The sequence below is a fragment of the Lissotriton vulgaris genome, chromosome 5 (genome assembly GCF_964263255.1).
Source record: "Lissotriton vulgaris chromosome 5, aLisVul1.2, whole genome shotgun sequence".
NCBI lineage: Eukaryota > Metazoa > Chordata > Amphibia > Caudata > Salamandridae > Lissotriton > Lissotriton vulgaris.
In genome coordinates this window covers 897,713,579-897,785,667 of record NC_141693.1, presented here as the reverse complement: position 1 = coordinate 897,785,667, position 72,089 = coordinate 897,713,579, and positions in this window count along the sequence as shown.

Here is a 72,089-nt window from a genome sequence, read left to right as displayed (position 1 = left end):
CCGTGTGGCCCCATCATTCTTAGAGCCTGCGGGCTCCAACGAAGCCCCAGCCGTTTCCAGAGCCTAAGGGGCTCCCAGAGGGGCACCTTTTTGTCCTAAGGGCTACGGAGAGCCCTAGTCGCATTTTCCCCTATCTCACAGCTGCCCAGCAAGTAGTGGACAGCTGCGCCGTTTAGGTTCTTCAGTTTTAGGGGACCTGTCCTTTGAGATTACACAGCTGCCCAGCAAGTAGTGGGCAGCTGCCACGTTTAGTCTGTTCTTTGTGCGTTGTTGCATTTTCGCTGCGTGCGCAGCCAGCCCGGACATTCTGGACATCGGGCATTTGAGCCCTGGGGAAGGCCAGTTGGCCTGGGGGTCGGTATCTAATGTGATTCTGCGCAAGGTGATGGTATACTGTGTCTGTGATGGTGATGATTACCTAATGCCAAATGTGATTTATGCGTAATGTGCAATGCCTTTATGCCTGTGATACCTCTAACTGTGTTTTCATGCTTAGGAGGTTGTTTTGCCTAGTACAGTTTATAATAGTGAGTTTATGTTTACCTGCGTGACCTATGCCTATGGTGACTAGTATTGCGTAGTGTGTACCTACCTTTTACCAGTGGTTTCTGGTTGTGTTCTACAATTGTTATTTTGTGCTACAGTTTTTCTAAGTGCTATTTCTACTAAGTGCTGATTCTGACAGAGGCCCACGTGGCCCTGTCCTATGTAAATAATCCCCTGTAAATACTGCCCAGTGCCAGTTGGCACAGTGTATCTGTGTGATTATGATCTAATGTGTTTATGGTAATACAAAAGCCATTTTTATATATAACCTTGTGTGGAGTTCCTTTTCCAATCGGATCGCCGGATGATCCTGCTCCACCAGACATAATAATGGCTGCCTCTCAGATCACCCTGCCTATTATTAGGGAGGTACTAAACGCATCCATCACCTCCAGCACTGTACCGACCGTCTGGAAACAGGCCATGGTCAGGTCGCTGCTTAAAAAACCCAATTTAGACCCTTCTGACTTGGCCAACTATCGCCCCATCTCCCTGCTCCCATGGGTGAGTAAGGTCTTAGAAAAATATATTAATCAACAGCTAGTGAACTTCCTGGAAAATCATCACGTACTAGATCCCACCCAGAAACACGGGACTGAGACCGCTCTCCTCATGGTCACCGAGGAAGCTAGAAAAATCCTGGATCAAGGAGGATCAGTGGCAGTGATCCTCCTTGATCTAAGCGCGGCATTTGATACGGTCAGTCATGACACCCTACTGGACCGTTTGTCCTGCGCCGGGATCAAGGACAAAGCCTGGACATGGTTTAAATCCTTTCTGGAGAACAGATCCTTCAGGGTCTTTGAGGGTGAATCCGTCTCCTCTAGCAGACCTCTAAAGTGCGGAGTTCCTCAGAGCTCCTCTCTGAGCCCCGCACTCTTCAACCTGTGTATGAGGCCACTGGCTGATGTCGTCCGCCCATTCGGAGTTAAGATCATCTCCTATGCGGACGACACGCAGCTGGTGGTCTCACTGGCGCAGGAGACTACCCGGCCTGCGTCAGGTGGGATCAGAGAATGCCTAAAGGAGGTGAAGACCTGGATGTCTTCATCATCCCTCAAGTTGAATGGGGATAAAACAGAGCTAATGCTCTTAGGCCCCCCAGATCTTGGCTTCCCCCCCTCCTTGTGGCCTCCTTGTCTGGGTCCCCCCCAAACCCCAAGAACAATATTAAGAGCCTCTGAGTGTGGCTGGACAGATCTCTGTCCTTCAACGTTCAAGCCACAAAACTATCAGCCACCTGTTTTGGCATCATGAGGATGCTAAATAAAATCTTCCCCCTCCTCCCCCTGGAAGCCAAACAGGTGGCCATACAAGGCCTCATACACTCACGCCTCGATTTCAACAATGTGCTCTATCTAGGCGCCCCAGAGTATACTCTGCGCAGAATGCAGATAGTGCAGAACTGCGCAGCGCGCTTACTGCTTAAGATCCCTCGGAGACAATCAGTGAGGGCCGGACTGGTCAGCCTTCATTGGCTACCGATTCGGCAGAGAGTCCTTTTTAAAGCTATGTGCATAGCCCACCAAGCATTCTAGGACACAGGCCCCAGCATTTCACGTGACCTAGTTACTCACTACATTCCCAACTGAAGCCTTCGCTCCAGCCAGACCTTTTTAGCAGTGGCGCCAAGAATAAAAAGATCCAGGTCAGGCGGAAGGACGTTCGCCTACAATGCCTACAGAACCTGGAACACCCTGCCACCACATCTCAGAGCCAATCCCAACCTCACGGTGTTTCGTAAACAATTAAAGACTTTCCTGTTGAAATCCCCCCACTAATCCCTAGCTTCCTCCTCATCTGCTCTTCGGTGGGTTCTGGTTACCCTAGCGCTTGGACGCCTCCGGGCAGCAATCGCGCTCTACAAGTCTACAGGTTTACAGGTTTACAGGTTTTTGTGGTGTGCCTAGTGTGTTGCTGCTGTGTGTGTGTGTTGCGCAAATGCTTTACACATTGCCTCCAGGATAAGCCTTACTGCTCGTGTCACATTGCCAAGGGGGTGAGCAGGGGTTATCTTGGCGTGTAACTCCCTTGCCCTAACTAGAGTGGTGGTTTCTGCCTGGCTTTGGCGCAAACCTTAGCCAACCAGAAATCCCATTTCTAACACCATCATATTCATAAACCCAATCCTTGTCAATATGGTGCTTGTTTCACTCTTCACAAACACATGACGATGATTGGCTACAAATATGAAATGAGTTTGATACTTCTCAGTTGGACGGAACTACAATACCTATTGCTAGGACCAGTCTGCAGTATTTTGATCAGTAGCCAATGTTTTCAAATATATGTAGTAAGTGAAGTCTCTCCAAATTTCGGACACGAAGTAGGTGGGATCAGATCAATCTATGATTCCTCCAACTTATTACAGTACGCTGTGTCAAGAAAACATAGGTCTTTAGCAGCGAGAGGACTACCACACATGTTAGCACCATCCTTCTGCTGGTCACCTATAGGACAAGGGCCTCAAATCTTCTCATGGCACACTGAACAGAATCATTTTTATTTATTTGTTTGTTTGTTTGTTTATTTATTTACAGAAAACTGCATCTACCACATACTGAACTCCTTCTTGGAGTAAGAACCTCAGATGAATCGCTCAGGAATTAACAAAATATCTAGGGCCAGGCTGATTTACAAACAGGAATGTAATTTGAGATGTGACCTATGTACTAATAAGTCTCATTGCAAATCGTCCACTCGCAGGTGGTCTCAAAATGACCTGTCTCATGAATATTAATGAGGCAGGTCACAATTTGTGACACCCTGTGATTGGCTGCCAAAGTGGGGATTGAGCCATACAAGGCAGAGAAAATCTAAGTCCCTGCATTTGCTTTCCAAATTCGGAAAAAAAAATTGAAATCAGCCCATGTCCATTAAAGACAGAGTTGATGCTTTAAAAAAAGTGTTTAACATTTGGGGAGACATTAGGGAGAACAGGCAGGGATCCCCTAGGGTGCTGCCTGACTCCCGACAGCTTCCTCTTTGCGAATCAATTACCACCCCATTTTAGGGAATAGTAACTCACCAATGATTTGCAACATTAGTTGCAGTCACAAACTACTGAAACATTCCTTTTAGAATATGAGCGGGACTTCCCATTATTGCCCCCTTTTTTAGGAGATTCTGAAAGAATTGCAAAATCAGTTTTAAGAATCATAATGTACTTTCCAACTTGTAAAAGGTCTTTTGTGCATTAAGAAACCCCATTTTGTGGCAGTATACGCTGGGATTATGCAAACTGCAAAGCTTGGTCCTGCAAAAGGGCTTTGTACATCTGGCCCTAGTTCTCTCGTCCTTTCCTAAACAGTGGCATGGAATCCATTTCCTACAATTTAATGGAAGTTGGTTTCAGATGAGGGGCCCTAGAGCAGAAAATTAACATTCTCCATAGGGCTAAAGATATCTTAACTGAAGCACTTGGTGTGTCAGTACCTGTAGATCTACAAACTAGGTAAATTGGAACGTGTCCATGGAGATATTTGTGTACCAAATTTACAGCATAGTTTTGCAGTAACCAGCATATGTGATCTAAGTCAATCAAAAGCCCTGTTATCCCTCCGGCACATCCACAACTACCTGCCAGAAAGCTAAAACGAGCTGACACTTCCAAGATGTATCGAAGATTTTTGCCACAAGACACCACATGCCCTATAATTTAGCACTGCAGAGGGCTATACCGGTTGTTAAAGGTCCTGAACCCGAGTTATACAGTGGGAGAGGACCTTTAACAACTGTTATAGCCCGAGGCAGAAGGGCTATGAGGCTTTTAGAACATTCCACACACTAAGGGTAGATTGTCATAAATTAAATAAAAGAGAAACATGAAGACAAACTTTAGAATGTTGGAGCTCGGGGCTTGTACTAGCCAATATAAGCCTGGAGCTACTCCATTGTCTTCAATGAAGCGCTCAACATTTCAATGTTCTAATTACCTCTCTAACCATATCACGGTCCATCACACATAAAGCAACAATGTCCAATGCACATGCTTCCTTACATTGACATAGGTCCTTTGTTTGCAAAGATCTCATACCACTAATCAAGCACATTAACAACAGAGCAGTGCTATTCACTTAGGGCCTGATTACGAGTATGGTAGTCCGAAGACTGCTGTACTTGTAGTGGCACTCCAACTGCTGCCTCCTCGGCGGTCCGACCGCCCGATCATGACTATTGTGGTGGGACTGCCACAAGACTGCTGCCACCGCCAGGATTCTGGATCCCGCAGCGGTGGTGAAAGTGGCAGGGATGGGAGGCGGTGCCAATGCCGGCACCTCCGGCCCAATCATTAACTGCCTTTGCACCTACCTTTTCAGGGCGTGGAACACTCCCTGAAAAGGTTGGCAAAAAAGGGGCCCCAAACAGGGCCTCAGGGCGATTTTGCCCATTGGGCAAAGTGCATGGGGGCACATGTTGTGCCCCCTCTCACTGCACTTTCGCGATAGCACTGTGTGCTATGCACGGCATGGTGCATGGTACATAGTACACCCGACATTCAAGTGAAGCTTTCACTGTGGCGACATTTGCTTCAGGCTCTCTATGAACCGTCGCAGTGGCACTGACAACACAACACCGCCATCCCGGCGGAATAATCGTAATATGGTGGTTGGGAGGTTGCCAGATCGCTGCAACGTCGGTCTAGCGGTCAGATCGCCAAAGTCATAATTGGGCCCTAAGTCCTACTGAAACAATGCATCAGTTTCAACAGCCCACAATGGAAAATGTTTGCGATCTTCTTCTGTCAAATGAAGTTATAGTTCCGAGCAACTAGCATCTAAAACCACTGGACTATTTCACACGTTCCTTAAAATAGTTGGACAATATAGCATTTGGTCAACAGGTCAACAAGGTACTAATCCAAAGCATTAAAAAATCTCCTAAAGAAATTCTATCAACAATCTTGCTAAATAGGATTAGATTGTTTACAACTTGACACATTTTCAGTTTTCTACAATTGTATGGTATTTGTGGAGGTAAGAACACCAATAAAATTATGCGTACATTAAAACATTAAAACAAGACCCCTGAGGTATGTAGACTTTAAGGTGACTCCATTTTATGTCTGATGGCTATGGTCCAAGTATCTTACTTGCAGTACTAAAGATGACAAAGTCTTACAACTGCATCCAAGCAGATCTGGGGCAAGGTCAGCCCTTCTCAGTGTTTCATGAGTTTACATATGGTAACAGTAATGGCTTTCAATTGCTCTGCGGAAAGACTAATAATCGCTCATAGAAGTAGTGCAGAGCTCAAGAAGCGAAGCCGATGTGCAATGACTCCACTTCCGGTTACGGGCAAAAAAAACAAGAAGTTGGGCCCAGAGCATTCACCAGTAGAAGCCACTCTTCGGAAATACCAAGAGCTTCTTGAGAGCACAGGTAGAGAGATCTATGATAGCTACTTATCAAAACACGCGGGTTAAGCAAAAACAATGGTTTTCCCACTTTTATGTTTTTAGTTAGGTATTTTGTCCATCCACGCTTTTCCATAAAAAGGAGAGGATTAAAAAACAAATGAACTTCTCTTCAAAGGAAAAGAAAATTACAGGAAAAGAAGAACAAAGGGATATTACAACATAAAAAGGAGAAAGGGAGATATGTAAAGTACATGTAAAGTAAACTCATGTGGGAATGCAAAGGCACTTTTTGGGCCAGAGAAAGTAATACAAGCTCTGAAGATGGGCCAGATTGTTAGAATAAAAACAGCCTCACTGAAGTAAAAATACTTCGTTTTTAAATATCGTGGTATGGAGTTTTTTAAGAACCCTTTGGTCAGCCATTACTTTACTGAGCTCAAGACATTGTTTTTTGGTCAGCCATTAATTTACTGAGCACAAGACATTGGTTCTTTTCTTTTCTTTGAAGTATTTATTATAGCACAAACACAGCAATATGGCAGCAGAGCACAGTAACTGTAAAATATGAGCAGATACAGAATAAACTAGGGAGAGAAAGCAATCAGGGAAGTAATATTTTATTTATTTAAATTGACATCTGATATTTGGTCTTTGAGGAGCATTGTGATCTGACATATGGGTGGTGTTGTTTTACATTGAAAAGGTTTTACAAAAATATGTTAAATGCCCAAGTGAGATCCGTGATTTCCAGAGGCGTTATACTAAGTAGGCTGGACTACTGTAAAGCCCTCCTTTTGGGATCCCCTAGTTATTTACAAAAGAAATTAGAATGCGTTCAGATAGTCATAGCGACATTAACGCTAAATAGACCTCGGAACTCTTTCGCCTCCGGTGCTCTCAGAGATCTCCATTGGCTGCCCATTAAACAGAGAATTACTTTTAAATCACTCTGCATTGTCTTCAAGGCATTACATAACAAAGGACCAAAGCACTGCGGGCCAGACTAAGAAAATATACTCCTGGTAGGTCCCTCCGATCAGATACACTTACTTATGTCCAGGAACAAAATTTCAACAAAGTTCGACAGGGAGGAATTGCCTTCACGTTGAAAATGGCTCAGTTATGGAATAAACTGCCAGTCTCAGTAAGATCTCAACTGACCTGTTTATGTTTAGGAAAGCCCTTAAAACTTGGCTCTTCCCCCATTAATTTTTGGGTTAAATCTCAGTTTTTTCCGACTATAATATCCTCTCTCATTTTCTATACCTCTACTGATGAGTCTAGCTACGCCAGGATACCATTCTGGTCACAGTGCGCTCTATAAATAACTAAATACAAATGAATTCAAAGCAACTACGTAAGCACTTGAGGGACGTCTGTGTACTTATTACCTGATCAGTAACATACATCACCGCCTAATGTGCATTTGATATCTCCAGGATACAGCAAAACTCCATAGAACAAGAAGGATGGCTTTGACTTAAGGAGGCTGCTGTAAAGTTTCCATTGGTTTAATCTACACTCCCTCCACCCCTTTTCACTTCAGTCTGCCTCCTCCCTATCTGTTCCTCATTGCCTTAGAATGGCGGATGGCTTTTGAATATATGTTTCACTGAACTGTCAGTTGTTGTGAAGCAGTCCAGTGCTTGACCAGATGTTGATGACGCTTGTTTATCAATCCTTTCTGGATCCCAGCTTCTATTTATTTATTCGAAGATTACCAGAAACAATCAAGTCACTCCTAACTAACTTCACTTTGTCAACTGAACAGCAGCTTGTCTGCAAGGAAGTCAGAGGAAAGGATAGTAATACCTATACCAATTTATCTTAACCTTCTATTTGGTGGGTAAATTCATGAATTCCTTTTATTAGGCTATATATTTGGGTGAATAAGCAGAGGAAGGCCCATGTTGAGCTGTGACCCTGTGAAAGTAGCCCAAACCAACAGTGCAGTGTCCTGATTCTCTCTGCTCACTAAGGGCCTGATTACGATGTCAGCAGACTGACGTCTGCCCGACATCGCCTCGGTCTCCGGATCGACTGAACTCCAGTTGGCGGTCCTGACACCGCCATTACAATGTGACTGCACATGGTGCGTTCGTATGCTCCCATTTCCCTGTATAAGCTTGTGCTGCGGCTGTAGCACAAGCTTTGATGGAGAAATGGGGCCTGTGTAAATCCCTGCACCATGTGCCACACGGTGCAGGGATTTGTGCCCCGCGGGCCACCAACTGGAGCCTGCAGAGATAGGGGGGCCCTGCTAGGGGCCCCCAAAGTCACTTCTGACAGGCTTTTCATGTCGGAAAGCCCAACATGAAAAGCCTGTCAGAAACCTACATCATAATCCCCACGGCATAAACGCTGTACATAGGGGATTATGAGTGGCCTCCAAGTGTCCGACGGGCATCTTGAGCCTGTAGGAAGCCAGTCACACCAACCAGACAGTTTCAAGTCTGACAGCCTTAATAAGCCTATCATAATAAGGCTGTCGGATTTGAAACCTACGATGTGAGTCGGAAAGCCTCCGAACTGTGGTCATAGGCTTTAGGACTCACATCGTAATAGGCCCCTAAGTGGATGCGTTGATTATGAATGTATGACGTTACAACGCATACATTCACAACGCATACCATCACAACGCAACTTTTACAACGCAACATCCATTACAACGCATGCTTTTACAACGCATGCCATTACATCCCAGATGCTATTACAATGCATACCATTACAATGTAAGTATAGGTAAGTATTTAATTTGATTAATCTTAATTTATTTTTTATATTTTTTTATTAATTTAAATTAATTATTAATTGTATTTAATGTAATTTTATTTTCTATTCTAACTCCTGGGGGGTGTAATATTAGGGTAAGTGTTGGATAGTGTAGGGGTTTAAATTACTATTCTAACTCCGGGGGGTGTAATAGTAGGGTAAGTGTTTGATAGTGTAGGGGTTAAAATTACTATTCTAACTCCAGGGGGTGTAATAGTAGGTTAAGTGTTGGATAGCGTAGGGGTTAAAATTACTATTCTAATTCGAGGGGGGTGTAATAGTAGGGTAAGTGTTGGATAGTGTAGGGGTTAAAATTACTATTCTAACTCCAGGGAGTGTAATAGTAGGGTAAGTGTTGGATAGTGTAGGGGTTAAAATTACTAAATTAAATTCATTTATATTAAAATGATTTTTTTTAAAATATATAATTTTTTTAAATAATTATTTTAATAAATTAAAATGAAATTAATATTAATTAATTAAAATACTTACCCATACTTACGTTGTAATGCATGCGTTGTAATAGCATCTGGGATGTAATGGCATGCGTTGTAATAGCATGTGTTGTATTGGATGTTGTAATGGTAGTGCATTGTTAAAGTTGCGTTGTGACGGCTGTTTCCCGTTGATTACCTGCTGGTAGTCTTCAGTACTTTGAATAAAGTCATCTCTATCAAAGTCCTGACTCAACTTAACAAGCCAGGACTGTGGAGACACACTAAAGCCTAATAGATGCTTTATTGAGATGAAAAAAAAATAACTGCATCGGCCAAGATATCAGAATAGCATATAATTAATTTATGATGGGTTTCATTACTGTTTTCAAGTTTCAATGAAAACTATATGTTTTGGGAAAAAGAATAGTATATAACTAACGGACAAAGGGCAACATGATGTCAATAAAGAGAGTAGGATATCTTTTTTGCCATTCGACTGGTCCGCAAAGAGTGAGGGTGATCACACAATTTTCCTAATGAAATGTCACAAAATTCCATTAAAGATTCACAAAATTATAATTTTGTAATAAAATGTAATTTGCTGAAATCTCGCATCACTTTCTTACTGAAAAGTGCACCTCACATAAAGGGGCTGATTCCGATCCGGTAAAAAGCGCTCCGAATAGCCGTTCGGAGCGTTTTTCCCATACGAATCGTACCCTGCAACGTCCCCCGTACGTACGATGAAGTACGATTTGTACCAGGAACTGGACTCCGTACGAATCGTGCAGAGACCGTACGACTCAAATCTCTGTACGAGTCTCACTCGGAACCCGCTGTACGCGACATCTGTACGGTTCGCGGCTGGTTTATATGACCCAGCAAGTAGGATACGTGTCGGGTACGCACCGTACGACCCTTTTTCTACGGGAGCTGAAAACAGCCGTAAAAGCCGAGTTTGCGACGAAACAGGTACGGAACGGCCCCACTCCGGGTACGGCACGTAACACCCATGATCGCAGGGGTACAGCGCGTACCCCTGCGATCATGGGGGGTACGCAACGTACACCCAGCGTACATGGGGTACACACCGTACCCCATGTACGCTGGGTGTACGGCACGTACCCCATGTTCCCTGGGTGTATGGCGTGTACCCCTGCGATCATGGGGGTACGCGCCGTACGGTGTGTATGTGATTGTGCACTTTTCCGTACGAATCGCCCTTACCTGACGTGGACCGTACGATTCGCGTCCTGATACCCCGGTCCGGATCGTACTCCTCGGGTCGTACGGCGTGTGTACGAGTCGTACGGAGACGGCTCCGGATGCGATTCGTATGGACGGTAATTTTACTGGATCGGAATCGGCCCCAAAAAATGGCATGAGATAGTGGCAGGAGACTGGTTTGCACAGGCGAGACATTTTCTTTGTGAATCAGTCTCCCACTGATAGCTCACAAGACTTTTTAATATGAACTGCAAGCTCGGGTAAAAAAAAATGATATGCAGAATTACATCAGTGGCAGCTCCTCCGCTAAGACGGAGGAGCCTCACCCCACTGCTCCGCAGCAGGAAACATAACATGATAATAACTTGCGTTATTATCATTTTATGTTTTCTTCTGCTGCTGCAGCTTTCTAGGTAGGTCGGTGCTGCTCTGAGGACAGAAGAGCAGGGGAGGAGTGGTTTACCCACTCCTAAGCGCACATGACTGTTTGGTCAGCCCTGTCAGGCCACCCAAAACAATCATGCGCATATCCCACATTCTCCGAGCAGGCTGCATTACAGCCTGCATGGAGAACATGCCCAGGCCGCCATTCCCTGGCTGAGCGCTGATCCACTACGCTCAGACCAATCACAATGCTGCATTACAGCGCTGTGATTGGCTATCGGGAGCCTGGTGCTTCCTGCTGTTTCTTGTATTCTGCTGCATTACCGGAGCAGGAAGAAGAGGATGGAGGAGAGGCGGTGGGCAACTGACTGTCAAAGTTAAGTGTTTATTTTTTATTTTTCGCTGCCCCCGCCCCACCACCGAGTCAGGTAGCAGCAACTACTGAATCACATATTTCGATATTCAGGTAAATTTTACGAATTTCTTGTAATGCAGAATTCAGGAGTTTTACTAATTTTCCCCTGGCCTGGACCTTACTTTAGCTACAATGTGAAACATTACTTTCAGAAACATACCTCTCCGGTTTACTCATGATTTCACTAACTGAAATATTCACTCCAAATCTAGAGCACAGTGTTTGCCACTTTTAATATGTTATGATTTTACTCAGGCGGTATTTGGCTACCTCGAATATATGCCTTTGCAAGTCTCTTTCTTGCTCATGACTCACAGGCAAACACAAATCAAACAGCTGTAGGCGAGAACTCCAAAATAAAATAAAATGCAGAAACACAACAGTCTGAAAAAAAGCAAAATACAACTAAAGGGAAAATAAGGGGCTACAAAACTTTCCCATATTTTTTGGTTCGCTACCATTGCACCTGAAGAACCATGGATGTGAGAAAAAAAATGATAGTATTTAGGAATGTTGAAAAATAATAGTCCCCAATACAGTTCAAAGTGTGTTACATTTCCTTACCTTGAAATGCTGCTGGGACAGTGCCCAAGCCTCAGCTCGCACTTCTCACGCACACTCTGCCTTTCTTTCTCTCTCACACCTTGCTCCCTCTCCTGCTCTCTCTTATGTCCTCATTGTTGCTTGCTTGCCAGTTTCTGACCTTTCTGCTTGTTCTGTGCCGCTCTACCACTTCTGCTTTCTTTCCCATTTCTGACCTTTTTGCTGTTTCTGTGCCATTCTGCCACTTCTGCTTTCTTACACATTAGTGACTTTCCAATCTTTTTCTGCCCGCTCTGTGGCATCTTTCTTCCCTCTCTCTACTCCTGCTTGCCCCTTTAGCCTCCCTCGACTTCAGCCAGTGCTACCTTCGCAAGGGGCAATTCCTGTCTTTTTTTTGCCCCTGCACCCTCCCACCTTCCCCCGCTCCTCACCTACTCTACTCCCACTCTCTCACACCCCGTCCCCTCCCACCTCCCAGGACCTACTTAATGGAGGCTGCAGCACAGCCGTCCTTCAAACGAGCACAGCAAGCGCACCGCTGGCAGGCCTTTGCAAGTCTGTCAGTGGCCATATGCACCTAGACCATGTCCCGGGCTAGGAACGCTGGCCCAGCAACCCCCCACAGGAACACCTCCCTCACACTCCGAGCCCTGAACACCGGATGTCACCACAAATTCTGCTACTGTGCCACATGCTGCACCATTGTAGGCCCTTTCACCTGTACCCACTGATGCTTCACCTGCACAAGGAGACACACGAACAAGCCCCACCACCCGGACCACACTGCACTCAATGCACCACACCCGGCAGACACCGCCCAACCAACACCGCCCAACCAACTAGCAATCTTTCTCATGAACTTATGCTTGTTGTGCAAACACATCATCATGGTCTGGGACTTCATTACTACCCTGACCTGGCTCAGCCCTGCATCGGTTCCTGACATCGCCACCCCTGTCCGTGAAATATATGAGATCTCTCACAGAGACAGCACCAATAGACCAAGCAGGGGGTTGTGATCATTCACAAAGAAACCATCCGCTGCACCACCACGACGGAAAATGACACCTGACCGTGGCATACTTCCAGATGCCACCAAACAAAAGCACCACTATCCAATGAACCCGCGTCTACTGTAGTGGTGGGCGGTGAACTCCGGCCCGCCAGCGGAGTTTGCAGAGTTCTTCCCACTTTGCGCTCCACTTTTAGCGCAGAGTTCAGCAAAAACTCTGCCATCCACCACGGAGCAGAGTTCACCAGCGCGCACTGCTCAGATCACCCGATAATTGGCTCCCCACTGTGACCTTTGCTGGTATTCCACCCAGTACATAGAACGAGTTGCACAGGCCTAAGCATCTAGGTTGCCTTGATGACTGAATGCCATGCCCCCCTCTTTGCACACCGTAGACCGTGGAACGCATCTGCTCCGAGCCTCGGTATTGATGGAGCAAGGCTGCGCACATAAAGCGACTTGCTTGTGCTCAAACCTCTCTAATAACTTATAATGTACTAAATAACATGTTTTGTGTACTAATAATTGCATTTCACGACATACTAGGTATCTAGGAGAAGCTTGCGTATGTGTTTTTACTAACAGTAATCCGCTTGCACTAAAATGGCTGCTGCTACGCAGGATTTCTTATTGCGCATGTATCTATCATACTCATGTGACATGACGTATTACTTTTTTGCTTCTGCGCACTGGGACTAAGATGGCTGCTTTGTGTTACAGCATGCATGATGCTTGCACTGCTGCTTTTGCTAAGCTGTTTGTTTTGCCTAAACACTAAACGCAATAGTTAAAATAAAATAATGGGAATAAAGTAGAGATAAGTGGTATACAGTACATTCATTTATTCGGTGTTGTAAAACTGTTTCTTTTCTATTCTTACATGTAACGTAATCTTGGCCCTGGGAGGTGTTATTACTCCACCTTAAAAACCCACACTGCGCATGTCAATCTCCAGGAGGAGCGGAAGTCATTTGTTATTGAACCAATGCCAAGCTATCATCACACTAGAAGATGCGCCTGGGAATCTGACTTGATGACCCAAGCGGAAGACAAACTGTTAACATTGTATTTCTATAAGAACATCCATTGGTGGGTGGAATAAAGATGTATGGAAAAATTAAATTGATGGACTTAATATTCAGGAGAAAAAGTTTCATTTAGTATGGTGTGATGATCTCTCCCCGTTTTTAGTCCAATCAAAATTGGGGATCCTTACACTTGCAACATTGGGGGGTGGTACACTGCCCTGAAAAATAGTATAACTAGAGTAGGCTTAGCTAGTTAATTTGTCCCACTTGTCCGAATATCTTATATGTCACTGACCCAACGCACTCAATAGGTGATTGGGGGCAGAGGTGCTGGCGGAGCCCTCTGTCAGAAGATTCGATAACCCAATCGGGGTTTGGGAACTGGATGCTTGTGGAGCACTCTGTCCAAAGACTTTCTGACCTTGTCAGGGTTTAACTGTTAGCTGCAGAGAGGGTCCAACGCAGGCGTTTGTCCTTTAGCTGCGGGTGCCGGTTCTAGCCTGAGGTGGTCCTGTCCTGATCCAATTTGGTCCTTACTTGTCCTGATTCTGGTTCACACCTGTTCTTTCCTGCTGCTACCTGCATCTTGGTGTTCTGTCCTTTATCCCAGCCCGTGGCCAGGTTTGGTCTTCACACCACTTTAGGTAATTATAATTAATGTGGGTTCGTCATCGTACTGTTTTGCCTTCTTTACCCTTCTTATGTTTCAATGCTTAATGAAAGTTTCTCATTTTATTTCATATTAATCATATTCTTGCTGATCGATCAAGTTTCAATTAATGTAGTATGGACATTAACATTTAATAATTTTCATAGATAAACAGTTTAAACCTTTCCGGAGTTTGTGGCTATTTTTATTACAAGAAATGTTATTTGTTACCTATTTTCTTGCTAACTACCTGATCCAATTCCGATTGGTAAGTCAAATGGTATAGGACCTGAATGGTTAAACAAAATTTTGATCGAGCGTAGGTTTACCTGTTCAAATTGTGTGTATGTAGATTTATGGGCCCAGGTGAGTATGGTAAAAATCTAGGGCAGGCGAGCCAGCGCTCTATCAGTTCTTTTGGTAGCAGAGGTAAGGTTTGGGTTTAGTTAAGATAAGTAGTTAGTTAGTTGTGGTAAATTGAATTGCATTTATGTATTTGAATTTATGTTGATTGTATGTATTAACCAAACCTGTTCGTATTTGTTATATGTTTGTTTTGGAATCCTGGTGGCAGAATTGCGGGTGGTAAATGGAAGCCACACTGCAGTGAGGTCACTTGCCTGTAGGAAGTAAATGCATGGTTAGGTAGAACCAGAAGCACTTTTTAGGGACTTTTCTGTATAAATGTGTGAATAATTGATAGCAAAGAGTTCACTGGCAAAACTTTGGTGCATTATCACCTAGAAAGGGTCACACTGGAGGAGTAGCAGGTTCTTCTGAGTTGATTGACAGCAAAGGGGTTCGCTGGTGAAACTTTGGTCTTAAATACACCTAGAAAGGGTAAGTCCGAGGGAGTAACAGGTTCTTCAATGCTTACGTGAAGGGTAGACGGAAGGGATCTACTCGCAGTGTATGAAGAGTATGCAGAAGCGATTTACTCATAGTGTGTGAAAATGGTCTTTTCTGTGAATTAGTCACTCAGGCACAGTGGCGAATGTTTCTACGTTGTCGATTAATGAAAATTCATATTTTTTAAGTGAAAAGAAATACGTTTCGTATTACCTTGCAAAGGAGGGAGTCAGTTGCGAAGCTGCACTAACATCACAGAGCCGCGCTGGTATTGGCTGAAACAGCGGGTGTGTAGATGAGGTAGTAATTGTAAAAGAGGGGTGAGTGCAGGAGCGTGAGAACTAGTCTCATGAGAAAAGCCGTGCAACTATTGGTTGGATTTATTTTGAATTCAAAATGTTGATTGGTCACTGAAAAATAAAAGACCCGCTGGTATTGGAAGTATTTTGTAAACAAATTGAGAGTCATCCTAAAGGTTTTGGTTTAAAATATATGTGGCATATAGGTCCGATTGTAGGAGGTAGACCCGATAGAAAATATCTAGGGTTTGCACAAGAACAGTATATAAGAGGAAGACCTTATATCATGTACGGAGAGAAAAGAAAAATGTCATTCATTAAAAGAATTAGGAACTTTTTCAAGAAAGATAAAGCAATTAAAACAAGAGAAGGGATTATTATTCCACCACCAAATATGCCTGCATCATATATGATGGTTGAAAGGGGCTATCACAATTGGATGGAGTCTCCTAAAGATGATGGTGTTTTAGCATTTCCAGAAAATGGTACTTTTAATGGCAGAATTTTGTACAATTTGAGAGCTCGCATGAATGAATTAGATCCCAGACCTAGATTAACACAATATGAGGCAATGGAGGAATGGGAGACTGAGGCTTTTGAGCGAGACAGACCCAGAAGTAACGGGAATTGGAGTAAGTTTATCCCAGATTTCCAAAAGAGACAAGAGACAAACAAATAAAACAATGGAGACCATGTTAGTAGATGGATTGTACCCTGTATTGACTTTAGAAGAACCTATAGGAAGTAGACAGACAGAGAAAATGAAAAATGTGAGGATTAGTGGTGAATCGGATGATGATTATTTGGAGGATTTATTAATGAAAAATCCACCACTTTATAATGAGGAGCCAAGTATAGTTATTCCAAGTGCTCCGTTCCTGAAACCACCTTTGATTCCGCAAGTGGTACATGAGACTTCAATAGAAAAGGTACTTCAGGAAAGAGAACAAGAAGCATTATATAATCAAAGAAGTGAGTTAATTCAGAAAATGTCCCAATTGAATACAAGTCCTGAAGCCTTGACAATTCCGGTAACTATTGGCCCGGTTGTTCCTCTGTACGGAGATAAACAGCCTAGTCCGAAAAATACAGTACTAACTACACCTGTAGTACAGCCCAGAAAAGAACCCTTAATAATTGATGATCAAGCAAGTGAATGTGAGTCAGTGATTTCCTTGATGGATTTACCTATAAGAGAACCAGTGAGTGACTCGGTCAGGAAAACCACTCCTATAAGTTCTAGAGTTGTACAGATAGAGACATCCTCAGGTATGAGAAGTGCCACAGTGGTAATCCCAGAAGAAATAGAGAGATGGTCACGAGAAATAGAGAAACCAAAGTCATGCCAAAGGTATTGGACATATTCAAATTAAGAGTTGAATTAGAAAAAAAGATTGCTGGAAATGTGGGATTAGACAGGTTAAATACACTCAGTGAGGACGAATTGTTGTTCATATGCAAGAGCATATGCAAGCATCCGAGCGGGTGCCTACCCCGCTAATATATTTAATTGCCTCGAGGCGGGTGCCTACCCTGTGTTTTTGCTGCCTCTGGCATCTTGCAAAAATAGTAGTGCCTACCCCGCATCTGGGTGCCTCGAAACGGGAGCCTACCCCGGGTTGCGGCTTGCAGTTGCCAGGAGTAACGTGATGGCCGCCACGCTGCCCGCGGCGACGTGGAAGTAAAGGGGAGGAAGCCGGAAGCTGCCCGAAGCTGCCGGGAGCCGACCCCACGCTCCGGCACCCAAGGGCGAAGTGAGCAGTTCGGGACACCAGCGGAGCTGTGCCGGTGTCCCGGGAAGCGCCGCCTTAAAAGTACCCAGGCGGGAGCCAGAAGATGACGGAAGGGGAAAGGTGTGCGGCGTGGCCAACGGGGACTCTTCTGAGAGCGTCCCGACGGTTGAAGAGGCCAGCCAAGGAAGAAAGTCGGCGGGTCTGCCCGGGGCTCTCAGGAGTTGAGAGAGCCCTGCCTGGCGTCCAGGGGAGTCCGAAAGTCCCAGAGGAGACCACGAGGGAGTCTCCATTGAGTGGAACGCTACTCCCCTCCAGCCGGTTCCTATTTCCCTTGAGCGGTCCCGCAGGGCAGTGGTCCTCTCCAACGTTAGAGACCCATTCCTTCCCCCACCTTAAGAGTCCCCCGAGCGGGGCTCACCAGCACAGTTGTGGCCATTAAGACTTTTGGCTCACAGCGGCGCCACAGTTGTGGGCCGCTGCAACAAGGGGCATATTTGTTTATTATTAGAGCCTGTGCGTGGCTCTATTAGGGGCATTTTTATTTCAGAGGCATATTGTTTGTTAAGCCCCATTTGGCCCCATCATTCTTAGAGCCTGAGGGCTCCAACTAAGCCCCATCCGTTTCCAGAGCCTAGAGGGCTCCAAGAGGGGCACCTTTTTGTCCTAAGGGCTACGGAGAGCCCTTGTCGCATTTTCTCCTACCTCACAGCTGCCCAACAAGTAGTGGGTAGCTGCGCCGTTTAGGTTCTTCAGTTTTAGGGGACCTGTCCTTTGAGATTACACAGCTGCCCAGCAAGTAGTGGGCAGCTGCCACGTTTAGGCTGTTCTTTGTGCATTGTTGCATTTTCGCTGCGTGCGCAGCCAGCCCGGACATTCTGGACATCAGGCATTTGAGCCCTGGGGAAGGCCAGTTGGCCTGGGGTTCAGTATCTAATGTGATTCTGCGCACAGTGATGGTATACTGTCTGTGATGGTGATTACCTAATGCCAAATGTGCTTTATGCGTAATGTGCAATGCCTTTTTGCCTGTGATACCTCTAACTGTGTTTTCATGCTTAGGAGGTTGTTTTGCCTAGTACAGTTTATACTAGTGAGTTTATGTTTACCTGCGTGGCCTATGGTGACTAGTATTGCGTAGTGTGTACCTACCTTTTACCAGTGGTTACTGGTTGTGTTCTAAAATTGTTATTTTGTGCTACAGTTGTTCTAAGTGCTATTTCTACTACGTGCTGATTCTGACAGTGGCCCACGTGGCCCTGTCCTGTGTAGATAATCCCCTGTAAATACTGCCCAGTGCCAGCTGGCACAGTGTATCTGTGTGATTATGATCTAATGTGTCTATGGTAATACAAAGGCCATTTTTATATATAACCTTGTGTGGAGTTCCTTTTTGTGGTGTGCCTAGTGTGTTGCTGCTGTGTGTGTGTGTTGCGCAAACGCTTTACACATTGCTTCCGGCATAAGCCTTACTGCTCGTGTCACATTGGCAAGGGGGTGAGCAGGGGTAATCTTGGCGTGTAACTCCCTTGCCCTAACTAGAGTGGTGGTTTCTGCCTGGCTTTGGCGCAAACCTTAGCCAACCAGAAATCCCATTTCTAACACCATCACATTCATAAACCCAATCCTTGTCAATATGGTTCTTGTTTCACTCTTCACCAACACATGACGATGGTTGGCTACAAATATGAAATGAGTTTGATACTTCTCAGTCGGACGGAACTACAATACCCATTGGTAGGACCTGTCTGCAGTATTTTGATCAGTAGCCAATGTTTTCAAATATATGTAGTAAGTGAAGTCTCTCCAAATATAGTTCGGACACGAGGTAGGTGGGATCAGATCAATCTATGATTCCTCCAACTTATTACAGTATGCTGTGTCAAGAAACCATAGGTCTTTAGCAGCAAGAGGACTACCACACATGTTAGCACCATCCTTCTGCTGGTCACCTATAGGACAAGGGCCTCAAATCTTCTCATGGCACTCTGAACAGAAGCATTTTTATTTATTTATTTGTTTGTTTGTTTATTTATTTACAGACAACTGCATCTACCACATACTAAACTCCTTCTTGGAGTAAGAACCTCAGATGAATCGCTCAGGAATTAACAAAATATCTAGGGCCAGGCGGATTTACAAACAGGAATGTAATTTGAGATGTGACCTATGTACTAATAAGTCTCATTGCAAATCGTCCACTCGCAGGTGGTCTCAAAATGACCTGTCTCATGAATATTAATGAGGCAGGTCACAATTGTGACACCCTGTGATTGGCTGCCAAAGTGGGGATTGAGCCATACAAGGCAGAGAAAGTCTAAGTCCCTGCATTTGCTTTCCAAATTGGGAAAATCATTTTGAAATCAGCCTATGTCCATTAAAGACAGAGTTGATGCTTTAAAAAAGTGTTTACCATTTGGGGAGACATTAGGGAGAACAAGCAGGGATCCCCTAGGGTGCTGCCTGACTCCCTTCCCAAGGCCACTGACATAATTAAAAAAGGGGAAGGTGTCCATAACGGACAGCTTCCTCTTTGCGAATCAATTACCACCCCATCTCAGGGAATAGTAACTCACCAATGATTTGCAACATTAGTTGCAGTCACAAACTACTGAAACATTCCGTTTAGAATATGAGCGGGACTTCCCATTATTGGCCCCTTTTTTAGGAGATTCTAAAAGAATTGCAAAATCTGTTTTAAAAATCATAATGTACTTTCCAACTTGTAAAAGGTCTTTTGTGCATTAAGAAACCCCATTTTGTGGCAGTACACTCTGGGATTTTGCAAACTGCAAAGCTTGGTCCTGCAAAAGGGCTTTGTACATCAGGCCCTAGTTCTCCCGTCCTTTCCTAAACAGTGGTATGGAATCCATTTCCTACAATTTAATGGAAGTTTGTTTCAGATGAGAGGCCCTAGAGCAGAAAATTTACATTCTCCACAGGATGCATCGATAGCTCAAGGTACTGAAATGGGCAAAAGATATCTTAACTGAAGCACTCGGTGTGTCAGTACCTGTAGATCTTACAAACTAGGTAAATTGGAACTTGTCCATTGAGTTATTTGTGTACCAAATTTACAGCATAGTTTTGCAGTAACCTGCATATGTGATCTAAGTCAATCAAAAGCCCTGTTATCCCTCCGGCACATCCACAACTACCTGCCAGAAAGCTAAAACGAGCCGACACTTCCAAGATGCATTGAAGAATTTTGCCACAAGACACCACATGCCCTATAATTTAGCACTGCAGAGGGCTATACCGGTTGTTAAAGGTCCTGAACCCGAGTTATACAGTGGGAGAGGACCTTTAACAACTGTTATAGCCCGAGGCAGAAGGGCTATAAGGCTATTAGAACATTCCACACACTAAGGGTAGATTGTCGTAAATTAAATAAAGCAGACACATGAAGACAAACTGTAGAATGTTGGAGCTCTGGGCTTATACTAGCCAATATAAGCCTGGAGCTACTCCATTGTCTTCAATGAAGCGCTCAACATTTCAATGTTCTAATTACCTCTCTAACCATATCACGGTCCATCACACATAAAGCAACAATGTCCAATGAACATGCTTCCTTACATTGACATAGGTCCCTTGTTTGTAAAGATCTCATACCACTAATCAAGCACATTAACAACAGAGCAGTGCTATTCACTTAGGGCCTGATTACGAGTATGGTGGTCCAAAGACTGCCGTACTTGCAGTGGCACTCCAACTGCTGCCTCCTCGGCGGTCCGACCGCCCGAACATGACTGTTGTGGTGGGACTGCCACAAGACTGCTGCCACCGCCAGGATCCTGGATCCCGCAGCGGTGGGGAAAGCGGCACGGATGGGAGGCGGTGCCAATGCCGGCACCTCCTGCCCAATCATGACCTGCCTTTTGTACCTACCTTTTTAGGGCGTGGAACACGCCCTGAAAAGGTTGGCAGAAAGGCAGAAAAGGGGCCCCAAACAGTGCCTCAGGGCAATTTTGCCCATTGGGCAAAGTGCATGGGGGCACATGTTGTGCCCCCTCTCACTGCACTTTTGCGATAGCACTGTGTGCTATGCACAGCATGGTGCATGGTACATAGTGCACCCGACATTCAAGTGAAGATGCCACTGTGGCGACATATGCTTCAGGCTCTCTATGAACCGTTGCAGTGGCACTGACAACACAACACCGCCATCCCGGTGGAATATTCATAAGATGGTGGTTGGGAGGTTGCCAGCTTGGCGGCGTTCTCCAAACCGCTGCAACGTCGGTCTAGCGGTCAGATCGCCAAAGTCATAATTGGGCCCTAAGTCCTACTGAAACAATGCATCAATTTCAACACCCCACAATGGGAAATGTTTGCGATCTTCTTCTGTCAAATGAAGTTATAGTTCCGAGCAACTAGCATCTAAAACCACTGGACTATTTCACACGTTCCTTAAAATAGTTGTACAATATAGCATTTGGTCAACAGGTCAACAAGGTACTAATCCAAAGCATAAAACAATCCCCTAAAGAAATTTTATCAACAATCTTGTTAAATAGGATTAGATTGTTTACAACTTGACACATTTTCAGTTTTCTACAATTGTATGGTATTTGTGGAGGTAAGAACACCAATAAAATGATGCGTACATTAAAACAAGACCCCTGAGGTATGTAGACTTTGAGGTGACTCCATTTTATGTCTGATGGCTATGGTCCAAGTATCTTACTTGCAGTAGTAAAGATGACAAACTCTTACAACTGCATCCAAGCAGATCTGGTGCAAGGTCAGCCCTTCTCAGTGTTTCATGAGTTTACATATGGTAACACTAATGGCTTTCAATTGCTCTGCGGAAAGACTAATAATCGCTCATAGAAGTAGTGCAGGGCTCAGGAAGCGAAGCTGATGTGCAATGACTCCACTTCAGGTTACGGGCAAAAAAAACAACAAGTTGGGCCCAGAGCATTCACCAGTAGAAGCCACTCTTCTGAAATACCAAGAGCTTCTTGAGAGCACAGGTAGAGAGATCTATGATAGCTACTTATCAAAACACGCGGGTTAAGCAAACGCAATGGTTTTCCCACTTTTATGTTTTTACTTAGGTATTTTGTCCATCCACGCTTTTCCATAAAAAAGAGAGATTTAAAAAAAAATTGAACTTCTCTTCACAGGAAAAGAAAATTACAGGAAAAGAAGAACGAAGGGATATTACAACATAGAAAGGAGAAAGGGAGATATGTAAAGTATATGTAAAGTAAACTCATGTGGGAATGCATAGGCACTTTCTGGGTCAGAGAAAGTAATACAAGCTCTGAAGATGGGCCAGATTGTTAGAATGAAAACAGCCTCACTGAAGTAAAAATACTTAGTTTTTAAATATCGTGGTATGGATTTTTTAAGAACCCTTTGGTCAGCCATTACTTTACTGAGCACAAGACATTGTTTTTTGGTCAGCCATTAATTTACTGAGCACAATATATTGTTTCTTTTATTTTCTTTGAAATATTTATTATAGCACAAACACAGCAATATGGCAGCAGAGCACAGTAACTGTAAAATATGAGCAGATACAGAATAAACTAGGGAGAGGAATCAATCAGGGAAGTAATATTTTATTTATTTAAATTGACAACTGATATTTGGTTTTTGAAGAGCATTGTGATCTGACATATGGGTGGTGTTGTGTTACATTGAAAAGGTTTTACAAAAATATGTTAAATGCCCAAGTAAGATCCCCGATTTCCAGAGGCATTATACTAAGTAGGCTGGACTACTGTAAAGCCCTCCTTTTGGGAGCCCCTAGTTATTTACTAAAGAAATTAGAATGCGTTCAGATAGCGACATTAACACTTAATAGACCTCGGAACTCTTTCGCCTCCGGTGCACTCAGAGATCTCCAGACTAAGAAAATATACTCCTGGTAGGTCCCTCCGATCAGCTACACTTACTTATGTCCAGGAACAAAGATTCAACAAAGTTCGACAGGGAGGACGCGCCTCCATGTTGAAAACAGCTCAGTTATGGAATAAACTGGCAATCTCACTAAGATCTCAAACTGACCTGTTTATGTTTAGGAAAGCCCTTAAAACTTGGCTCTTCCCCCATTAATTATTGGGGTAAATCTCTGTTTTTTTCTGACTATAATATCCTCTCTCATTTTTTATGCCTCTACTGATGAGTCTAGCTAGCGCCAGGATACCATTCTGGTCACAGTGCGCTCTATAAATAACCAAATACAAATGAATTCAAAGCAACTACGTAAGCACTTGAGGGACGTCTGTGTACTTATTACCTGATCAGCAACACACATCTCTGACCGCCTAAGGTGCATTTGATATCTCCAGGATACAGCAAAACCCCATAGAACAAGAAGGATGGCTTTGACTTAAGGAGATTGCTGTAAAGTTTCCATTGATTTAACCTCATCGCTGCAGCGCATATTTTTGCGCTTTGCGGCTTTTTTCAAAAAGCCGCGTTAGATGACGAGCTCAGCTCGTCATCCGCACACGCCCCACGTGGCTGATGACGAGCTCAGCTCGTCATCAGCATCGAAGGGGTTAATCTACACTCCCTCCACCCCTTTTCACTTCAGTCTGCCTCCTCCCTCTCTGTTCCTCATTGCCTTAGAATGGCGGATGGCTTTTGAATATATGTTTCACTGAACTGTCAGTTGTTGTGAAGCAGTCCAGTGCTTGACCCGATGTTGATGATGCTCGTTTATCAATCCTTTCTGGATCCCAGCTTCTATTTGTTTATACGTTTGAAGTCTTTATATCGAAGATTACCAGAAACAATCAAGTCACTCCTAACTAACTTCATTTTGTCAACTGAACAGCAGCTTGTCTGCAAGGAAGTCAGAGGAAAGGATAGTAATACCTATACCAATTTATCTTAACCTTCTATTTGGTGTGTAAATTCATGAGTTCCTTTTATGAGGCTATATATTTTGGTGAATATGCAGAAGAAGGCCCATGTTGAATTGTGACCCTGTGAAAGTAGCCCAGACCAACAGTGCAGTGTCTTGATTCTCTGTGTTCACTAAGGGCCTGATTGCGATGTCAGCAGACTGACGTCTGCCCGACATCGCCTCGGTCTCCGATCGACCGACCTCCGGTTGGCGGTCCTGACAACGCCATTACAATGTGACTGCACATGGTGCGTTTGTATGCTCCCATTTCCCTGTATAAGCTTGTGCGGCAGCTGTAAACTGGCCGTAGCACCAGGACCGGCTCTAGGCATGTGCAAGCTGTGCACCTGCACAGGGCCACCAAACCCCAGGGGCCACCACGCCAATATATATCCTTAATATATTAATCCTCTGAGGATGGATACATATTTGCGTGGTGGCCCCTGGCAGGGATTTGGCGGCCTCTAGCTCTGTTCCACTTCTAAACTCCCTGACCCTCTCCCCTCTTTACTGGCCTGCGCGCTCCGCCCCGCCCGGACCCCCTCATCCGGGCCCCCTACCTACGCTCCCTGCCCAGGGCCACCATTAGCCTAGAGCCGGCCCTGGTAGCACAAGCTGTGATGGAGAAATGGGGCCTGTTTAAATCCCTGCACCATGTCTCACACGGTGCAGGGATTTGTGCCCCGCAGGCCACCAACTGGAGCCTGCAGAGATAGGGGGGCCCTGCTAAGGGCCCCCAAAGTCACTTTCTGACAGGCTTTTCATGTCGGAAAGCCCAACATGAAAAGCCTGTCAGAAACGGACATCATAATCCCCATGGCATAAACGCTGTACATAGGGGATTATGAGTGGCCTTGAAGTGTCCGACGGGCAGCTTGAGCCCGTAGGAAGCCATTCAGACCAACCGGACAGTTTCAAATCTGACAGCCTTAATAAGTCTATCATAATAAGGCTGACGGCTTTGAAACCTACGATATGAGTCGGAAAGCCTCCGAACTGTGGTCATAGGCTTTCAACTCACATTGTAATAGGCCCCTAAGTGGATGCGTTGATTACCTGCTGGTAGTCTTCAGTACTTTGAATCAAGTCATCCCTATCAAAGTCCTGACTCAACTTAACAAGCCAGGACTGTGGAGACACACTAAAGACTAATAGATGCTTTATTGAGATGAAAAAAAAATTACGGCATTGGCCAAGATATCAGAATAGCATATAATTAATTTATGATGGGTTTCATTTCTGTTTTCAAGTTTCAATGAAAACTATATGTTTTGGGAAAAAGAATAGTATATAACTAACGGACAAAGGGCAACATGATGTCAATAAAGAGAGTAGGATATCTTTTTTGCCATTTAACTGGTCTGCAAAGAGTGAAAGTAATCACACAATTTTCCTAATGAAATGTCACAAAATTCCATGAAAGATTCACAAAATTATAATTTTGTACTAAAATGTAATTTGCTGAAATCTCGCATCACTTTCTCACTCAAAAGTGCACCTCACATAAAAAATGGCATGAGATAGTGGCAGGAGACTGGTTCGCACAGGCAAGACATTTTCTTTGTGAATCAGTCTCCCACTGATAGCTCACAAGACTTTTTAATATGAACTGCAAGCTCGGGTAAAAAAAAAAGGATATGCAGAATTACATCAGTGGCAGCGCCTCCGCTAAGACGGAGGAGCATAACCCCACTGCTCCGCAGCAGGAAACATAACATGATAATAACTTGCGTTATTATCATTTTATGTTTCCTTCTGCTGCTGCAGCTTTCTAGGCAGGTCGGTGCTGCTCTGAGGACAGAAGAGCAGGGGAGGAGTGGTTTACCCGCTCCGAAGTGCACATGACTGTTTGGTCAGCCCTGTTGGGCCACCCAAAACAGTAATGCGCACATCCCATATTCTCCATGCAGGCAGGCCCGGACTGGCCGTTGCGGGCACCGGGCAATCCCCCGGTGGGCTGCATGGTTGGGGCCGGTTTTGGGCCCCTGGGGGCCGTTTTATGTTACAGGGCCGTTTTTGCAGCTATGCTGCAAAAACGGCCCTGTAACAAAAACGGCCGAAAACCGGCCCTGGCACAGAGCGCGGTCGCACCCCCACCCCTCCTCCCGGAGGGGGGTGAGGGGGGTCGGCCGAGCACTTTGCCAGGGCCGGTTCTGGTTCCCAGTCCGGCCCTGCATGCAGGCTGCATTAAAGCCTGCATTTAGAACATGCCCAGGCCCCCATTCCCTGGCTGAGCGCTAATCCACGACACTCAGACCAATCACAATGCTGTATTACAGCGCTGTGATTGGCTATTGGGAGCCTGGTGCTTCCTGCTGTTTCCTGTATCCTGCTGCAGTACTGGAGCAGGAAGAAGAGGATGGAGGAGAGGCGGCGGGCAACTGGCTGTCAAAGGTAAGTGTTTATTTTTTACTTTTTCGCTCCCCCCCTCTGCCCCCGCCCCACCACCGAGTCTGGTAGCAGCAACTACTGAATCACATATTTCGATATTCAGGTACATTTTACGAATTTCTTGTAATGCAGAATTCAGGAGTTTTACTTTCCCATAGCCTGGACCTTACTTTAGCTACAATGTGAAACATTACTTTCACAAACATACCTCTCCGGTTAACTCATGATTTTACTAACTGAAATATTCACTCCGCATCAAGAGCACAGTGTTTGCCACTTTTAATATGTGATGATTTTACTCGGGTGGTATTTGGCTACCTCGAATATATGCCTTTGCAAGTCTCTTCCTTGCTCATGACTCACAGGCAAACGCAAATCAAACAGCTGTAGGCGAGAACTTCAAAATAAAATAAAATGCAGAAACAGAACAGTCTGAAAAAACCCAAAGTACAACTAAAGGGAAAATAAGAGGCTAGAAAACTTTCCCATATTTTTTGGTTCGCTACCATTGCACCTGAAGAACCATGGATGTGAGAAAAAAATGATAGTATTTAGGAATGTTGAAAAATAATAGTCCCCAATACAGTTCAAAGTGTGTTACATTTCCTTACCTTGAAATGCTGCTAGGACAGTGCCCAAGCCCCAGCTCGCACTCCTCGCGCACACTCTGCCTTTCTTTCTCTCTCTCACCTTGCTCCCTCTCCTGCTCTCTCTTATGTCCTCATTGTTGCTTGCTTGCCAGTTTCTGACCTTTCTGCTTGTTCTGTGCCGCTCTACCACTGCTGCTTTCTTTCCCATTTCTGACCTTTTTGCTCGTTCTGTGCCATTCTCCACTTCTGCTTTCTTACACATTAGTGACTTTCCAATCTTTTTCTGCCGCTCTGTGGCATCTTTCTTCCCTCTCTCTACTCCTGCTTGCCCCTTTAGCCTCCCTCGACTTCAGCCCGTGCTACCTTCCCAAGGGGCAACTACTCATCTCCCACTCTCGCACACCCCGTCCACTCCCACCTCCCAGGACCTACTTAATGGAGGCTGCAGCACAGCCGTGCTTCAAACGAGCACAGCAAGCGCACCGCTGGCAGGCCTTTGCAAGTCTGTCAGTGGCCATATGCACCTAGACCATGTCCCGGGCTAGGAACGCTGGCCCAGCAACCCCCCACAGGTACACCTCCCTCACAGTTAACAAAAAGAGAGAAGACCCCACATGTTCCAGGGAACAGGGTACTACAGACACTGAAAAGTCTCAAGATAATCCCTGGAAAACTGTTACATTCACTCGCACTCCCTATTCTAAGTGACTGGTCAGAAACTATTTTATACCGTTCACAGACTTTTATTAAAAACATACATATAGAAAAAATTCATTACACAATACAATTCATAAATAAAATCAATTTGTGCACACAGTAAAAAGCAACATTAAAAAATTCATAAACATATAAAGATGAGGCAGGGAGAGAAACAATTTTTTACAAATGCAAAAGTGTCAACATATTCAATAATAAGTGAGAACAATATATTAATCTAAGGCAAGAGATGTTTCCTATGAACCAAAACAGAAACTGAAACCCCTAATTTAAGCAAAATATCTATATCTGTTAATGATCATAAGATTCAAAAAAGCCCTATTTACATATTCAAATAAATCCTTTTTTGCAATACGCCTGATGTTAGGAATTTTCTGGGCTTGAATTCTACAAGACAAGAAATGCGTCGACAGAGACCATCCAGGGGCTTCCCCAACAGGGGGAGGGGGGGATATACCAGGAAACCCCAAATACGAGACCAAGAACAGGAGTACCAGAACAACCCGGCCCCTCAAGAATACAAGAGGACGAGGAACAAGGTCTACTGGAGGTAGGAACTACCCCAGTTATAAATCTGTCTAATAGAACTCTTACAGATACAGAAGAAGAAGTCCTCAGAATGGGTTTTAGCTTTGTACCCACTGTGGGCATTAACAAGTTTCAATTGGAAAAGGACCTTAGATCTTTCTTTAGGAAAATTAGGTTACGTAGATTTTTCGAAGGGAGACCAGAAAGGGACCCCCCCTCGGACTCGGGACTCAGAGCAAAATCAACCTTCACCCCTAGCATAGGCATGGTGGACAAAAACGTAGACATCTTTGAAAGCATGGTCAAAATGGAAGTAGGGAAGGTAGTAGAGAGTAAAAATTATATACAACATAATATCTCAAAAAACCAAAGAGAGGCACTAAACTCCTTAGCACAAGATACCCTGATTACCATAAAGCCAGCAGATAAGGGAGGGGGGGTAGTGGTGTTTAACACCAGTGATTATGAGCAGAGAGCACTATCCCTCCTATCTAATACTGAACATTATACAAGAGTACCTAATTGCAGACTAGCAGCTCTAAAGCGAGAAGTAACTTCCTTTCTAATTACTGCCAGGAATGAGGGAATAATCAGTGAAGAAGAGTTTAAATTTCTAAAAAATGATAATCCGAAAACACCAGCATTTTACGGACTCCCTAAAGTCCATAAGAGCATGGAGGATCCACCTTTAAGACCTATAGTGGCCTCCATTGATTCTCTTCTTGAGCCTCTAAGTATATACGCAGACAAATTTTTAAAGCCGCTAGTACAGGTGCAAAAATCTTACATTAAAGACACAACAGATATGATAACAAAAGTAGAGGGACTCAGTTTCAACAAAGATGCAGAATATATGGTAACTTTAGACGTAGAGTCTCTCTACACAAATATACCACAACAAGCCACAATAAATGTTATAAGAACATTGCTGGAAGAGAACGAAATAATAGGAGCAGAAAAGGACTTTATTGTCCAATGTGTGTCAATGGTACTTCTTAATAACATCTTTCTCTTCAAAAAAGACCTTTACATTCAGCGCAAAGGGACCAGCATGGGCGCAACTTGCGCACCGAGCTTAGCATGCATTTATGTGGGTATCTTTGAGGAGAGACACATATATAATGAAATGTGTCCTTTTTACGAAAATATCAAAAACTGGGTTAGATTTATCGATGATATTTTTTTCATTTGGTCTGGACCTGAACAAGTTTTAAAAGAGTTTTTATGTTGGCTTAATTTAGGAGATGAAAATTTAAAGTTCACAGCATCATACAGTAACTGTAAAGTAGATTTTTTAGACATAAGCATTAAGGTAGACAATAACCAGTTGGCGGTAGAACTGTATAAAAAGAAAACGGACCGTAATACGGTCTTACACTATAACAGCTACCACCCAAAAAGCCAGAAGGATAATATCCCCTTTGGTGAGTTCCTCCGCCTTAGGAGGAACTGTACCTCTGTAGAGGATTTCTATAAACATGCTGAAATGACCAAACAAAAGTTCTTGGATAGGGGATATCCAAAAAAACTTGTTAACCATTCACTAAAAAGAGCAAGATATTACAACCGAGAAAGCCTACTAGATAAAAAAGAAAAAAACAAAACGATGGATAAAATAGTTATGGTGAGTCAATTTTCTGGAATTGCCAACCAAATAAAAAATATAATTAACCATAACTGGAAAATATTAAATGAAGGAATGGAAACCAAACTCCCTAGGCCTCTTTATGCCTATAGAAAGAATAAAAACTTACGGTCCACTTTAGTACATACCTACAGAGAGGACATAACTGGAGTACAAAAAACCCTGACAGGGAAAAAAGCCATTGGAAACCACAAGTGTGGCTCCTGCAGTGTATGCGACTCTTGTGTAGTGACAAAAGAAATATCCTTAAATGGAGTATTACACAAGATAAACACACTAAACAACTGCAGAAGTAAAAATCTGATATACCTAATCTTATGCCCATGTGGCCTGGGCTACATAGGAGAGACAGGTAGAGAGCTGAGGACCCGTATAGGAGAACACAAATCAGCGATTAGACTCAGCAAAGAGAATGCTCCATTGGTGCACCACTGGAAAGAAAAAGGGCACACTGAGACAGAGTTAAAATGGATAATTCTAGAGAAAATGAAAGAACAAACAAGACTAGGTAACAGCACAAAAAAACGAAAACACCAAGAACAGTGGTACATGATGAAGTTTGATACTGTAAAGAGGGGGTTAAACACCAGAGAGGATTGGGATAGCCTCATTTAAGAAACACAAATGGGGAAGGGTAATCAGTGCATACATTGACAACGGTCACTGCATTATCCTCTAGTACAAAATAGAAAGGTACACAGGAGATATGAAATAGGGAAACCTATGATCTAATGATAAATGACTTCATATTACTAACATTCACATGCCCTCCAAGCGTCCCCAGAAAATCAAGATTGAACATAGGGTTCTAACCTGTGGGGATGACGTTATCGAATAATGGCACTCCATCCCTGCCTTTTGAATAATATATTTAGCTTTGCCCAAAGTGATTTAAAGCCCTTCAACAAATGGCGCCGTTTTTTGACTTTATCAAAGAAAAGGCACTACAACCCTGCCTTTCGAATAATATATCCAGCACTGTCTGATAATATGTACATCACCCAACAATGACAGGGGCTCATGATAGACAAATACATGCATACACGCATGCGTGACAATTCCGGCGTTCCGATGTGTATATCTTCGCTTATCGACACCTTTTAACTATGGCGCCCACATCTGCTAGGAAATTAAATGTATCTACGCGTGCGCGCTTTTCCCCTGGGAAAAAAACGCAGCTGTAAACAATGACCAGAAAGGGCGGTTGTTTTCCACATATAAACGGCTACGCTACAGCCTCACTCCAGCAGAGAGGCAACTGGAGGACTGGACGTACCCGTGGCTGCGCACGACAGCACAAGACTGAAGGTAAGCGGAAGGAACGAACGTAGACTGTTCTTTTTCCGTTTTCGCTTGCACGGCATGTAGAACAGGTCCCTTTGCCCCGCAGCATTATTATTTTAACAAGGCGCGTAATACAACGTCTGCGGTCTTTCTCCGGATCGTTCTAAAGGGTAAATCCTTTTTCAAATGGGAAGACTACCCATCAGCAGGGGACACGTGGGATACTTTTAATTTTTAATTTCTATGCAAACCCCCAAACGAGCGGCAGTACGAGAGTGCTGTAGAGGCTGAATAAGTTAACAGTAGATGCACCACCTCTGATTTCAACGGGGATTTGACAAGACTCAACCCTTTTTGACAACACTAGGCTATCCCCTTAAAATATGTAGAGGATAAGACCAGCAACTCTTAAGCCAGAAAAGGGAGCTAGTAATAGGCTGACATTAGTAGACAGAACCAAATAGTGAAACTTATTCAGAACTCTGGCTGTTTAATAAGAGGGGTAACAGGTATTAATGAATACCCAGTCTGGAATTAAAAAAATTAAATACAACAAATTAGAATTAAAATCTAAAAACTAAACATAGGTAACCTTTGTAAATTTGGGTTAAAAATTGTAATTTGCTCCCCATGCAGAGTATACTAGTGCTACTACACATCCCGTTACCATTATCCAAAGTGGAATGGGAGTGAAATAAAGAAAAGTAAACCACGGGAAGGAGGAAACCCCTGACCTTTGGAGGTATGTATACACCTACTGGGTGATAATGTAATGACGAGAGGCCATACTCACTCTAAAGTAAATGTTGGTATTATCATATATAGGGGCTCCATTGGACTAAGCAATACAAGGGATACATGCAAATCCTATGATCCAGAAGGCCCGAAACAGCGCAAAAAACTCTAAAAAATTCTAGACAACGTTCCATCGAGAAGCAAGGTAAAGCTATATTTCTTAAGGCAATAGGAAGACCGTATCCCTTTAGCCAGAAATGTTTGCAGACTATGAGGGATTGATTCAAAGGAACATATAGAATCCTCATAGTGATAACACTATCCCATGTGCATTTTACCTTCAGATTTTACTCCTCAAAGAGAAGATCAAGTACAATATCCAACTCTACGTGGATACGACCCTCATATTAGATATATGAGCCTTTCTAGCCAAGGTTAGTAATAATGGTGTGAATGGTGGGATTTAATTCATCTATGCAAAAACTGGTCATAAACTAGGTTATAACGGAGGTTGTAACACAAAAGCTAGAAAGCAACTTGAAAGGCAGGTCTAGCTTCACGGGAGGGTAGACAATAAATGGAAGGTAATGGAGGTCTGACAAAGACCAAATATGTTTCGTTAGAATGATGTATACATGGCACGAATAGAACCCTGGATGTTATAAATGCACTTAAATAAGACAATACCAATGTACTGATTAATCCTTTTCTACACACAGGAAGGATACCACATTTTAAACCCCTAGCCATCTTGAACTGTCCTGAAGAAGGTGTGCCAATATCCAAGGGCAATACACCGAAACGCGTCGACGCATTTATTGTCTTGTAGAATTCAAGCCCAGAAAATTCCTAACATCAGGCGTATTGCAAAAAAGGATTTATTTGAATATGTAAATAGGGCTTTTTTGAATCTTATGATCATTAACAGATATAGATATTTTGCTTAAATTAGGGGTTTCAGTTTCTGTTTTGGTTCATAGGAAACATCTCTTGCCTTAGATTAATATATTGTTCTCACTTATTATTGAATATGTTGACACTTTTGCATTTGTAAAAAATTGTTTCTCTCCCTGCCTCATCTTTATATGTTTATGAATTTTTTAATGTTGCTTTTTACTGTGTGCACAAATTGATTTTATTTATGAATTGTATTGTGTAATGAATTTTTTCTATATGTATGTTTTTAATAAAAGTCTGTGAACGGTATAAAATAGTTTCTGACCAGTCACTTAGAATAGGGAGTGCGAGTGAATGTAACAGTTTTCCAGGGATTATCTTGAGACTTTTCAGTGTCTGTAGTACCCTGTTCCCTGGAACATGTGGGGTCTTCTCTCTTTTTGTTAACTTGAATGTACAGCCTCGTGCTGGAGAGAATCTTGTGCTTTTCTAGGAAATCTACTCCTACAATTGCCATCTGGTCATCCAAAAAATTGTTTTAAATGGATTCAATGAAGACTTTCGGCTTCAGTGAGGACCAGCTAAATAAAATTCTAGGGGCCAACAGAAGTGGCAATTCCATAACAGTAATTCCCAATGGGGGAGAAAAATGGAATGAATTGGTAAATTTAAAAAAGAAAATTATTCGCACAGAATTACATGCCGAATTTATGGCACAATATGTCAGAGCTGGTACGATTCCTGTGGGACTTCAAGTCCGCAACGAACCGGGCCTCTTTGTTAATAATCCTAAATTTTTAGAAACTTGGACATTCATCTCAAACAGGTGTAGTCGAGATTGGATGATCCTAATTATAGAAACAGCTCAAAATACAATACTTATAGAAAAGAGGGAAATTGAAGAATTAGAAAAAACTCTAAGTGAAACCAATGCATTAGAAGAGGCAAAGAAAAAGATTGATGAAATAAACCAGGATATGCACGGCTACTGCGAATATTTAACCAATAAAAAAACTTCCAAACTAAGAAAAGATGTAACAAAATTCACCCAAGAGGTTATCTACCCGTTCCTTAGAAAAGAATATTATACAGAAAAACCAGAACAAAATTGGGACAGAGGGACGAGGGGTAGATTCCAAAACAGACGCCCGAGACACATGAACTTCTCCGGCTCCTCAGAGAGTAGTGGGGGAGAAGAAGAGATACCCCATAGAGAAGAGGGAAGCTATAACCATCAAAATAGAAATTACGATGATTTTTTAGACCAGCGCCCACAGAGACCATCCAGGGGCTTCCCCAACAGGGGGAGGGGGGGATATACCAGGAAACCCCAAATACGAGACCAAGAACAGGAGTACCAGAACAACCCGGCCCCTCAAGAATACAAGAGGACGAGGAACAAGGTCTACTGGAGGTAGGAACTACCCCAGTTATAAATCTGTCTAATAGAACTCTTACAGATACAGAAGAAGAAGTCCTCAGAATGGGTTTTAGCTTTGTACCCACTGTGGGCATTAACAAGTTTCAATTGGAAAAGGACCTTAGATCTTTCTTTAGGAAAATTAGGTTACGTAGATTTTTCGAAGGGAGACCAGAAAGGGACCCCCCCTCGGACTCGGGACTCAGAGCAAAATCAACCTTCACCCCTAGCATAGGCATGGTGGACAAAAACGTAGACATCTTTGAAAGCATGGTCAAAATGGAAGTAGGGAAGGTAGTAGAGAGTAAAAATTATATACAACATAATATCTCAAAAAACCAAAGAGAGGCACTAAACTCCTTAGCACAAGATACCCTGATTACCATAAAGCCAGCAGATAAGGGAGGGGGGGTAGTGGTGTTTAACACCAGTGATTATGAGCAGAGAGCACTATCCCTCCTATCTAATACTGAACATTATACAAGAGTACCTAATTGCAGACTAGCAGCTCTAAAGCGAGAAGTAACTTCCTTTCTAATTACTGCCAGGAATGAGGGAATAATCAGTGAAGAAGAGTTTAAATTTCTAAAAAATGATAATCCGAAAACACCAGCATTTTACGGACTCCCTAAAGTCCATAAGAGCATGGAGGATCCACCTTTAAGACCTATAGTGGCCTCCATTGATTCTCTTCTTGAGCCTCTAAGTATATACGCAGACAAATTTTTAAAGCCGCTAGTACAGGTGCAAAAATCTTACATTAAAGACACAACAGATATGATAACAAAAGTAGAGGGACTCAGTTTCAACAAAGATGCAGAATATATGGTAACTTTAGACGTAGAGTCTCTCTACACAAATATACCACAACAAGCCACAATAAATGTTATAAGAACATTGCTGGAAGAGAACGAAATAATAGGAGCAGAAAAGGACTTTATTGTCCAATGTGTGTCAATGGTACTTCTTAATAACATCTTTCTCTTCAAAAAAGACCTTTACATTCAGCGCAAAGGGACCAGCATGGGCGCAACTTGCGCACCGAGCTTAGCATGCATTTATGTGAGTATCTTTGAGGAGAGACACATATATAATGAAATGTGTCCTTTTTACGAAAATATCAAAAACTGGGTTAGATTTATCGATGATATTTTTTTCATTTGGTCTGGACCTGAACAAGTTTTAAAAGAGTTTTTATGTTGGCTTAATTTAGGAGATGAAAATTTAAAGTTCACAGCATCATACAGTAACTGTAAAGTAGATTTTTTAGACATAAGCATTAAGGTAGACAATAACCAGTTGGCGGTAGAACTGTATAAAAAGAAAACGGACCGTAATACGGTCTTACACTATAACAGCTACCACCCAAAAAGCCAGAAGGATAATATCCCCTTTGGTGAGTTCCTCCGCCTTAGGAGGAACTGTACCTCTGTAGAGGATTTCTATAAACATGCTGAAATGACCAAACAAAAGTTCTTGGATAGGGGATATCCAAAAAAACTTGTTAACCATTCACTAAAAAGAGCAAGATATTACAACCGAGAAAGCCTACTAGATAAAAAAGAAAAAAACAAAACGATGGATAAAATAGTTATGGTGAGTCAATTTTCTGGAATTGCCAACCAAATAAAAAATATAATTAACCATAACTGGAAAATATTAAATGAAGGAATGGAAACCAAACTCCCTAGGCCTCTTTATGCCTATAGAAAGAATAAAAACTTACGGTCCACTTTAGTACATACCTACAGAGAGGACATAACTGGAGTACAAAAAACCCTGACAGGGAAAAAAGCCATTGGAAACCACAAGTGTGGCTCCTGCAGTGTATGCGACTCTTGTGTAGTGACAAAAGAAATATCCTTAAATGGAGTATTACACAAGATAAACACACTAAACAACTGCAGAAGTAAAAATCTGATATACCTAATCTTATGCCCATGTGGCCTGGGCTACATAGGAGAGACAGGTAGAGAGCTGAGGACCCGTATAGGAGAACACAAATCAGCGATTAGACTCAGCAAAGAGAATGCTCCATTGGTGCACCACTGGAAAGAAAAAGGGCACACTGAGACAGAGTTAAAATGGATAATTCTAGAGAAAATGAAAGAACAAACAAGACTAGGTAACAGCACAAAAAAACGAAAACACCAAGAACAGTGGTACATGATGAAGTTTGATACTGTAAAGAGGGGGTTAAACACCAGAGAGGATTGGGATAGCCTCATTTAAGAAACACAAATGGGGAAGGGTAATCAGTGCATACATTTATAACGGTCACTGCATTATCCTCTAGTACAAAATAGAAAGGTACACAGGAGATATGAAATAGGGAAACCTATGATCTAATGATAAATGACTTCATATTACTAACATTCACATGCCCTCCAAGCGTCCCCAGAAAATCAAGATTGAACATAGGGTTCTAACCTGTGGGGATGACGTTATCGAATAATGGCACTCCATCCCTGCCTTTTGAATAATATATTTAGCTTTGCCCAAAGTGATTTAAAGCCCTTCAACAAATGGCGCCGTTTTTTGACTTTATCAAAGAAAAGGCACTACAACCCTGCCTTTCGAATAATATATCCAGCACTGTCTGATAATATGTACATCACCCAACAATGACAGGGGCTCATGATAGACAAATACATGCATACACGCATGCGTGACAATTCCGGCGTTCCGATGTGTATATCTTCGCTTATCGACACCTTTTAACTATGGCGCCCACATCTGCTAGGAAATTAAATGTATCTACGCGTGCGCGCTTTTCCCCTGGGAAAAAAACGCAGCTGTAAACAATGACCAGAAAGGGCGGTTGTTTTCCACATATAAACGGCTACGCTACAGCCTCACTCCAGCAGAGAGGCAACTGGAGGACTGGACGTACCCGTGGCTGCGCACGACAGCACAAGACTGAAGGTAAGCGGAAGGAACGAACGTAGACTGTTCTTTTTCCGTTTTCGCTTGCACGGCATGTAGAACAGGTCCCTTTGCCCCGCAGCATTATTATTTTAACAAGGCGCGTAATACAACGTCTGCGGTCTTTCTCCGGATCGTTCTAAAGGGTAAATCCTTTTTCAAATGGGAAGACTACCCATCAGCAGGGGACACGTGGGATACTTTTAATTTTTAATTTCTATGCAAACCCCCAAACGAGCGGCAGTACGAGAGTGCTGTAGAGGCTGAATAAGTTAACAGTAGATGCACCACCTCTGATTTCAACGGGGATTTGACAAGACTCAACCCTTTTTGACAACACTAGGCTATCCCCTTAAAATATGTAGAGGATAAGACCAGCAACTCTTAAGCCAGAAAAGGGAGCTAGTAATAGGCTGACATTAGTAGACAGAACCAAATAGTGAAACTTATTCAGAACTCTGGCTGTTTAATAAGAGGGGTAACAGGTATTAATGAATACCCAGTCTGGAATTAAAAAAATTAAATACAACAAATTAGAATTAAAATCTAAAAACTAAACATAGGTAACCTTTGTAAATTTGGGTTAAAAATTGTAATTTGCTCCCCATGCAGAGTATACTAGTGCTACTACACATCCCGTTACCATTATCCAAAGTGGAATGGGAGTGAAATAAAGAAAAGTAAACCACGGGAAGGAGGAAACCCCTGACCTTTGGAGGTATGTATACACCTACTGGGTGATAATGTAATGACGAGAGGCCATACTCACTCTAAAGTAAATGTTGGTATTATCATATATAGGGGCTCCATTGGACTAAGCAATACAAGGGATACATGCAAATCCTATGATCCAGAAGGCCCGAAACAGCGCAAAAAACTCTAAAAAATTCTAGACAACGTTCCATCGAGAAGCAAGGTAAAGCTATATTTCTTAAGGCAATAGGAAGACCGTATCCCTTTAGCCAGAAATGTTTGCAGACTATGAGGGATTGATTCAAAGGAACATATAGAATCCTCATAGTGATAACACTATCCCATGTGCATTTTACCTTCAGATTTTACTCCTCAAAGAGAAGATCAAGTACAATATCCAACTCTACGTGGATACGACCCTCATATTAGATATATGAGCCTTTCTAGCCAAGGTTAGTAATAATGGTGTGAATGGTGGGATTTAATTCATCTATGCAAAAACTGGTCATAAACTAGGTTATAACGGAGGTTGTAACACAAAAGCTAGAAAGCAACTTGAAAGGCAGGTCTAGCTTCACGGGAGGGTAGACAATAAATGGAAGGTAATGGAGGTCTGACAAAGACCAAATATGTTTCGTTAGAATGATGTATACATGGCACGAATAGAACCCTGGATGTTATAAATGCACTTAAATAAGACAATACCAATGTACTGATTAATCCTTTTCTACACACAGGAAGGATACCACATTTTAAACCCCTAGCCATCTTGAACTGTCCTGAAGAAGGTGTGCCAATATCCAAGGGCAATACACCGAAACGCGTCGACGCATTTCTTGTCTTGTAGAATTCAAGCCCAGAAAATTCCTAACATCAGGCGTATTGCAAAAAAGGATTTATTTGAATATGTAAATAGGGCTTTTTTGAATCTTATGATCATTAACAGATATAGATATTTTGCTTAAATTAGGGGTTTCAGTTTCTGTTTTGGTTCATAGGAAACATCTCTTGCCTTAGATTAATATATTGTTCTCACTTATTATTGAATATGTTGACACTTTTGCATTTGTAAAAAATTGTTTCTCTCCCTGCCTCATCTTTATATGTTTATGAATTTTTTAATGTTGCTTTTTACTGTGTGCACAAATTGATTTTATTTATGAATTGTATTGTGTAATGAATTTTTTCTATATGTATGTTTTTAATAAAAGTCTGTGAACGGTATAAAATAGTTTCTGACCAGTCACTTAGAATAGGGAGTGCGAGTGAATGTAACAGTTTTCCAGGGATTATCTTGAGACTTTTCAACACCTCCCTCACACTCCGAGCCCTGAACACCGAGTGTCACCACAAATTCTGCTACTGTGCCACATGCTGCGCCATATTTAGGCCCTTTCACCTGTACGCACTGCTGCTTCACCTGCACAAGCAGACACACGAACAAGCCCCACCACCCGGACCACACTGCACGCAATGCACCACACCCTGCAGACACCGCCCAACCAACTAGCAATCTTTCTCATGAAATCATGCTTGTTGTGCAAACACGTCATCATGGTCTGGGACTTCGATACTACCCTGACCTGGCTCAGCCCTGCATCGGTTCCTGACATCGCCACCCCTGTCCGTGAAATATATAAGATCTCTCACTGAGACAGCACCAATAGACCAGGCAGGGGGTTGTGATCATTCACAATGAAACCATCCGTTGCACCACCACGACGGAAAATGACACCCGACCCTGGAACACCTGCCATACTTCCAGCTGCCACCAAACAAAAGCACCACTATCCAAGGAACCCGCGTCTACTGTAGAGGTGGGCGGTGAGCTCCGGCCCGCCAGCGGAGTTTGCAGAGTTCTTCCCACTTTGCGCTCCACTTGTAGCACAGAGTTCAGCAAAAACTCTGCCATCCACCACGGAGCGGAGTTTACCAGCGCGGACTGCTCTGCTCAACCGATAATTGGCTCCCCAATGTGACCTTTGCTGGTATTCCACCCAGTACGTAGAACGAGTTGCACAGGCCTCAGCATCTAGGTTGCCTTGATGACTGAATGGCCATGCCCCCCTCTTTGCACACCGTAGACCGTGGAACGCATATGCTCCAAGCCTCGGTATTGATGGAGTAAGGCTGCGCACATAAAGCGACTTGCTTGTACTCAAACCTCTCTAATAACTTATAATGTACTAAATAACATGTTTTGTGTACTAATAATTGCATTTCACGACATACTAGGTATCTAGGAGAAGCTTGTGTATGTGTTTTTACTAACAGTAATCCGCTTGCACTAAAATGGCTGCTGCTACGCAGGATTTCTTATTGAGCATGCATCTGTCATACTCATGTGACATGACGTATTACTTTTTTGCTTCTGCGCACTAGGACTAAGATGGCTGCTTTGTGTTACAGCATGCATGATGATTGCACTGCTGCTTTTGCTAAGCTGTTTGTTTTGCCTAAACACTAAACGCAATAGTTAAAATAAAATAATGGGAATAAAGTAGAGATAAGTGGTATACAGTACATTCATTTATTCGGTGTTCTAAAACTGTTTCTTTTCTATTCTTACATGTAACGTAATCTTGGGCCTGAGAGGTTGTATTACTCCACCTTAAAAACCCACACTGCGCATGTCAATCTCCAGGAGGAGCGGAAGTCATTTGTTATTGAACCAATGCCAAGCTATCATCACACTAGAAGATGCGCCTGGAATCTGACTTGATGACCCCAAGCGGAAGACAAACTGTTAACAAATCTATTTCTATAAGAACATCCATTGGTGGGTGGAATAAAGATGTATGGAAAAATTAAATTGATAGACTTAATATTCAGGAGAAAAAGTTTCATTTTAGTATGGTGTGATGATCTCTCCCCGTCTTTAGTCCAATCAAAATTGGGGATCCTTACACTTGCAACATTGAAGGGTGGTACACTGCCCTGAAAAATAGTATAACTAGAGTAGGCTTAGCTAGTTAATTTGTCCCACTTGTCCGAATATCTGATCTGTCACTGACCCAACGCACTCAATAGGTGATTGGGGGCAGAGGTGCTGGCGGAGCCCTCTGTCAGAAGATTCGATAACCCAATCGGGGTTTGGGAACTGGATGCTTGTGGAGCACTCTGTCCAAATACTTTCTGACCTTGTCAGGGTTTAACTGTTAGCTGCAGAGAGGGTCCAACGCAGGCGTTTGTCCTTTAGCTGCGGGTGCCGGTTCTAGCCTGAGGTGGTCCTGTCCTGATCCAATTTGGTCCTTACTTGTCCTGATTCTGGTTCACACCTGTTCTTTTCTGCTGGTACCTGCATCTTGGCGTTCTGTCCTTTATCCCAGCCCGTGGCCAGGTTTGGTCTTCACACTACTCTAGGTAATTATAATTAATGTGGGTTCGTCATCGTACTGTTTTCCCTTCTTTACCCTTCTTATGTTTCAATGTTTAATGAAAGTTTCTCATTTTATTTCATATTAATCATATTCTTGCTGATCGATCAAGTTTCAATTAATGTAGTATGGACATTAACATTTAATAATTTTCATAGATAAACAGTTTAAACCTTTCCCGAGTTTGTGGCTATTTTTATTACAAGAAATGTTATTTGCTACCTATTTTCTTGCTAACTCCCTGATCCAATAGGTCTCTAGGTACCGGTGACTAGGATTGGTAAGTCAAATGGTATAGGACCTGAATGGTTAAACAACATTTTGATCGAGCGTAGGTTTACCTGTTCAAATTGTGTGTATGTAGATTTATTGGCCCAGGTGAGTATAGTAAAAATCTAGGGCAGGTGAGCCCGCGCTCTATCAGTTCTTTTGGTAGCAGAGGTAAGGTTTGGATTTAGTTAAGAAAGGTAGTTAGTTGTGGTAAATTGAATTGCATTTATGTATTTGAATTTATGTTGATTATATGTATTAACCAAACCTGTTCGTATTTGTTATATGCTTGTTTTGGAATCCCCGGGGGCAGAATTGCGGGTGGTAAATGGAACCAACACTGCCGTGAGGTCACTTGCCTGTAGGAAGTAAGTGCATGGTTAGGTAGAACCGGAAGCACTTTTTAGGGACTTTTCTGTATAAATGTGTGAATAATTGATAGCAAAGAGTTCACTGGCAAAACTTTGGTGCATTATCACCTAGAAAGGGTCACACTGGAGGAGTAGCAGGTTCTTCTGAGTTGATTGACAGCAAAGGGGTTCGCTGGTGAAACTTTGGTCTTAAATACACCTAGAAAGGGTAAGTCCGAGGGAGTAACAGGTTCTGCAATGCTTAAGTGAAGGGTAGACGGAAAGGATCTACTCGCAGTGTATGAAAATGGTCTTTTATGTGAATTAGTCACTCAGGCACAGTGGCGAATGTTTCTACGTTGTCGATTAATGAAAATTCAAATTCTTTAAGTGAAAATAAATACGTTTCGTATTACCTTGCAAAGGAGGGAGTCAGTTGCGAAGCTGCACTGACATCACTCAGAGCCGCGCTGGTATTGGCTGAAACAGCGGTTGTGTAGCTGAAGTAGTAATTGTAAAGGAGGGGTGAGTGCAGGAGCGTGAGAACTAGTCTCATGAGAAAAGCCATGCAACTATTGGTTGGATTTATTTTGAATTCAAAATTTTGATTGGTCACTGAAAAATAAAAGACGCGCTGGTATTGGAAGTATTTTGTAAACAAATTGAGAGTCATCCTAAAGGTTTTGGTTCAAAATATATGTGGCATATAGGTCCGATTGTAGAAGGTAGACCCAGATAGAAAATATCTAGGGTTTGCACAAGAACAGTATATAAGAGGAAGACCTTATATCATGTACGGAGAGAAAAGAAAAATGTCATTCATTAAAAGAATTAGGAACTTTTTCAAGAAAGATAAAGCAATTAAAACAAGAGAAGGGATTATTATTCCACCACCAAATATGCCTGCATCATATATGATGGTTGAAAGGGGCTATCACAATTGGATTGAGTCCCCTAAAGATGATGGTGTTTTAGCATTTCCAGAAAATGGTACTTTTAATGGCAGAATTTTGTACAATTTGAGAGCTCGCATGAATGAATTAGATCCCAGACCTAGATTAACACAATATGAGGCAATGGAGGAATAGGAGACTGAGGCTTTTGAGCGAGACAGACCCAGAAGTAACAGGAATTGGAGTAAGTTTATCCCAGATTTCCAAAAGAGACAAGAGACAAACAAATGAAACAATGGAGACCATGTTAGTAGATGGATTGTACCCTGTATTGACTTTAGAAGAACCTATAGGAAGTAGGCAGACAGAGAAAACGAAAATGTAAGGATTAGTGGTGAATCGGATGATGATTATTTGGAGGATTTATTAATGAAAAATCCACCACTTTATAATGAGGAGCCAAGTATAGTTAATCCAAGTGCTCCGTTCCTGAAACCACCTTTGAATCCGCAAGTGGTACATGAGACTTCAATAGAAAAGGTACTTCAGGAAAGAGAACAAGAAGCATTATATAATCAAAGAAGTGAGTTAATTCAGAAAATTCCCAATTGAATACAAGTCCTGAAGGCTTGACAATTCCGGTAACTATTGGCCCGGTTGTTCCTCTGTACGGAGATAAATAGCCTAGTCCTAAAAATACAGTACTAACTACACCTGTAGTACGGCCCAGAAAAGAACCCTTAATAATTGATGATCAAGCAAGTGAATGCGAGTCAGTGATTTCCTTGATGGATTTACCTATAAGAGAACCAGTGAGTGACTCGGTCAGGAAAACCACTCCTATAAATTCTAGAGTTGTACAGATAGAGAAATCCTCAGGTATGAGAAGTGCCACAGTGGTAACCCCAGAAGAAATAGAGAGATGGTCACGAGAAATAAAGAAACCAAAGTCATGCCAAAGGTATTGGACATATTCAAATTAAGAGTCGAATTAGAAAAAAAGATTGCTTGAAATGTGGGATTAGACAGGTTAAATACACTCAGTGAGGACGAATTGTTGTTCATATGCAAGAGCATAAGCAAGTATCCGAGAAGGGTGCCTACCCCGCTAATATATTTAATTGCCTCGAAGCGGGTGCCTACCCCGTGTTTTTGCAGCCTCTGGCATCTTGCAATAATAGTGGTGCCTAACCCGCATCTGGGTGCCTCGAAACTGGAGCCTACCCCGGGTTGCGGCTTGCAGTTGCCAGGAGTAACGTGAGGGCTGCACTGCCCGCGGCGACCTGGAAGTAAAGGGGAGGAAGCCGGAAGCCGCCGGAAGCTGCCGGGAGCCGACCCCGCGCTCTGGCGCCCAAGGGCGAAGTGAGCAGTTCGGGACACCAGCGGAGCTGTGCCGGTGTCCCGGGAAGCGCCGCCTTAAAAGTACCCAGGCGGGAGCCAGAAGATGACGGAAGGAGAAAGGAAGTGCGGCGTGGCCAGCGGGGACTCTGCTGAGAGCGTCTCGCCGGTTGAAGAGGCCAGCCAAGAAAGAAAGTTGGTGGGTCTGCCTGGGGCTCTCAGGAGTTGAGAGAGCCCCGCCTGGCGTCCAGGGGAGTCCGGAGGTTCCAGAGGAGACCACGAGGGAGTCTCCGGTGAGTGGAACGCTACTCCCCTCCAGCCGGTTCCTATTTCCCTTGAGCGGTCCCGCAGAGCAGTGGTCCTCTCCCACGTTAGAGACCCATTCCTTCCCCCACCTTAAGAGTCCCCCGAGCGGGGCTCACCAGCACAGTTGTGGCCATTAAGACTTTCGGCTCACAGCGGTGCCACAGTTGTGGGCCACTGCAACAAGGGGCATATTTGTTTATTATTAGAGCCTGTGAGTGGCTCTATTAGGGGCATTTTTACTTTCGGGGGCATATTGTTTGTTAAGACCCATTTGGCCCCATCATTCTTAGAGCCTGAGGGCTCCAACTAAGCCCCAGCCGTTTCCAGAGCCTAGAGGGCTCCAAGAGGGGCACCTTTTTGTCCTAAGGGCTACGGAGAGCCCTTTTCGCATTTTCTCCTACCTCACAGCTGCCCATCAAGTAGTGGGTAGCTGCGCCGTTTAGGTTCTTCAGTTTTAGGAGACCTGTCCTTTGAGATTACACAGCTGCCCAGCAAGTAGTGGGCAGCTGCCACGTTTAGGCTGTTCTTTGTGCGTTGTTGCATTTTCGCTGCGTGCGTAGCCAGCCCGGACATTCTGGACATTGGGCATTTGAGCCCTGGGGAAGGCCAGTTGGCCTGGGGGTCAGTCTCTAATGTGATTCTGCGCACGGTGATGGTATACTGTCTGTGATGGTGATTACCTAATGCCAAATGTGATTTATGCGTAATGTGCAATGCCTTTAGGCCTGTGATACCTCTAACTGTGTTTTCATGCTTAGGAGGTTGTTTTGCCTAGTACAGTTTATACTAGTGAGTTTATGTTTACCTGCGTGACCTAGGCCTATGGTGACTAGTATTGCGTAAGGTGTACCTACCTTTTACCAGTGGTTACTGGTTGTATTCTACAATTGTTATTTTGTGCTATAGTTGTTCTAAGTGCTATTACTACTAAGTGCTGATTCTGACAGTGGCCCATGTGGCCCTGTCCTGTGTAGAGAATCCCCTGTAAATACTGCCCAGTGCCAGCTGGCACAGTGTATCTGTGTGATTATGATCTAATGTGTTTATGGTAATACAAAGGCCATTTTTATATATAACCTTGTGTGGAGTTCCTTTTTGTGGTGTGCCTAGTGTGTTGCTGCTGTGTGTGTGTTGCGCAAACGCTTTACACATTGCCTCCTGCATAAGCCTTACTGCTCGTGTCACATTGCCAAGGGGGTGAGCAGGGGTTATCTTGGCGTCTAACTTCCTTGCCCTAACAAGAGTGGTGGTTTCTGCCTGGCTTTGGCGCAAACCTTAGCCAACCAGAAATCCCATTTCTAACACCATCATGTTCATAAACCCAATCCTTGTCAATATGGTGCTTGTTTCGCTCTTCACCAACACATGACGATGGTTGGCTACAAATATGAAATGAGTTTGATACTTCTCAGTTGGACGGAACTACAATACCCATTGATAGGACCTGCCTGCAGTATTTTGATCAGTAGCCAATGTTTTCAAATATATGTAGTAAGTGAAGTCTCTCCAAATATAGTTCGGACACGAGGTAGGTGGGATCAGATCAATCTATGATTCCTCCAACTTATTACAGTATGCTGTGTCAAGAAACCATAGGTCTTTAGCAGCGAGAGGACTACCAAACATGTTAGCTCCATCCTTCTGCTGGTCACCTATAGGACAAGGGCCTCAAATCTTCTCATGGCACTCTGAACAGAAGCATTTTTATTTATTTATTTGTTTGTTTCTTTATTTATTTACAGACTACTGCATCTACCACATACTAAACTCCTTCTTGGAGTAAGAATCTCAGATGAATCGCTCAGGAATTAACAAAATATCTAGGGCCAGGCTGATTTACAAACGGGAATGTAATTTGAGATGTGACCTATGTACTAATAAGTCTCATTGCAAATCGTCCACTCGCAGGTGGTCTCAAAATGACCTGTCTCGAGAATATTAATGAGGCAGGTCACAATTTGTGACATAGAGATTCTATCAATGTGTAGAGGTGCCAAATAATTTATGATTTTTAGTTTAAATGTGAAACAGTGGGCTCTCTCTTAGTGATGGAAAGATGAGAGCACGTGTGCTTTGTTAAAATACCCCTCACACACTAAAAAAATCCGTTAGTGTCATGCTTCATCATAGGGGTCTTCCCGTCCCTATAACGGGGCGGGGCGTGCTACGACCAGACGGACTACGCGGGAGCACTATAAATGTGACAGAGCTATGTGTGGGTGCAGTGACTTCAGTGAAGTGTAGGGATCTAGCTAGTGAAATGCGAAAAATACAAAAAAATTAAAAATTCCCTGGCTAGTAGAACAAATACATTTTATTAGTGTCTCTAGCTGGAAATATTAAAAAGGGGAAGGAAGGTAGAGTGATTACTAACTACCAAGTCTACATGTTTCATAGGCTGTCCCCAACTGCCTACTCATCAGGACCGTTCAATGATCCCTACTAGAAGAATAGCTCAGTTCTACAGTGGTATGCCTACTGTCCTATAAATATATCAGCAAAAATAGGCTGAATATTTCGGCTACAGGGCATGAGCTGGCCCTGGTGGAGCAATGCCCCAAAAAATTATTGCTGAAAAAGTGACCAGTGGTCTCTGTGAATCAAAAGGAGAAAAAGGAGAGAAAGCACAAACATATTCGTTTTCTTACTTTTGATCATTAATTGTACATCCATATTATAAGATCACATCCTACAATTGATCAGCAGGATTTTGTTTGTTTAGCGCTAATTCTTATGCCACGTACGTGGTGCATTGATCAATGTGCACCTCCTATTACTGGACACTGTGTCCGACTTATTTTTCAAAAAGAACCGTCCAAATCGTAACGTTTCTTAATTCATTCCTCAACCATACTTTCGTGACTCAACACATTCATTCACCCAATTACACTGGCAGCAAAACAAGACCCATAGTTCGTATGTTTGCCAGGTCTATGCTCTAAATTGCGTTAATGGTTAAAAGTGGTAATCAATGTTTTCTTTTCATACATACTTTTTCATTAGTTTGACAGTGCCCCATGAGCTTGCAGGAGGGGGAAGTTTGTGCTCGGTCTACTGTAAAAAAATAAATAAACAATGCCAACCCCCATTATTAGATGCCGTACACTAGAGTCCTGGTATCAAATTGGCAAACCCTGTGACCCGTTTATTAAAGACTCGGGGTCCGAGTCTGTTACTTACGTTACCGGCATGGCAAATCGCCTGTCATCCCTACCATGCAGCTCCGAGGACGCATGGTCACTCGTTCGTTTGGTAGATATACTCATGTGATTGCCGTACGTGTTGCCTCTGGCTTCCGGGAAAACGCCCCTGGGATCAACACTAGACCGCTCCACTAGAAAAATGGCCGCCGTTGTTCGGCACAAAGTGAGGAAAAAATAGCGGCAGTCTTTCCTCTCTGTCTCTGGCTGGCCTGATTGAAAAGCAAGGGGATCCTATGTAATGTGAACCGATATTTGCACTCTCGTGGATCTTTTAAAAATTATTATTTGTACATGAGCTCCTTTCAGCAATTGAGCTTATTTGGGGTAGATCTCAATAAAAAAATAAAAAAATATTTTGTCAAACTCCTAGGTTTGAAATAGTGTGAAGATAATACCGATCAGTTTATTTTAGGACTGCTCATATAATTAATCCAAAAATACAGCCGGGGATTACCCCGCCTAGTATGATCAGATAGTGAAGGATCTTGTATTTCTCTCCGAAATGTTCGGATAGCGCTTATGGATCGATCTAGGTTTTGCCAATGGTTTCCTTAGTGCAATATCATATCCTAGGTAATAGATATCAGCACAGTGTTGTGCTAAAGGGGATAATTGTTCCTGAAACAGATTACACTCCCCCGGGGGGGGGGGGGGGGGAGGAGAGGGGGGGTTGTATTTCATGCCAGGTCCCACTCAAATAGCCCTTAATGGCGTCGAAGGGTTGTCCAAAGATGTTTCTAGTTGGACGTTGAAGTGGTTTATGATATTGTATATATAAATTGTACTCAGTGTCAATGACCACAGTCAAACTATGGGGGGTCACAGCTGTCCCCATGGTATGTCCTCGTTAAGTCCCCTTTTGTGAGACTGGATGCGAAACACCCATCTTTGCTCTTTTTCCAGCAGGAATCTTTCATTACTCACTTGTTCGATCACAGTCCATGTTATTTCTTCTGGTCTATGGTTCATCTCTAGGAAGTGATTGGTGAGTTTTGTGCTGGTTTTTTTTACACTTGATGGCGCTTTTATGTTCTCCTATCCGGAGTTTTACCGCCCTCGTCGTCATTCCTACATACTCCATTTTGCAGGGGCATGTAATTAAGTACACAACATTGGTGCTGTTGCAATTGCTGAAGCTTCTTTGCTCCCAGCTGGTACCATCACTGAAGGTTAGGGAGTTACTTTTCTTTGTGAGACAGCAAACCTTGCAATTCCCACATGGATGGTGGCCACGTACAAAGTTGGGATCTTTTTGACCAGTGCTGCAGGATGCTTTTGGTCTCCTGTGGACTAGGACATCCCTTATGCTCCGTGCTCTTTTGTGAGAGAACATGGGTTTAGGTATTTCTAACCCACCACTGTTTAGGATCTTCCAGTTCCTGTTGATGATTTTAGTCACTTGGTTCGAGCAGGTGTTATAAGTAGTGATGCAGATTGGTCTTTTATCCTCATCCTTCGGCACTTTTTCCTCCAAGAGACTCTCTCGGCAGTTGTTCTTAGCCCGCTTGTATGCCTGATTGATGATCTTCTCAGGGTACATTCTGGCTACCAGCTTCTTTTCTAAATCTTTGGACTGCAATTTAAAGTCCTTGATCTCTGTGCAATTCCTGCGAAGGCGCAGGAACTGCCCGTACGGTAGATTGTCCCGCAGATGTCTCGGGTGGAAGCTGTTGTACAGTAATAAACAGTTCTTCGAAGTGTTTTTAAAATGAGTTGTCGTCATCAGTCTGCCTTCCTTGGGGTAAATATTCAAATCCAAAAACACTAAGTTGCAGTTAGAGGTAGTGCTCGTAAATTTCAGATAGTCGTCTTGTAGATTCAGCCAGCTCAGGAATTGTTTGGCAGTCCTCTCATCTCCATCCCAGATGATCAGGATATCATCGATGTATCGTTTCCATACCTTGATGTTACTTCTGTAGGGGTTATTAGGATGCAGTATTTTGTTCACTTCTAGGTGGTGCACGTATAGACCAGCTATACTGGGAGCGAATGTGCTTCCCATGCTGCAGCCGTGTTTCTGAAGGTAGAGGGTACCTTTGTACTCAAAGAAGTTCTCCTTGAGGGCTAGGGAGCAACATTCCATCAATACGTGCACCACCTAGAAGTGAACAAAATACTGCATCCTAATAACCCCTACAGAAGTAACATCAAGGTATGGAAATGATACATCGATGATATCCTGATCATCTGGGATGGAGATGAGAGGACTGCCAAACAATTCCTGAGCTGGCTGAATCTACAAGACGACTATCTGAAATTTACGAGCACTACCTCTAACTGCAACTTAGTGTTTTTGGATTTGAATATTTACCCCAAGGAAGGCAGACTGATGACGACAACTCATTTTAAAAACACTTCGAAGAACTGTTTATTACTGTACAACAGCTTCCACCCGAGACATCTGCGGGACAATCTACCGTACGGGCAGTTCCTGCGCCTTCGCAGGAATTGCACAGAGATCAAGGACTTTAAATTGCAGTCCAAAGATTTAGAAAAGAAGCTGGTAGCCAGAATGTACCCTGAGAAGATCATCAATCAGGCATACAAGCGGGCTAAGAACAACTGCCGAGAGAGTCTCTTGGAGGAAAAAGTGCCGAAGGATGAGGATAAAAGACCAATCTGCATCACTACTTATAACACCTGCTCGAACCAAGTGACTAAAATCATCAACAGGAACTGGAAGATCCTAAACAGTGGTGGGTTAGAAATACCTAAACCCATGTCCTCTCACAAAAGAGCACGGAGCATAAGGGATGTCCTAGTCCACACGAGACCAAAAGCATCCTGCAGCACTGGTCAAAAAGATCCCAACTTTGTACGTGGCCACCATCCATGTGGGAATTGCAAGGTTTGCTGTCTCACAAAGAAAAGTAACTCCCTAACCTTCAGTGATGGTACCAGCTGGGAGCAAAGAAGCTTCAGCAATTGCAACAGCACCAATGTTGTGTACTTAATTACATGACCCTGCAAAATGGAGTATGTAGGAATGACGACGAGGGCGGTAAAACTCCGGATAGGAGAACATAAAAGCAACCTCAAGTGTAAAAAAACCAGCACAAAACTCACCAATCACTTCCTAGAGATGAACCATAGACCAGAAGAAATAACATGGACTGTGATCGAACAAGTGAGTAATGAAAGATTCCTGCTGGAAAAAGAGCAAAGATGGGTGTTTCGCATCCAGTCTCACAAAAGGGGACTTAACGAGGACATACCATGGGGACAGCTGTGACCCCCCATAGTTTGACTGTGGTCATTGACACTGAGTACAATTTATATATACAATATCATAAACCACTTCAACGTCCAACTAGAAACATCATTAGACAACCCTTCGATGCCATTAAGGGCTATTTGAGTGGGACCTGGCATGAAATACATCCCCCCCTCTCCTCCCCCCCCCCCCCGGGGGAGTGTAATCTGTTTCAGGAACAATTATCCCCTTTAGCACAACACTGTGCTGATATCTATTACCTAGGATATGAAATTGCACTAAGGAAACCATTGGCAAAACCTAGATCGATCCATAAGCGCTATCCGAACATTTCGGAGAGAAATACAAGATCCTTCACTATCTGATCATACTAGGCGGGGTAATCCCCGGCTGTATTTTTGGATTAATTATATGAGCAGTCCTAAAATAAACTGATCGGTATTATCTTCACACTATTTCAACCCTAGGAGTTTGACAAAATATTTTTTTATTTTTTTATTGAGATCTACCCCAAATAAGCTCAATTGCTGAAAGGAGCTCATGTACAAATAATAATTTTTTAAAAGATCCACGAGAGTGCAAATATCGGTTCACATTACATAGGATCCCCTTGCTTTTCAATCAGGCCAGCCAGAGACAGAGAGGAAAGACTGCCGCTATTTTTTCCTCACTTTGTGCCGAACAACGGCGGCCATTTTTCTAGTGGAGCGGTCTAGTGTTGATCCCAGGGGCGTTTTCCCGGAAGCCAGAGGCAACACGTACAGCAATCACATGAGTATATCTACCAAACGAACGAGTGACCATGCGTCCTCGGAGCTGCATGGTAGGGATGACAGGCGATTTGCCATGCCGGTAACGTAAGTAACAGACTCGGACCCCGAGTCTTTAATAAACGGGTCACAGGGTTTGCCAATTTGATACCAGGACTCTAGTGTACCGCATCTAATAATGGGGGTTGGCATTGTTTATTTATTTTTTTACAGTAGACCGAGCACAAACTTCCCCCTCCTGCAAGCTCATGGGGCACTGTCAAACTAACGAAAAAGTATGTATGAAAAGAAAACATTGATTACCACTTTTAACCATTAACGCAATTTAGAGCATAGACCTGGCAAACATACGAACTATGGGTCTTGTTTTGCTGCCAGTGTAATTGGGTGAATGAATGTGCTGAGTCACGAAAGTATGGTTGAGGAATGAATTAAGAAACGTTACGATTTGGACGGTTCTTTTTGAAAAATAAGTCGGACACAGTGTCCAGTAATAGGAGGTGCACATTGATCAATGCACCACGTACGTGGCATAAGAATTAGCGCTAAACAAACAAAATCCTGCTGATCAATTGTAGGATGTGATCTTATAATATGGATGTACAATTAATGATCAAAAGTAAGAAAACGAATATGTTTGTGCTTTCTCTCCTTTTTCTCCTTTTGATTCACAGAGACCACTGGTCACTTTTTCAGCAATAATTTTTTGGGGCATTGCTCCACCAGGGCCAGCTCATGCCCTGTAGCCGAAATATTCAGCCTATTTTTGCTGATATATTTATAGGACAGTAGGCATACCACTGTAGAACTGAGCTATTCTTCTAGTAGGGATCATTGAACGGTCCTGATGAGTAGGCAGTTGGGGACTGCCTATGAAACATGTCGACTTGGTAGTTAGTAATCACTCTACCTTCCTTCCCCTTTTTAATATTTCCAGCTAGAGACACTAATAAAATGTATTTGTTCTACTAGCCAGGGAATTTTTAATTTTTTTGTATTTTTCGCATTTCACTAGCTAGATCCCTACACTTCACTGAAGTCACTGCACCCACACATAGCTCTGTCACATTTATAGTGCTCCCGCGTAGTCCGTCTGGTCGTAGCATGCCCCGCCCCGTTATAGGGACGGGAAGACCCCTATGATGAAGCATGACACTAACTGATTTTTTTAGTGTGTGAGGGGTATTTTAACAAAGCACACGTGCTCTCATCTTTCCATCACTAAGAGAGAGCCCACTGTTTCACATTTAAACTAAAAATCATAAATTATTTGGCACCTCTACACATTGATAGAATCTCTATGTTTATTTGAATCGTTCAGGAGGGTGATTCTATCTCTACCTCTACGCTTCCTCTATTGATCTTTTTTGTCACAATTTGTGACACCCTGTGATTGGCTGCCAAAGTGGGGATTGAGCCATACAAGGCAGAGAAAGTCTAAGTCCCTGCATTTGCTTTCCAAATTGGGAAAAACATTTTGAAATCAGCCTATGTCCATTAAAGACAGAGTTGATGCTTTAAAAAAGTGTTTACCATTTGGGGAGACATTAGGGAGAACAGGCAGGGATCCCCTAGGGTGCTGCCTGACTCCCTTCCCAAGGCCACTGACATAATTCAAAAAGGGGAAGGTGTCCATAACGGACAGCTTCCTCTTTGCGAATCAATTACCACCCCATCTCAGGGAATAGTAACTCACCAATGATTTGCAACATTAGTTGCAGTCACAAACTACTGAAACATTCCTTTTAGAATATGAGCGGGACTTCCCATTATTTCCCCCTTTTTTAGGAGATTCTGAAAGAATTGCAAAATCAGTTTTAAGAATCATAATGTACTTTCCAACTTGTAAAAGGTCTTTTGTGCATTAAGAAACCCCATTTTGTGGCAGTACACTCTGGGATTTTGCAAACTGCAAAGCTTGGTCCTGCAAAAGGGCTTTGTACATCAGGCCCTAGTTCTCCTGTCCTTTCCGAAACAGTGGTATGGAATCCATTTCCTACAATTTAATGGAAGTTTGTTTCAGATGAGAGGCCCTAGAGCAGAAAATTAACATTCTCCATAGGATGCATCGATAGCTCAAGGTACTGAAATGGTCAAAATTTATCTTAACTAAAGCACTCGGTGTGTCAGTACCTGTAGATCTTACAAACTAGGAAAATTGGAACTTGTCCATTGCGATATTTGTGTACCAAATTTACAGCATAGTTTTTCAGTAACCAGCATATGTGATCTAAGTCAATCAAAAGCCCTGTTATCCCTCCGGCACATCCACAACTACCTGCCAGAAAGCTAAAACAAGCCGACACTTCCAAGATGTATTGAAGAATTTTGCCACAAGACACCACATGCCCTATAATTTAGCACTGCAGAGGGCTATACCGGTTGTTAAAGGTCCTGAACCCGAGTTATACAGTGGGAGAGAACCTTTAACAACTGTTATAGCCCGAGGTAGAAGGGCTATAAGGCTATTAGAACATTCCACACACTAAGGGTAGATTGTCGTAAATTAAATAAAACAGAAACATGAAGACAAACTTTAGAATGTTGGAGCTCTGGGCTTATACTAGCCAATATAAGCCTGGAGCTACTCCATTGTCTTCAATGAAGCGCTCAACATTTCAATGTTCTAATTACCTCTCTAACCATATCACGGTCCATCACACATAAAGCAACAATGTCCAATGCACATGCTTCCTTACATTGACATAGGTCCCTTGTTTGTAAATATCTCATACCACTAATCAAGCACATTAACAACAGAGCAGTGCTATTCACTTAGGGCCTGATTACGAGTTTGGTGGTCCGAAGACTGCCGTACTTGCAGTGGCACTCCAACTGCTGCCTCCTCGGCGGTCCGACCGCCCGATCATGACTATTGTGGTGGGACTGCCACAAGACTGCTGCCACCGCCAGGATCCTGGATCCCGCAGCGGTGGGGAAAGCGGCACGGATGGGAGGCGGTGCCAATGCCAGCACCTCCTGCCTAATCATGACCTGCCTTTCTACCTACCTTTTTAGGGCGTGGAACACGCCCTGAAAAGGTTGGCAGAAAGGCCGAAAAGGGGCCCCAAACAGGGCCTCAGAGCGATTTTGCCCATTGGGCAAAGTGCATGGGGGCACATGTTGTGCCCCCTCTCACTGCACTTTCGCGATAGCACTGTGTGCTATGCACAGCATGGTGCATGGTACATAGTGCACCCGACATTCAAGTGAAGCTGCCACTGTGGCGACATATGCTTCAGGCTCTCTATGAACCGTTGCAGTGGCACTGACTACACAACACCGCCATCCCGGTGAAATATTCGTAATATGGTGGTTGGGAGGTTGCCAGCTTGGCGGTGTTCTCCAAACCGCTGCAACGTCGGTCTAGCGGTCGGATCGCCAAAGTCATAATTGGGCCCCAAGTCCTACTGAAACAATGCATCAATTTCAACACCCCACAATGGGAAATGTTTGCGATCTTCTTCTGTCAAATGAAGTTATAGTTCCGAGCAACTAGCATCTAAAACCACTGGACTATTTCACACGTTCCTTAAAATAGTTGTACAATATAGCATTTGGTCAACAGGTCAACAAGGTACTAATCCAAAGCATAAAACAATCCCCTAAAGAAATTGTATCAACGATCTTGCTAAATAGGATTAGATTGTTTACAACTTGACACATTTTCAGTTTTCTACAATTGTATGGTATTTGTGGAGGTAAGAACACCAATAAAATGATGCGTACATTAAAACATTAAAACAAGACCCCTGAGGTATGTAGACTTTGAGGTGACTCCATTTTATGTCTGATGGCTACGGTCCAAGTATCTTACTTGCAGTAGTAAAGATGACAAACTCATACAACTGCATCCAAGCAGATCTGGTGCAAGGTCAGCCCTTCTCAGTGTTTCATGAGTTTACATATGGTAACACTAATGGCTTTCAATTGCTCTGCGGAAAGACTAATAATCGCTCATAGAAGTAGTGCAGAGCTCAAGAAGCGAAGCCGATGTGCAATGACTCCACTTCAGGTTACGGGCAAAAAAAACAAGAAGTTGGGCCCAGAGCATTCACCAGTAGAAGCCACTCTTCGGAAATACCAAGAGCTTCTTGAGAGCACAGGTAGAGAGATCTATGATAGCTACTTATCAAAACAAGCGGGTTAAGCAAACGCAATGGTTTTCCCACTTTTATGTTTTTACTTAGGTATTTTGTCCATCCAGGCTTTTCCATAAAAAAGAGAGAATTAAAAAAAAAATTGAACTTCTTTTCAAAGGAAAAGAAAGTTACAGGAAAAGAAGAAAGAAGGGATATTACAACATAGAACGGAGAAAGGGAGATATGTAAAGTAAACTCATGTGGGAATGCATAGGCACTTTTTGGGCCAGAGAAAGTAATAAAAGCTCTGAAGATGGGCCAGATTGTTAGAATGAAAACAGCTTCACTGAAGTAAAAATAGTTTTTAAATATCGTGGTATGGATTTTTTAAGAACCCTTTGGTCAGCCATTAATTTACTGAGCACAAGACATTGATTTTTGGTCAGCCATTAATTTACTGAGCACACTACATTGTTTCTTTTCTTTTCTTTAAAGTATTTATTATAGCACAAACACAGCAATATGGCAGCAGAGCACAGTAACTGTAAAATATGAGCAGATACAGAATAAACTAGGGAGAGGAAGCAATCAGGGAAGTAATATTTTATTTATTTAAATTGACATCTGATATTTGGTTTTTGAGGAGCATTGTGATCTGCCATATGGGTGGTGTTGTGTTACATTGAAAAGGTTTTACAAAAATATGTTAAATGCCCAAGTAAGATCCCTGATTTCCAGAGGCGTTATACTAAGTAGGCTGGACTACAGTAAAGCCCTCCTTTTGGGAGCCCCTAGTTGTTTACTAAAGAAATTAGAATGCGTTCAGATAGTCATAGCGACAGTAACGTTAAATAGACCTCGGAACTCTTTCGCCTCCGGTGCTCTCAGAGATCTCCAGACAAAGAAAATATACTCCTGGTAGGTCCCTCCGATCAGCTACACTTACTTATGTCCAGGAACAAAGATTCAACAATGTTCGACAGGGAGGACGCGCCTCCATGTTGAAAACGGCTCAGTTATGGAATAAACTGTCAGTCTCAGTAAGATCTCAAACTGACCTGTTTATGTTTAGGAAAGCCCTTAAAACTTGGCTCTTACCCCATTAATTATTGGGTTAAATCTCTGTTTTTTTATTGACTATAATATCCTCTCTCATTTTCTATGCCTCTACTGATGAGTCTAGCTAGCGCCAGGATACCATTCTGGTCACAGTGCGCTCTATAAATAACCAAATATAAATACAAATGAATTCGAAGCACCTATGTAAGACCTTGAGGGACGTCTGTGTACTTATTACTTGATCAGTAGCACACATCTCTGACCGCCTAAGGTGCATTTGATATCTCCAGGATACAGCAACACCCCATAGAACAAGGAGGATGGCTTTGACTTAAGGAGGTTGCTGTAATGTTTCCAGTGGTTTAATCTACACTCCCTCCACCCCTTTTCACTTTAGTCTGCCTCCTCCCTCTCTGTTCCTCATTGTCTTAGAATGGTGGATGGCTTTGAATATATGTTTCTCTGAACTGTCAGTTGTTGTGAAGCAGTCCAGTGCTTGACCAGATGTTGATGATGCTCGTTTATCAATCCTTTCTGGATCCCAGCTTCTATTTGTTTATACGTTTGAAGTCTTTATATCGAAGATTACCAGAGACAAAATCAAGTCACTCCTAACTAACTTCACTTTGTCAACTGAACAGCAGCTTGTCTGTAAGGAAGTCAGAGGAAAGGATAGTAAAAGCTATACCAATTTATCTTAACCTTCTATTTGGTGTATAAATTCATGAATTCCTTTTATTAGGCTATATATTTTGGTGAATATGCAGAAGAGGGCCCATGTTGAACTGTGACCCTGTGAAATTAGCCCAGACCAACAGTACAGTGTCTTGATTCTCTCTGTTCACTAAGGGCCTGATTGCGATGTCAGCAGACTGACGTCTGCCCGACATCACCTCGGTCTCCGATCGACCGACCTCCGGTTGGCGGTCCTGACAACGCCATTACAATGTGACTGCACATGGTGCGTTCGTATGCTCCCATTTCCCTGTATAAGCTTGTGCGGCAGCAGTAAACTGGCCGTAGCACAAGCTGTGATGGAGAAATTGGGCCTGTTTAAATCCCTGCACCATGTGTCACACGGTGCAGGGATTTGTGCCCCGCAGGCCACCAACCGGAGCCTGTAGAGACTGGGGGGCCCTGCTAGGGGCCCCCAAAGTCACTTTCTGACAGGCTTTACATGTCGGAAAGCCCAACATGAAAAGCCTGTCAGAAACGGACATCATAATCCCCATGGCATAAACGCTGTACATAGGGGATTATGAGTGGCCTCGAAGAGTCCGACGGGCAGCTTGAGCCCGTAGGAAGCCAGTCAGACCAACCGGACAGTTTCAAGTCTGACAGCCTTAATAAGTCTATCATAATAAGGCTGTCGGCTTTGAAACCTACGATATGAGTCGGAAAGCCTCCGAACTGTGGTCATAGGCTTTCAGTCTCACATTGTAATAGGCCCCTAAGTGGATGCGTTGATTTCCTGCTGGTAGTCTTCAGTACTTTGAATCAAGTCATTCCTATCAAAGTCCTGACTCAACTTAACAAGCCAGGACTGTGGAGACACACTAAAGCCTAATAGATGCTTTATTGAGATGAAAAAAAATTACTGCATTGGCCAAGATATCAGAATAGCATATAATTAATTTATGATGGGTTTCATTTCTGTTTTCAAGTTTCAATGAAAACTATATGTTTTGGGAAAAAGAATAGTATATAACTAACGGACAAAGGGAAACATGATGTCAATAAAGAGGGTAGGATATCTTTTTTGCCATTTGACTGGTCTGCAAAGAGTGAGCGTAATCACACAATTTTCCTAATGAAATGTCACAAAATTCCATGAAAGATTCACCAAAATTATAATTTTGTACTAAAATGTAATTTGCTGAAATCTCGCATCACTTTCTCACTCAAAAGTGCACCTCACATAAAAAATGGCATGAGATAGTGGCAGGAGACTGGTTCGCACAGGCAAGACATTTTCTTTGTGAATCACTCTCCCACTGATAGCTCACAAGACTTTTTAATATGAACTGCAAGCTCGGGTAAAAAAAACAAGCATTTACAATGCAATGGTCTCGGCATTATTAAAGGTAGAGCTATTGGCATTGCTCATGACTTTTTTTTTTTAAATCATAAATAAATGGCATTGTCATTTACAATGCCAATAGCTTAATCGTTAAATAAATGGCATTGTCATTTACAATGCCAATAGCTTAACCGCTCGCAAATGCATGACCTATTGCATTTACTCCCACACAGAGCCACACACACAAAGCCACCCACATACACATAGAGCCACCCACACACACATAGAGCCACCTACACAGAGTCATTCACATAGAGCCACCTACACAGAGCCACCCTCACACAGACAGAGCCACCCACACATAGAGCCACCTACAAAAAAAGCTATCCACACAGGGCACACACACAGAGCCACACACACACACAGAGCCACACACACACACACAGAGCCACACACACAGCCACACACACACAACACACAGGCAGAGCCACACACAGGCAGAGCCACTTATGATCCAAGCTTCTGCTAACTAAAGGAATAATGCCATCACTGATAGATATATGTAATTACCATATGGCTAGGCCCTCCTCATTAAGCCTCGAGTCTCACCCATCATGTATGAAATCAAGGCAGTGTTCCTGAGTTAAAGTATAGCCCATCTCCCCCTTGGAAATACATACACACGGTAGCCGCTCAGGCAAGAGACATTATACCAAACACAATTCATCAAAGACTAGAAAATCCAGGCATCAAGCAAAACAAAGCAACATGTTCCCTAAGTAGGCTTACCGGTATAAGACTGTCAGCAGGTCTGCAAGAGCCAAGACGTCACGGCAGGAAGGATGGGGGACGAATAGCTTCACCAGGCCAGTTTAAATACTCCCGGCTGATGACACAGCCAGGGGGCAGGGGAGCAAGCACAGCCAGGGGGCAGGAGAGCAAGCACAGCCAGGGGGCAGGAGAGCAAGCACAGCCAGGGGGCAGGGGAGCAAGCACAGCCAGGGGGCAGGGGAGCAAGCACAGCCAGGGGGAAGGGGAGCAAGCACAGTCAGGGGGCAGGGGAGCAGGCACAGCCAGGGGGCAGGGGAGCAAGCACAGCCTGGGTGGTGCAAGCTGTAGTGGCCTCCTGAGGAGAGCCCTAGCACTCATTATTTTACAAATTAAGCACTGCTCCCAGTTCCAGCTGCTTTTGGTGCAGTGCCAAGCCGAGTTAAGAGTATGGCTTGATGTTTTTTTAGGAGCTATGAAAGGTATTGTAGAACCAGGAAGAGTTCACGGCAGAGGACCTAGTCACATAAACTGCATGGTACCCTAAGCCTTCGTCCGTGACCAGGTGAGTTGGCTGTGGTGTGAACAGTGTGTTTTACATTCCCACAGTCACTCCTAAACTCGACCGTGGTTCTTCATTGTTGGAAACCGGATCAGGAGTCAATGGAAAGTTAAGGAGAACATTAACTTTTCAAGGGAATACAATTTAAAATGTAACTGCTGTGGGTTACTACCTTTGTAAAACTTGCATCAGGGCATATCTTTACAAAAGGTGGAATTTATCACACTGCCATCTTGTCAAACGTTCAAATTGACAGTGGAAACGAATATTATACTGCTAGCTATTTATTCTGGGATTTGGAAGAAAATAAAAACCCCCGCCGAGACATAGAAACAGCGCTTGAACTACGACAAAAAATGTGCTTTCTTACACATCACTTTTCAAAGTCCACAGAATCTGGTGTGATGCGCTCCCAAAAGCTGCACCACACATCTGTTGGATAACACACAAACTTGGCACGCCGGTTGGTCGGTGAGCCTGCATTTCGCTTTTCCTGCCTTCCATGAACTTTCACCTGAACTTTGCCCTGTCCTGCCCAAAGCTCCTTATCTTCCCATCAGTGGACCTCTCCCCCTCTATAAACATTTCAGAGTAAAAGTCACAGAGCGCCGAGAAGAAACAGAGGAGCGCACATACAAAAGCCGGCCCCTTCTGGATATACCCGGCACCTGAGGCGCCCTCTGCCGGCACGGCGATGAACCTACCTCCGGCTCCTGCAGGTTGACCTCGTTGGGGGCATTCTCTTTCTCTGCGCTGTTCATCTTCGGGCTGTTCCCTTGGCATTCCATCCCAAAGATGTCTCCTCACACTGATGCCAGAGTTTGCCTCCTCGTCCCGACGGTGGCAGGGGCTGCGGGAGACCTTCAGGGGAGGCTGGCCGCACAAATGCCCCGCATCAGAGTGCCCCAGAGTGCAGCTAACACTGGAGTGTTTTTTGCCACAGCGCAATAAACATACTAAAAATGTGAAACTTATTGCATTGCAAATGATTGTTGTGGTTTGTGTCTGCAAGTCTCAGCATAGGGTGTTGATGAAGGCTGAAGAACGGGACGGTCTGGTGATACTCTGAGATGCTGAGCCTGTAGACAGCTATGTGAGATGGCAAAAGAATCACTTTAGGAAATCTGAGGAAACCGAACCGTCAAGTAGTAATATAAATATTCATGTGATTTGAGGGAGGTTGGGGGCATCAGGTCACACATTAGGTGCGAACACTTATTTCCGTCTGAAAGGGGTGCTTTATCCGTTGCTTGATGAATCCTGGGGAGTAGGAGTGCCCCCTTTATTCTAGGATGAAGCACTCCGGATTGTGAGCCCGGACTCACACTGAGCGAGCCCCTCCCATACCCGATATTTGCAGCAGATCACAACACAAGTGCCTGCAGCAGCCGCTGCTCCGCTCCCTCATTGTCCGCGCAGACTCCCCCTTCCCCCCCTCCCCCCCAAGGCCCCCCGAAATGTGTCTGTCGGCTAATAAGATAGAAATGTCCGATGGTGACGCACACAGATGACAGGGGACAACTTCACTAAACAGCACGTGCAATGGTCCCTTTCTATGAATAGTGGGGAAATACAGGGCACAAGTCCTAAACCAGAAATGAATGTGTTCTTGTGTAATGTGCTCAAATGCCTTCGGCTCGAGTCCACGCTATATAAAAATGAAACAACAAAATCAGTAACTAATTCACTGACAGGAGAACCCTTAACATTTCATACAAACTGATCGATGTGGTTAGCCATTAGAGTTAAGGACATCAATCTAAGGTCCGTTTGGGACCCATTTCAAAATTCGTCTTTATTTACTAGCGGGCCTGAGCACCGGGAACCCCGGCTCAAATTAAGCACTGCTCCTGCCATCAGGCAGTGTGGCCGGGACCCCGAGCCTCTCCAGCCGGCTCCAGCGGAACCCAGGTAGGCAGATGGCAGACTGCTTCTGCCTCAGTAGTTCTCGCAGTACCCCGGGCCATGCAGAGTGGGGGCTGAGTAAAAACAAGCACTGCACAATCCCAACCCAGACTGTGGGCCCGGCCCTGGAGCATCCTCCACCTTCACTGAGGTACCAGGGCTCAATGTGCAGAGGCGATACAGGACGGGGGAATAGGAGTACGGGGGTGGGGGTATTCCTGAAATGAGGAATAACTGCTTGTACCTAGAATTACTGTCTGATTTTCCGAGCAGATTTTCACCATGTTGGTGGAAATCAAAATGCTGACATTGTCTACCGTCTGATGATGGTGTGGGGGTGTCCAATGGGGGTGCAAGGATGATGGTCCCTCTTGTGCCTGTGGTGGGGGCATTAACTGGTCCCCAGCCTGATTGTAGCACATAGTGGGTAGTAGCAGTGTTCAAGGCTTGAGCCCCAGCGCCTCTCTGAGCGGTCGCAGTGTCTCTGGGATGGATTATCGGGCCTAAAGATTTCACACCCGAAAGGAGTGCAGCGGGTGAAACATGGCAACTTGTATTGAGGGAAGTACGAAGTCAACAAACCGCCGCCAGTTCAGGAGAGACCTGTAAATGGTCCCGCTCGCAGGGCATTGCACCCGCTATCTGCAAGGCGATCTTTGCAAAGGGTTTCACTCTTTCCTTGTTTCCACTTGGCATAATAAACTTTTTAAACTTTCCTTCCATCTACTAATATCATCGACCCCCTCCCCACCCACTCCGCTGGCCTTTTCCGTCCATTCTGCTCTTTGCTTCCAATCTTCACAGCGCTCAGAAGTCGCCGCTTGGTGGCATGTAAACGCTTTACAAACGTCCTACAATAAATAAGTAAATTGAGTGTGTTAGCCCCCACACTGCAAAAGGGACCCACCTTGAGGTGAAACACGAACCGATGGGTGACATGCGGGCTCAGAGTAAGGACTCCCCATGGAGTTACATATTTGAAATAGTTTAAATTTTTTTGTGGTTACAAACTAGACAAGCAGGGAGAAGCAGCATTTAGGCTGAGCCTGAGGAGAGGGTGTAAATGCAATACCAGGAGAGCCCGCACCCGCAAGACCAGAGGGAGGAGTCCCTGCCTCTGTGAAACAGCGGGGGCCACGCTCAGCCAGGGAAACTCTTGTACTAACGCCGATACATATACATTTCAAAAGTAAAGCATCAAAGTGCAGCTCCGGGAATGAGAACCGATCAGAGATTCTCATTCCGTGCCCTAGAACACGGGCTCACACAGGCACCGCCGCAGCAGCTGCACGGTACCCGCTCTTTGGTGCCCAGCAATGAAGCACCATGTCTGATCCTCCCCTTCGCCGACTTCCGTGTGTGCTGGAGGCAGGGCGCTTGTTCAAAGGTCAAGAACAAGCCTGGCACACTTGTTCAGAGGGTCGCCCGACGCCGAGATCCTGCACTTCACCATCCCTTTTGAAATCCATTCAGACAGCTGAACATGTCGGATCACAACAGAAGGCATAAGCGCCGCCTGTATGTAGACTGCCTCCCCGGGACACCCAGGAACCAGTCTCTTTGCGTGAGCGGAGACCAGGCTACTGTAGCCGCCTGTGACTCACTCACCCCCTACGATTGACCGCCTTATCAACAAGAAGGAGAAGAAAGAAAAAAAAGTTTTGCAAGAGAGTTTAGTTTGGCATAGAGAGAGAGAGAGCACTGCCCCGTCCTCCCCTCTCCCCTCCGCCCTCCGCCCTCCAGCCGCACACTTTGATTTCAATAAATCTAGTGTCTTTACCTCTGTCTTATTAACTTTCCATTGTGTGTGTGTGTCTAGGGTGTGTGTGTTTCTGTCTGCAACAGAGCCCTGCACAAGACGAGGAAGAGGAAAAGAACGACGCTCGCTCGAAGAAAAAGTTCGCTAAACTTTTTTTCACTCAGCTGCTGCGATTCCACATTCCCGGTGGGAACGGTTTCAGGAGGCTGCGAGAAGTGATTTTCCCATATAAAAAATACAGTTGCCGAGGTCAGTGTTGCTTGCCGGAAAAAATGTGGAATGTGTGAAAGCAGAGGCAGACACACCGCTACCAGGGAGCACAGAAGCGACCGGCGGGGAGAAGGTAGAAATTCGCCTTGTGCAGATGTAAGGGTCTGTCGTTCTTAGCCGAAAGGGGTAGAGGTTTTTCGATTCTCCGAAGTCTACAAGTGCGTGGAGTGTGTGTAGCTCCGGCGCTGGGTAACACTGCGCCGTCTGCCTTTTTCAGCAGTACTGGCATAATTGGCACCAGGCTAAGGCAAGAGAAAGATTGCCCCCTCTACCCCGGGCTCCGTGGATGCCCCCTCCACAGAGGTACGATTACGAATGCGGGAGGGAGGGAGGGGTGGGGGCCAGGGAGCGGCAGAGCACGACGGAGGAGAGCTGCAGCAGAGGGTAGGGGGGGAGAGGTGAGAGAGTGACGGAGGAGGGCAGAGGGAGGGGGGAGGCGAGCGGAGCCGAGCAGCTCCTACAAGCAGCAGGGAAGGGAGGCGAGCAGCTCCGAAAACACCACCACGTTTCTCCGAGGCAAGGAGACAATGCCTCGGAGAAACGCACGGCCATTTTCGGATTTGGGGGCGTGTTTTGCTGTGCTGAGTGACGGACGACGTCACTATCTAAAGAACAGCAAAACTTACGGCCCCAAATCCGAAAAGGACGGGGCTACATCGGAGTGATGGATCTCTCCTCCAATGGCTGGCCTCCTTTTAGGAAGCCAGCCAATGGAGAAGAGACGGGGCAAGGAGGCGGAATCTACTGAGCGACATTAATTCTTCTGACCGGAAGCTGCTTCGCAGCTTAACGGTCCCTCGACTTAAAAATGATATGCAGAATTACATCAGTGGCAGCGCCTCCGCTAAGACGGAGGAGCATCACCCCACTGCTCCGCAGCAGGAAACATAACATGATAATACCTTGCGTTATTATCATTTTATGTTTCCTTCTGCTGCTGCAGCTTTCTAGGCAGGTCGGTGCTGCTCTGAGGACAGAAGAGCAGGGGAGGAGTGATTTACCCACTCCTAAGCGCACATGAATGTTTGGTCAGCCCTGTTGGGTCACCCAAAACAGTCATGCGCACATCCCATATTCTCCATGCAGGGTGCATTAAAGCCTGCATTTAGAACATGCCCAGGCCCCCATTCCCTGGCTGAGCGCTGATCCACGACGCTCAGACCAATCACAATGCTGCATTACAGCGCTGTGATTGGCTATTGGGAGCCTGGTGCTTCCTGCTGTTTCCTGTATCCTGCTGCCGTACCGGAGCAGGAAGAAGAGGATGGAGGAGAGGCGGTGGGCAACTGGCTGTCAAAGGTAAGTGTTTATTTTTTATTTTTCGCTCCCCCCCTCTGCCCCCGCCCCACCACCGAGTCTGATAGCAGCAACTACTGAATCACATATTTCGATATTCAGGTAAATTTTACGAATATCTTGTAATGCAGAATTCAGGAGTTTTACTAACTTTCCCCTGGCCTGGACCTTACTTTAGCTACAATGTGAAATATTACTTTCACAAACATACCTCTCCGGTTTACTCATGATTTCACTAACTGAAATATTCACTCCGAATCAAGAGCACAGTGTTTGCCACTTTTAATATGTGATGATTTTACCCAGGTGGTATTTGGCTACCTCGAATATATGCCTTTGCAAGTCTCTTTCTTGCTCATGACTCACAGGCAAACACAAATCAAACAGCTGTAGGCGAGAACTCCAAAATAAAATAAAATGCAGAAACACAACAGTCTGAAAGAAACCAAAATACACTTAAAGGGAAAATAAGAGGCTAGAAAACTGTCCCACATGTTTTGGTTCGCTACCATTGCACCTGAAGAACCATGGATGTGAGAAAAAAATGATAGTATTTAGGAATGTTGAAAAATAATAGTCCCAAATACAGTTCAAAGTGTGTTACATTTCCTTACCTTGAAATGCTGCTGGGACAGTGCCCAAGCCCCAGCTCGCACTCCTCACGCACACTCTGTCTTTCTTTCTCTCTCTCACCTTGCTCCCTCTCCTGCTCTCTCTTTTATGTCCTCATTTTTGCTTGCTTGCCAGTTTCTGACCTTTCTGCTTGTTCTGTGCCGCTCTACCACTTCTGCTTTCTTTCCCATTTCTGACCTTTTTGCTTGGTCTGTGCCATTCTGCCACTTCTGCTTTCTTACACATTAGTGACTTTCCAATCTTTTTCTGCCCGCTCTGTGGCATCTTTCTTCCCTCTCTCTACTCCTGCTTGCCCCTTTAGCCTCCCTCGACTTCAGCCCGTGCTACCTTCCCAAGAGGCCATTCCTGTCTTTTTTTTGCCCCTGCACCCTCCCACCTTCCCCCGCTCCTCACCTACTCTACTCCCACTCTCGCACACCCCGTCCCCTCCCACCTCCCAGGACCTACTTAATGGAGGCTGCAGCACAGCCGTGCTTCAAACGGGCACAGCAAGCGCACCGCTGGCAGGACTTTGCAAGTCTGTCAGTGGCCATATGCACCTAGACCATGTCCCGTGCTAGGAACGCTGGTCCAGCAACCACCCACAGGTACACCTCCCTCACACTCCGAGCCCTGAACACCGGATGTCACCACAAATTCTGCTACTGTGCCACATGCTGCACCATTGTAGGCCCTTTCACCTGTACCCACTGATGCTTCACCTGCACAAGGAGACACACGAACAAGCCCCACCACCCGGACCACACTGCACTCAATGCACCACACCCGGCAGACACCGCCCAACCAACACCGCCCAACCAACTAGCAATCTTTCTCATGAACTTATGCTTGTTGTGCAAACACATCATCATGGTCTGGGACTTCATTACTACCCTGACCTGGCTCAGCCCTGCATCGGTTCCTGATATCGCCACCCCTGTCCGTGAAATATATGAGATCTCTCACAGAGACAGCACCAATAGACCAAGCAGGGGGTTGTGATCATTCACAAAGAAACCATCCGCTGCACCACCACGACGGAAAATGACACCTGACCGTGGCATACTTCCAGATGCCACCAAACAAAAGCACCACTATCCAATGAACCCGCGTCTACTGTAGTGGTGGGCGGTGAACTCCGGCCCGCCAGCGGAGTTTGCAGAGTTCTTCCCACTTTGCGCTCCACTTTTAGCGCAGAGTTCAGCAAAAACTCTGCCATCCACCACGGAGCAGAGTTCACCAGCGCGCACTGCTCAGATCACCCGATAATTGGCTCCCCACTGTGACCTTTGCTGGTATTCCACCCAGTACATAGAACGAGTTGCACAGGCCTAAGCATCTAGGTTGCCTTGATGACTGAATGCCATGCCCCCCTCTTTGCACACCGTAGAACGTGGAACGCATCTGCTCCGAGCCTCAATATTGATGGAGCAAGGCTGCGCACATAAAGCGACTTGCTTGTGCTCAAACCTCTCTAATAACTTATAATGTACTAAATAACATGTTTTGTGTACTAATAATTGCATTTCACGACATACTAGGTATCTAGGAGAAGCTTGCGTATGTGTTTTTACTAACAGTAATCCGCTTGCACTAAAATGGCTGCTGCTACGCAGGATTTCTTATTGCACATGTATCTATCATACTCATGTGACATGACGTATTACTTTTTTGCTTCTGCGCACTAGGACTAAGATGGCTGCTTTGTGTTACAGCATGCATGATGCTTGCTCTGCTGCTTTTGCTAAGCTGTTTGTTTTGCCTAAACACTAAACGCAATAGTTAAAATAAAATAATGGGAATAAAGTAGAGATAAGTGGTATAAGTACATTCATTTATTCGGTGTTCTAAAACTGTTTCTTTTCTATTCTTACATGTAACGTAATCTTGGCCCTGGGAGGTGTTATTACTCCACCTTAAAAACCCACACTGCGCATGTCAATCTCCAGGAGGAGCGGAAGTCATTTGTTATTGAACCAATGCCAAGCTATCATCACACTAGAAGATGCGCCTGGGAATCTGACTTGATGACCCAAGCGGAAGACAAACTGTTAACATTGTATTTCTATAAGAACATCCATTGGTGGGTGGAATAAAGATGTATGGAAAAATTAAATTGATGGACTTAATATTCAGGAGAAAAAGTTTCATTTTAGTATGGTGTGATGATCTCTCCCCGTTTTTAGTCCAATCAAAATTGGGGATCCTTACACTTGCAACATTGGGGGGTGGTACACTGCCCTGAAAAATAGTATAACTAGAGTAGGCTTAGCTAGTTAATTTGTCCCACTTGTCCGAATATCTTATATGTCACTGACCCAACGCACTCAATAGGTGATTGGGGGCAGAGGTGCTGGCGGAGCCCTCTGTCAGAAGATTCGATAACCCAATCGGGGTTTGGGAACTGGATGCTTGTGGAGCACTCTGTCCAAAGACTTTCTGACCTTGTCAGGGTTTAACTGTTAGCTGCAGAGAGGGTCCAACGCAGGCGTTTGTCCTTTAGCTGCGGGTGCCGGTTCTAGCCTGAGGTGGTCCTGTCCTGATCCAATTTGGTCCTTACTTGTCCTGATTCTGGTTCACACCTGTTCTTTCCTGCTGCTACCTGCATCTTGGTGTTCTGTCCTTTATCCCAGCCCGTGGCCAGGTTTGGTCTTCACACCACTTTAGGTAATTATAATTAATGTGGGTTCGTCATCGTACTGTTTTGCCTTCTTTACCCTTCTTATGTTTCAATGCTTAATGAAAGTTTCTCATTTTATTTCATATTAATCATATTCTTGCTGATCGATCAAGTTTCAATTAATGTAGTATGGACATTAACATTTAATAATTTTCATAGATAAACAGTTTAAACCTTTCCGGAGTTTGTGGCTATTTTTATTACAAGAAATGTTATTTGCTACCTATTTTCTTGCTAACTACCTGATCCAATTCCGATTGGTAAGTCAAATGGTATAGGACCTGAATGGTTAAACAAAATTTTGATCGAGCGTAGGTTTACCTGTTCAAATTGTGTGTATGTAGATTTATGGGCCCAGGTGAGTATGGTAAAAATCTAGGGCAGGTGAGCCAGCGCTCTATCAGTTCTTTTGGTAGCAGAGGTAAGGTTTGGGTTTAGTTAAGATAGGTAGTTAGTTAGTTGTGGTAAATTGAATTGCATTTATGTATTTGAATTTATGTTGATTGTATGTATTAACCAAACCTGTTCGTATTTGTTATATGTTTGTTTTGGAATCCTGGTGGCAGAATTGAGGGTGGTAAATGGAAGCCACACTGCAGTGAGGTCACTTGCCTGTAGGAAGTAAATGCATGGTTAGGTAGAACCAGAAGCACTTTTTAGGGACTTTTCTGTATAAATGTGTGAATAATTGATAGCAAAGAGTTCACTGGCAAAACTTTGGTGCATTATCACCTAGAAAGGGTCACACTGGAGGAGTAGCAGGTTCTTCTGAGTTGATTGACAGCAAAGGGGTTCGCTGGTGAAACTTTGGTCTTAAATACACCTAGAAAGGGTAAGTCCGAGGGAGTAACAGGTTCTTCAATGCTTACGTGAAGGGTAGACGGAAGGGATCTACTCGCAGTGTATGAAGAGTATGCAGAAGCGATTTACTCGTAGTGTGTGAAAATGGTCTTTTCTGTGAATTAGTCACTCAGGCACAGTGGCGAATGTTTCTACGTTGTCGATTAATGAAAATTCATATTTTTTAAGTGAAAAGAAATACGTTTCGTATTACCTTGCAAAGGAGGGAGTCAGTTGCGAAGCTGCACTAACATCACAGAGCCGCGCTGGTATTGGCTGAAACAGCGGGTGTGTAGATGAGGTAGTAATTGTAAAAGAGGGGTGAGTGCAGGAGCGTGAGAACTAGTCTCATGAGAAAAGCCGTGCAACTATTGGTTGGATTTATTTTGAATTCAAAATGTTGATTGGTCACTGAAAAATAAAAGACCCGCTGGTATTGGAAGTATTTTGTAAACAAATTGAGAGTCATCCTAAAGGTTTTGGTTTAAAATATATGTGGCATATAGGTCCGATTGTAGGAGGTAGACCCGATAGAAAATATCTAGGGTTTGCACAAGAACAGTATATAAGAGGAAGACCTTATATCATGTACGGAGAGAAAAGAAAAATGTCATTCATTAAAAGAATTAGGAACTTTTTCAAGAAAGATAAAGCAAATAAAACAAGAGAAGGGATTATTATTCCACCACCAAATATGCCTGCATCATATATGATGGTTGAAAGGGGCTATCACAATTGGATGGAGTCTCCTAAAGATGATGGTGTTTTAGCATTTCCAGAAAATGGTACTTTTAATGGCAGAATTTTGTACAATTTGAGAGCTCGCATGAATGAATTAGATCCCAGACCTAGATTAACACAATATGAGGCAATGGAGGAATGGGAGACTGAGGCTTTTGAGCGAGACAGACCCAGAAGTAACGGGAATTGGAGTAAGTTTATCCCAGATTTCCAAAAGAGACAAGAGACAAACAAATAAAACAATGGAGACCATGTTAGTAGATGGATTGTACCCTGTATTGACTTTAGAAGAACCTATAGGAAGTAGACAGACAGAGAAAATGAAAAATGTGAGGATTAGTGGTGAATCGGATGATGATTATTTGGAGGATTTATTAATGAAAAATCCACCACTTTATAATGAGGAGCCAAGTATAGTTAATCCAAGTGCTCCGTTCCTGAAACCACCTTTGATTCCGCAAGTGGTACATGAGACTTCAATAGAAAAGGTACTTCAGGAAAGAGAACAAGAAGCATTATATAATCAAAGAAGTGAGTTAATTCAGAAAATGTCCCAATTGAATACAAGTCCTGAAGCCTTGACAATTCCGGTAACTATTGGCCCGGTTGTTCCTCTGTACGGAGATAAACAGCCTAGTCCTAAAAATACAGTACTAACCACACCTGTAGTACAGCCCAGAAAAGAACCCTTAATAATTGATGATCAAGCAAGTGAATGTGAGTCAGTGATTTCCTTGATGGATTTACCTATAAGAGAACCAGTGAGTGACTCGGTCAGGAAAACCACTCCTATAAGTTCTAGAGTTGTACAGATAGAGACATCCTCAGGTATGAGAAGTGCCACAGTGGTAATCCCAGAAGAAATAGAGAGATGGTCACGAGAAATAGAGAAACCAAAGTCATGCCAAAGGTATTGGACATATTCAAATTAAGAGTTGAATTAGAAAAAAAGATTGCTGGAAATGTGGGATTAGACAGGTTAAATACACTCAGTGAGGACGAATTGTTGTTCATATGCAAGAGCATATGCAAGCATCCGAGCGGGTGCCTACCCCGCTAATATATTTAATTGCCTCGAGGCGGGTGCCTACCCTGTGTTTTTGCTGCCTCTGGCATCTTGCAATAATAGTAGTGCCTACCCCGCATCTGGGTGCCTCGAAACGGGAGCCTACCCCGGGTTGCGGCTTGCAGTTGCCAGGAGTAACGTGATGGCCGCCACGCTGCCCGCGGCGACGTGGAAGTAAAGGGGAGGAAGCCGGAAGCCGCCCGAAGCTGCCGGGAGCCGACCCCACGCTCCGGCACCCAAGGGCGAAGTGAGCAGTTCGGGACACCAGCGGAGCTGTGCCGGTGTCCCGGGAAGCGCCGCCTTAAAAGTACCCAGGCGGGAGCCAGAAGATGACGGAAGGGGAAAGGAAGTGCGGCGTGGCCAGCGGGGACTCTTCTGAGAGCGTCCCGCCGGTTGAAGAGGCCAGCCAAGGAAGAAAGTCGGCGGGTCTGCCCGGGGCTCTCAGGAGTTGAGAGAGCCCTGCCTGGCGTCCAGGGGAGTCCGAAAGTCCCAGAGGAGACCACGAGGGAGTCTCCATTGAGTGGAACGCTACTCCCCTCCAGCCGGTTCCTATTTCCCTTGAGCGGTCCCGCAGGGCAGTGGTCCTCTCCAACGTTAGAGACCCATTCCTTCCCCCACCTTAAGAGTCCCCCGAGCGGGGCTCACCAGAACAGTTGTGGCCATTAAGACTTTTGGCTCACAGCGGCGCCACAGTTGTGGGCCGCTGCAACAAGGGGCATATTTGTTTATTATTAGAGCCTGTGCGTGGCTCTATTAGGGGCATTT